Source organism: Crotalus tigris, unplaced genomic scaffold (genome assembly GCF_016545835.1).
Source record: "Crotalus tigris isolate CLP2741 ecotype Arizona unplaced genomic scaffold, ASM1654583v1 scf7180000017568.12009008, whole genome shotgun sequence".
Classification (NCBI taxonomy): domain Eukaryota; kingdom Metazoa; phylum Chordata; class Lepidosauria; order Squamata; family Viperidae; genus Crotalus; species Crotalus tigris.
Genome location: NW_024096478.1, coordinates 4,520,734 through 4,592,822, shown reverse-complemented (window position 1 = coordinate 4,592,822; position 72,089 = coordinate 4,520,734). Strand labels below are relative to the sequence as shown.

The following is a 72,089-nucleotide window of genomic DNA, read 5'->3' as shown; positions in this document are numbered from 1 at the left end:
GAAGTCCCCTTATACATATTTAAAGCAAAATAATCCTTTAAACACTCCTTTAACTTTTGAACATTCTTTTCTTGTCTAAATAAATTTTCATTCACTCTCCAGGATCTTCTCTCCTCTTTTTCTTGAGTCAGCTCCATCCAAACTGGGCTATGATCCGTCAGCGACCTAGGAAAAATCTTTACATTCTTTACTCTATTATATAAGTCCGTTGTAATTAAAAAAAAGTCAATTCTTGAGAAGGATTGGTGTCTATCTGAGAAAAAAGTGAAATCTCTCTCCTCTTGATTACATTCCCGCCAATAGTCCCTTAGTTCCCAGTCCTCTTTCATGTCAAAAAAGGCTTTAGGTAATTTTGCATGTTTAAAAAAGGGAGAAGAACCATTCTTGTCCCTTTGTGTATCTAAGACACCATTCCAATCACCCATTAATACCACGGATCTATAGTCCAGCAAAGTTATTTTTTGATGTAACAACCTATAAAATTGTTCCTGTTGCTGATTTGGTGCATAAAGTCCCACTATAAGTACTTTCTTACCATATAAGCCAAGTTCAATCATCACATATCTTCCTTGGGGATCCGATTCTACCAGACAAGCTGGTAAATTTTACTTCACGTAGATAACAACTCCCCCCTTTTTCCCCGGAGCAGAAGATACAAAATGAGATCCCAAACGAGCATTAACTAAATATTTCTGATCCTTAAGTAAAATATGAGTTTCCTGTAAACAAATAATATCATTGTTATGTTGCTTCAAATAATAGAAGATTTTTTTCCTTTTCTGAGGAGAATTCAATCCGTTAACATTCCAGGTCAGAAACTTTGCCATCTCCCTTAGCCAGGAGCCCGGAGAAGACACCTTCGAGATCTGCCATTGCTGCATGTGTTGCATAACTCTTGGGTCTTGCTCCTCCCACCGGCAATGATGCACTTTCAGAAGAAGCTTCTTTAGCCTCTTTCTTACGTTGCTCCTTCTCTTTGCGTCTATAAGCTGCGCGGGTCATTCTCTGCTCTTTAACCTCCGTTTGATGTTGCCATTCAGCTTGCAGCATCCCAGCAGAGACCAAACCTAATACCTCAGATTGCTGCTCCGACTCTTTGCCACTCAAAGATTTCTGAACAGGTGGAGCTGAGCCTGCACCCAGGACCGTATTGTAAAACTCTCTAGCTTTGTCAACCGTATTCAATCTGTAACATGTCCCCGCATGGCTCAGAACAATATCCATCGGGATTTCCCATCTGAATGGCATCAATCTGGTTTTAAGCTCATTAGCCAGAAAAGAAAAATCTTTCCTGTTTCTTAAAATCTTTGATGGGATTTCCTTTAAAATAATAATATCTTGAGTAGCAATCTGGAATCTCTTATTATAAAAAGTTTGTACAATTTCATTACGCAGAGACTTCTTTGTAAAATAAATCACCACATCTCTGGGCAAATTCTTCTGCTTCGCAATCCAAGAATTGACTCTATAAATTTTTTCCACTTCTCTGCGTAACTCTCCTTTATCCATATTCAGAGCAACAGCTAAGTCAGTAAGCACCATCTCCATCAAATCTTGATTCATATCTTCCTTGAGGCCTCTAATCCTCAAGGCATACTCCATCTGTCTATACTGAAACATAAGCATATCTTCTTGTGAAGTCTCCACCTTCCTTTCCACATCTTGAATTTTGTCATCAAAAGAGTCAACTTTATCTTCCACTTCCTCCAATCTTGCATCCAGTTTCACTACCACCGTAGCCAAGCCTGATACTGCTGCAACTATATCTTGTCGCAAGATGGTATTATTAGCTTCTAATAAGCCCTTTATCCCACTTATCTCTTCTTTAATGTCAGATTTAATATCAGATTTAATCTGCATAACAAATTGCTTCATTTCATCTCTCATTTGAGACATAGCATCCCCCATTATCCCTTTAACCTCTTGTGCTGACAGGCCTGGCAGAGGTGGAGAAGGTGGTGGCTGAGCCGGTGGTACATGTTTAAGTTGTTGTTGTGGTTGTGCAGTAAGAGCTGTAGGGGAAGAAACCACCTTAGGTGTTGTCGAAGGCAGCTGTCTCTTTGAAGCCATTTTATATGACATTGTTCTCACTTCCCTTCTCCCCAAGGAGGGGGGAGGAGGAAAAGATTTTTTTTTTCAAAAAAACAGCACCAACATAGTCCTTAAAAAAAATCCAAAGAAGAAAAAAAGAAAAAAGTCAAAAGAAAAATCCAGTACCAAGAGCAAAAATATCAAGAGCAAAATCATTAAAATCCAGTCCTTTAAAAATAAAGAAAAACTAAAGAAGGAAAAAAAACTCCGACACTTTCAAAATGCCATCTTAATTCCTCTCTCCGTACCAAAAAAAAGAACAAAGGAGAAATAACCAAAACTAACCAAAACTAACTAAAAGAAAAAGAAATAAAACCCTAAACTATAAAAAGAGAATCCTTTAATCCGCTCTGTCCGTTTCAAAAGTTACTCACCAAGACGCTATACTCACGGAGATAGAGGCGGCGGTTTCTTTTGCTTCAAAGGAAGCAAAAACAGCTGGGAGGCGGAGATCAGCAGGAGCTCCGAGGGAACACTCCTTTCACCCCCTCTAGGAATAAATCCAGAGGGGGTTCAGGGGTTCTACCTCTACTCCTGCGTTCTCTATCCCTTCCCTTTGCCCGGGAAGGGAATTGCGAACCGCGGGCCAGCTGATACGCGCTGGGCTCCGCGATTCCGACACCTTCCCAGCTGGACGGCTAAGAATTAGCCGCCATCGCCGTCGCCCCGTACCGGAAGTCCCCTGAACTGAAGTTTTTTGAGTTCATGATGAATAAGTCTGATTAATAAGGTAAGAGTGAATTGGGAGAGAATTATTTTTATTTTACAAAGATATCCTTGAACGAGAAGGAGAGAAAACATTCATCTAAAATGATAGGTCCAAGTAAAAAGTGTACCCAGTCAACACTTGAGGGGCTTTATTTTATTAAAACCATACAGCCTCAGGAAATATATCTTTCTGTGGTATCTACGGCTATGGGAAGATTTTTTTCTACCAGAATGAGCTGCAATGGAATAGAGGCTTTGGGTTGCAGACACAGGCAAAGTAAAATAGAACCTAGCCCATACCCACTGCTACTCTGATTGTTAATAACTTTATCTACCTCTAATGTCATTCACTGAATGAGGTTTCCATATATCCACTCACTTCAAGGAAGCACATGGATTTTGCTACCTTGTTTTGAGAAGCCTCAAAGAGAGACATCAAGGTCATAAAGATTGAAACCAGCATGCTGCTACTATCTTCTTAACCCAAAGAATTCATTAGAGAGAAATATAGGATTAGCTGGGTGGGAGGTCCTGCCCAATGCATGTGGTTGCCCTGGCCAGATGTTTGGAAGCAACCTGAACCCAAAATTAATTATTTCCAAGATTCCCCCTGAATTTTTAGTAAGTTTATTGAGATGAAAGAGATAAGATTATAACAACTTCAGCTACTGAATTATATCCCATTTAGAACCTAATAGGCAGAGGGTTTTTTGGTTTCTAACAGCCTTTCTATGATCTGATTATGTTACCTAGTTTGGGTAATGAAACATCTGCAAGAAAACAAGCAAGTTCAGAGAGCACCAAGGACCCCTCATGTCAACCCTGAGCTCCAAGTATTCTTCTTTGTTAATATACAAACTGTTCATTAGCCTAGGACCTCATTATTACACATGTAAACTGTACCAATAAAGTTGCCTTTTGTCAATGCCAATGACCTTCAAGTGGTGATCTAGATGTTTTGGATTGCACCCAGGCATTATAACTACTGTCTTTGCTTTCTTTTGCCACAGCCATTCTACTTCTACTTGCAGGTCTTTGTAATTTGTGATTTTTCTCCAGTTATTTCTCTTTCTTGTAAAACAGTTTGGTCTCTTTGGTATTTAGTAAGCCTCTGGTGTACTAGCTTCATTGCATCTTCTTCATTGTCCTTCAGATATTCTTCCAGTGTCCTCTTTCTTCTTCCATTTTCTATTTGCAATATTCCAAACCCATCTATGCTCCTTAGCAAGTAGTCAATGTTGCTGCATGGATATTTTTTCTGATCCCCCTATTCAGCGCTTTTAGTTCAGCTTGAGTCCAGTCCACTATTCCAGCTGAGTATCTAATGATTGGAATTGCCTAGGTGTTAATTGCTATTAGTATTATTTTAAATTTATTATAGATTCAACTCCAGTGGATACTGGGTGGCATATAAAACCAAAAAATCCATAAAAGCAGATAACACATAAAACCACACAGATAATGTGGACTAAAATAATCTGAAAGGCAACACAAATCAAACAGAACAGCCCCATCCCAAAATATAATAATAACATCAGCCCCAGGCTTGGGGCCAAAGTCAGATTTTTGAAGGCTTTCCAGAACCCTAGGAAGAGGGCACAGTCCCTAACTATGATGGGATGCTGTTCCTGAAGGCAGGGGCCACAGCAGACATGCTTCCTCAGTCTTGCAAGTTGACAACATTTAGTAGACGGGATCTGTTACATGCTAACAATCAAGTCTGCATGTCAAGGATTCAATGTACTCTTTATTGTTCAAGTCTATACACAGGAATCTTCTCAACGGTTTGCACCTGGGTAAAACTAGATAAGGTTCAATGGCATTTGTGTGTGTGTGTGTGTGTGTGTGTGTGTGATGGACTTCTCTCTCTTATGACTACATAGAGACTCTAAACTAATTCCCCATTTTACTCCTCCCCCTGGCTCTGCCAGTCTTTCTCCAACACGACCTGAGCACTTCTACTTCTTCAGGTAAAGTTATCTTCAGGTGAATATGCCCCTTGAATTAGTTTGCCCTTGGCTTTAATTGGAAAACTTGGTGTTCTAGTAGTAAAATCCAACAACAAAGAAGATCCTATAAACCTAAAATCTGCCACTATTCTTGACTGAAACCATGTGGAAAGAGGCTATTGGAAATACTTGCTGTGTTGAGCTGCATAATGTCAGCAGGTTTATTTTTATATTTTCTACAACTGTTGTCAAATTACCCGTTTAATAAGCTATATACCAGCCTTTGTTCCATGCACACTACCCCTTTCTTTATGGTACGCTTTAATTAGACACGAAGTGCCTAATCACAGTTGTGAAAACTATGAAAAGGAAGGACCTCTCTATATATCTCAGTTTATTAAACTGAAATAGGGTTCTCTGAACTGAATATATTTTAGTGCCCTTTTATAAATTTTGCTCAGATTTTGCATGCTACAAGCCTAAGTTATTGCATACTATATTCATAATTCCAAGTATATTTTTAAATTGATTCAGAATACGAGCTTGAGTCATCATATAATTAATCTTCCAATCCATTTTTCATGTTATTTGCATTCACCATCACTCAATGATGGTGAGCAGGCTTTGTCTGTAGAATGAACAATATCCAACCTCTGAAATCTCCAGGGAAGACAGAAAATTCTTTGTCCAAAATTTTTAAAAAGCATATTATTTCTTTTGGATAAGTTTAGTTCATCTTCTCTGGAAGAGTGTTCGTGGTGGTGAGAAAAGCTTGTGGATGACACCTCCTATGGCAAAGATTGGTTGAAATAATGAACATTTTATTTATTCATTTAATCACATTTGTACAGTCAGCCTTTACACATAGTAACTGTAAGTGACATAACAATAACAACAATAATATAAAATAATGATTTTGAATTAAAAAAATAGAAATCAGTTTAAAAACAAAATGCTAGCAAAACATGCAGAAAGTGTATTCCATTTACTGTCATATAGTCATCTGGCAGGTTCTATTCTACTGCGGGATCTCTAAGCTCAGTGACAAAAACAAAAACAAAAACAAAAAAACAATGGATTTGGGGCCAGCTTTACCTCAAGGGGAATGATGTTCCACAGGCTATAGTAGAAAAGGCTTTCTTCCTAAGTTCTTCCCAATAACAGTCCCTGGCTGATGATGGAAACCTCATTTCTCTTGTTGGATCTGATTGGATGGATAGATATAACTGGTGGTGGGGGTTGTTTCTCAAATAACCTGGTCCCACGCCATATAGAACTTTAAAGGTTATAACCAGCTCATTGAATTAAACCAGAAATCCAACCGGCAACCAATGCAATACCCCACATATAGCGATGTAATATGTGCAGATCTTGAAGCACACATAAATCTAGCATTGTGCATAAGTGAAAGTGTACGTTAATGTTGGAATCTAACATGAGCAACAATTATATTTTATAACTATAATAAAAGAAGATTCACTTATAGGAAATACATTATAGGGATAGGCATAGCCTAATATCTGGCTAACTGGATGCTACCAGGATAATATCTACAGTAAAAGCATGTGCTTTGTGCATGTGTGCCTAGGAAGAATGGCAGAAGGAAGTAACCTCAGATTATCAATCTCTTGAACAAAAAACAGGTGGAATGGTAAACAACAATAGGTTCCAGAGATAATCCTTAACTATCTATACTTACTGTCATTTTGGGGCCATGAGGTATTGAAGAGTCAGTGTCACTGGATTTGACTCTCCAAGATCCCTATTCGTACCAATCTACAATTCCCACATGGTAATTTTTGAAGAGTTCTCTGTTGATCTCTGGGGAAAGACTTAGTAAGTGGATCCATCAGCAATGTATTGATTGGGTGATCTGATCTGATTTGTATTCCACTGCAATAAAAATGACTGCTGGTGAAACATTTATTTGGGTTTCAAGTCAATACAACCTTTGTCTTTAATTGTCCATCTCTTTAGAAGGCTGGTGTTTCAGTTCAGGGAGTCCTACCTGAGCATCCGTACATGGTAGAATTTGGTTTCCATGTGCTTCAGTCACCTTTTATGCAGCCTTTCTCCACTTGATCTTCCTCTTAATAGGCTGTAGTTAGCTAGATGCTAGACTTTGCCTATTAGTACAATTTGTTTCCTTTACAGTAAATAATCTCCTTTCTGTTAGGCTTATACAACCTGTTCACTAATCATTATTTAGATCAGTGGTTCTCAACCTGTGGGTCGGGACCCCATTTGGGGTCGAACGACCATTTCACGGGGGTCGCCAAACAATGCAGTCCGCCATTTTTTTCCCCTTTTCCTTAGCTGTGCTACTCCCTTTTATTCTATTGGCTTTTGAAAGCTAATAAAATAGACTCTCTTTCAAAAGCTAATAGGAATTGTCCAGGCTGTCTCTGCCCTGCTGAGCCCGCCAAAAGTCCCATTCTGCAAACGGTGCTGCACCAGTTGAGTAGTCCTCGACTTACGACCGGTTGAGTAGTTCTCGACTTACGACTGGTTGGGGGTCGCGGCATTAAAAAGGTTGAGAACCACTGATTTAGATCATAATCTGATTTTCAAAAATGCTTCAATGCACGCACAGAATGGTTCAACCTCCAACAAATAGAACTTCTAGATTAGATCTATGGCATTGGTTTCCATATTAATATTTACACTGTATCTACCCAGTTAGAACATTGTTGTGCAGGTAAATGCTACTGCAATGTAAAGATGCATTCCCAAATGTTTCTCAAGGAAGAGAAAGCTTTAATTACTTTCTTAAAATATTGCAAAATATGGCTGCTAGAAAATGCATATACAAGTAGTCCTTGACTTACATCCACAACTGAGCCCAAAATTTCTGTTGTTAAGTGAGACATTTGTTAAGTGAATTTTGTCCAATTTTATAACTTTTCCTGCCACAGTTGTTAAATGAATCACTGCAGTTGTTAAGTTAGTTACATGGTCGTTAAGTCAATCTGGCTTCTCTATTATTTTTTTTATCAGAAGGTCACAAACAGTGATCACATGACTCCGAACCTCATAAATATGAGTCAGTTGCCAAGTGTCTGAATTTTTATCATGTGACCGTGGGCATACAGCAACAGTCATAAATGTGAAAAATGGTCATAATTCACTTTTTCTGGTGCCATTGTAACTTTGAACAGTCACTAAATGAACTGTTGTAAGTCAAGGACTACCTATAGATCTTGCATAGATATTTCAACTTTTAACTGTATATTTTATTTATTTAATAAAAGTTTTATTTTAAGTAACATGCAAAATAAGTAGAAAAAAAGACCTTATTTAAAGTCTTAAATACGTTTACAAGAAGAGAGAAAATGTGATTGGTTATCGATGGAGATTCTCCATCATCCAGGTCATGGTTGTCCCAAAGGTGCTTTGTTTCAAAAGGCAACTGGACTTTGTTTTTTCCTTGAAGATGTTTCATTTCTTATCCAAGGAGCTTCTTCAGTTTTGACTAAATGGTGGAGAATGGAAGGATTTATATTCCTTGCAGTCATCTGGTGGTTAGCACTCTTTTAGAAAGTCATTGAGGCCAGTTGGAGGTTTATCTGTGCCCTGTGTACATGGTTGTGGAGCATTCTGCCAAAAGGACTGTGTTGTAGACTATGTTGCACTATTCAGGTTCAAGGAATAAGAAAGTCTAGTTGCCTTTAAAAAAACACCTTTGTGATTGGTTATCCATATTTCAGATATACTAATAAAACCAGAGAGCCAGTTTTAATAACACAATAATATAAATATGAACAGTGCTTATGTTGAACTACTCTGGCAGTTTGTTCATGGGCATTGTAATCACGCTTTCCAAAGTGCGTTTGAAATGGATAGTTTGGACTCTTAAACTTAAGAGATCATCAAAGATAATTGTAAGAAGTAACATCTTGATTTGCTTAGATCAGAATAGATATATCTCCCCCATGCTTGAGACCCAGTTTGGTCTAGTAATCAAGGCACCTGACTAGAAACCAGAAGACTATGAGTTCTAATCCTGTTTTAGGCATGAAAGCTGCTGGGTGATTCATTCTTTCCCAGCCCACAATGTTAGGCTTGAGTGATAAGCTAATTGGTCCATTTCTATCAACATTTGATTGACATTAGGAGGAAAAAAAATATAGTCCCATTCTATGGGACATCATCTTTTATTGCATATAGTATATTGCTGTGGTGGCAAACCTATGGCATACGTCCACAGGTGACACGCTGAGCCCTCTCTGTGGGCACGCGCACTGTCACCCCAGTCTTAGGCCTTCAGCTGGGGTTTTATAAAACCTTTTCGCTTTGGGCCTCTGCTACCGTGTGCAAAAAAAAAAAAGGTTCAATCAATCAATCAATTTCCACTTCTCGCAGAAAAAAAAGATCTCGCAAAGTTGGAATTGATTGATTGAACTTTTTAGTCTCACCCAATCTGCCGTTACCACTGCAGCCACACCCACCCAATGGGCCACACCCACCCAATTGGCCACACCTATCCAATGGGCCATGCCCACCTGGCACCCGATGATACAAAAGTGGGTTTTGGGCTGCAGTCTGGGCACTCGGTCTCTAAAAGGTTCGCCATCACTGGTATATTGGTTCTGTTTGGATGGCTGTCAGTTCATATATAATATGCAATATAATATCTAAATTTCTCTTTGATTTACTGCTTCCAGGTTAATTATTTGTTTACTTTCTTAATGGTGTTCATACTGAGATTTAACTTGTTCTTTCTCTGGGCAAAGCTGATAGCTTCAAACATAAAATGCCAAGTTTATATAAATTCATTACTGTTACTTCATATAAATGCATGAATAACTGTTTTGGCAAGTGTAATGCAATGGCATTTCAAGCTTAAAATCAGCCTTTTGAACTTTCTAAAACAGCCATGAGGGCTTCCACAGCTTTCAGGGATAGTACAAATTTTTCTTTTCAAATTGTCACATAATTTTTTATTTCTAGAAATAACAGAGAAACGGAACTTTATATATTTTCCAAATCTGGTTCTGACCAACAAAATAAAAACACAGGTCAGATAGTTCCTTTTTAATTGTCATGACAAACTTAACTATCATATTTGATTTAATGGCAATTTATCCTCATGATAATTAGTCACATGTAATTAGATTCAACTTAGTTTTCTTAGTTTTTCTTATCACTACATATTACTAATATTCGGATAACATTATAGTTAATGAGCTCCTTGCTCATTCCCTCAATCTTTTATTTCCTGCTATGTTTCTAACTGATTGCCAAATGTATACAAAAGACTGTAACTGGAGACATGAAAAATGGAAATCACTGTTTTTTTCAGTTGTGCTCCTGCATATGGTGTTCATATTGTACATTCTCTATACATGGATTATTCATCCTAACTTTGGCTATTGGTTGGAATAAAGAACTTCAGAATTTCAGTTCTTCTTTGGGATCAATTTGAGAGTTATTATGTGTCTGTGCATGGATTATTCACTATCTGCACTTAACTGACTCCTTCTCCTCTCCTCACCTCACCTCATCTCACCTCTCCTCTCTTCCAATGAAGAGTTGAGCAATATAGTATTATTATTTGTGAGTGTGTGGTACTGTTTATAACATTAATTCTTCCTCTCTCCCCCGTTATCATCATTGACATTATCATTATCATCATTAACATTATCATTATAACTATAATTATCATTATCAATATTAAATTTTGATGCCACCCAACTCCAGAGCAACAACTGCTATTAATTTCAAGTTTATATAATTATATACATCTATATTTTTATTCTGTTCATTAGTTTAGCATAATAACAATATACACCATGTGACTCTGTCAAATGTCAAATAGACTTGGATCACTTAAACCCACATGGCAGTGAGTTTTCAGTCTGACAACAAAGGTTATATGTTCTATACTGTACAATAACATCTGGGAGGGGGGAGCATTCCAAATCACTGTAAATATTGACAACAATATGCAAAGTATTTATTTCCCATATTCTATCCTCCTTTGAAAGAATTCTCAACAGTACAAATAAAGAGCATGATTGTGTCAGCCCTCTGGAATTCTGTGCTGCTAAATGGAAGAAAAGGAGGCTGTCTCCCACCAAAAGTTGGAAATGAAACTTGCTTCCTTTGCCAAATGTTTCCCTCAATTTAACAGTGACCACCGATCAATGATTAAGCTGGAATTAAGGAGAAATGCAACTCAGCAAGATACATGTATAGCTAGAACGAATATTACACCAGAGGAAATGTAATCCATGACATTCTTATGTCTATTCCACTTTACAGATAGGCCTTTAAGGAGGCTTTTTCTTGTTTTAAAGACAAGCTAATCTTAATGTGTTATGGTCTGGTTTTAAGCATGTATATTGCTTGAGACTAATTTGAATTCAATAGGTGCATTGCTCTGGCTTGGCTGTTTAGAAGGGTATTAGTATATGCATTATATTAATATAACATTTATCCATATTTGGATGCATATTCTTAGAACCATATTGTTTCAATGGACCTCATCTTCCAGAGGATGCCTTTTCTTAAGAACTGAAGAGTGAGCCTTTTGAAAATTCCTGCTTATGATTCCTTGACAACATGGCTCTGCCTGCTGTAGCTACATCTGCTCAAATTCCTGAAATCATCACCTATCTGTCAATGACATCACAGCAGATGGGAGATGGACTTGGTGCAGACTTAAAACCCTTAGCACGCTGCTGGAAACAGGCAGGCCAGGCTGAGCTGGAGTGTCGCCTGCCGTGCTCTGTGCAGACTGTAGGTGGCGTTGTAGATAAGCACCGTCTCCTTTTCTCTTTGCTAGCTCTTGTGGCCGCCCTGGGCGACAGCAGGTGGTGCCAGATCCCGCACAGAAGCCGCCGCCCCAGCTTGGGAGTGTTTGCCTGCCGCAGACTCGAGCGGCTGTCTCTGCGCTCACTCCTTGATCCTCTTTCAGTAGCGTTTGGAACCAGCCGGCTGAGGAGCGAGGCGCTGTCCATTCAGCACCACCGGGGGGGTTAAAAAACAGCTTTTTTGCGCAATCCGTCGTGAACCTCCTTCCAAGAGCGAGGTGTGCCCTGCAGTAAGTAAATAGTGGGAGGATGATGGGGGTGGGGGGCGGGAGGAGGATTCCTCCCCTCGATCGTCTGATTCTGAGGCATGTATTTGTGACCCGCCCCTGATTACTGGCGCAGATACATCGTGGCTAAGAAAAAATGAGGACGAAAAGGGGCTCTTGAATATCCTTGACACTGTGTTTCGTTTGTTAATTTGTTCATAGATTATAATTCATTCTGGAATATATCAGTTGCCAGAGAAGAGGGGGTTGTTAAAGAACGATTGTTATTAAGCATCATTTTTGAAAGGTTTTGTGTAATTGCTGTGATTTTTTTTTAAAAAAAATAATAGATGTAATATACAGATAAAAACCTGGGCCAAATGCACCCCTGGTTTAGATATTTTCTGTTAGCAACAAAGGAGCTAAGCTAGGTTCACTCCTACAACCTGATCTTGATATAAAACAATCCTTGTTTGGAGCTAAACCAACAGAAGCTTAGCTGAACTCTCTTGTGGGTGGTTTATGCCTGATGATAATATTCTTTAAAGCAAGAAATAGAGGTAAAATGCTTCTCCCTCTTCTCCCTCCCTCTTTTCCTCTCTTCCAATTTAACAGAGATATGCAAGTGGGAACCATATGACCTGCAGGGTGATTGAAATATGGCAAGCTGACATATTCTGTCCTTAATTTCCCCTCCTTTCTGTTCCACCTTCCTTCTTACCCCTTTAATACTGATCACCTCAATATGTTTTAGGTCTGGAAAGTGAGATCTAAGGATGGTGAAGCTGGGAAGCAATTTGAATGAAAAGAACAAGCAGCAGCCGTCCAATGAGGACGGTTTTCAGACGGTTCCTTTGATAACACCCTTGGAAGTCAATCACTTACAGTTCCCAGCTCCAGAAAAGGTAAATGGAAAACAAAACAAAATCTAAAGCAAAACAAAACAAACAAACACAAAGGAGACTAGGCAATATAGGCTTTCCAACTATTCTGTTCTATTGCCTTTCAGAAGCACAGAAAAGACCCATTGTTCCCTTTAAAGAGGTTGACTTTTGCTGTGTGCACCTGTCTGTTTTCAAAAGCGGAGCAGACCAGCATACAATAGAAATGGATCATGGCTAAAGCCTGAAAAATGGCAGAGAATATTCATCCTTTTATAAAATAGACGGGGAAAATAAGCTAATTAAACAATTACAATGAATTTGTGTATTTTAAAATCAGCTTTGCAACTGCAATCCTAGTTGCTTATCTGACGTGAATGTAACCAGCTGCAATGAATTCTTTTGATAAAGTATCGCAGGGAAATGTTTCATGCCTACATTCCTATACCTCCCTCCTTTATTACCTTATGGGAAGAGAACGCTTTTGTCAAGCAAGTGAAAGCTTAGATTTTGAATGGGATCCTCAAAAGTCAGTATCACCGTTTACTTCTTGCTGAGCCATTATTTGAATACAGTCTGTTGTCATCTAATCTGTACACATTATCTTATCCTTTATTATTATTATTGTCATTCATCGCACAGTCAGCCAGATGTTAAGCCTGGATTTGGCATTTTGTCTACCTATCGAGTCCTTACCCAGGACCTGGGATAGGCAGATGTGGATGTTTGATGGTATTACAGGTATCGTCGCAGGATGGAAGCAGTTCCTAATAAGGCATTATTATTATTATTATTATTATTATTATTATTATTATTATTATTATTATTATTATTATTATTATTATTATGAGAGATAATGTAAGGACATAAATGTTTCTCAAATTCATGTAATCTGTGTTTTATGTGGATAGAACATCACTGCAGTGCATCTGTCTATTCAGTTCTCAACCCCAAAATATGTAGAAAACATGCTACATGGACTGTAGGCATACACACAAAGGTGAAAAGAGCAAATTAAGCAAATTATGCTTAATTCATCCCAATAACGTCACTCTCCTGCCAAAAGATTAAAAGTTCTCTCTTTAATACATTATAATAAGTCATAATATCTTTTCTTATATAGAGCAACTCTACTAAGTCATTTGGTGATGCAGTGATTGAGAGAGAAAATGATAGAAAAGATTAACAATCCATAAAATTGCATTTATGATTGCAAGGAGTGGTAATGCGAATCAGTTCTTAGATTCTTTTTAAAAAAGATTACTTTGAATCTTGAAATGTTTATCTGTTTCTTTCCAAAATTTTAAAAACTTATTTATTTATCCAATTTATATGGGCACCCTTCTATCCAAGAGCCTCTAGACAGCAAACCAAAAAGAATTACATTAAAATAAACCAAAGAAACAAATAAAAACAGCTAAAGTGACATTGAGCTCCAATAAAAACCCAAAACTACAAAACACATATTCCCATGCCATAGATCCCATTCTAATGTCCCAGTCCCAAAGCCAGGAGGAAAAGCCAAGTCTTCCTGGCCTTGCCAAAGGACAATAAAGGAGAGACTGCCCATGTTTGGGGGGAGACTGTTCTAAACACTACAAGAATAATAATCTTAAAAATATAGAAAAGAAAAATAAGTCTGTCAATGATTATTACTCTTGATCATTCTATAAAATTTGCAGAATCAGAACAATGGGCTTTTCAGTACTTTGCTGTGGAACACCTCCAGAAGTGTGTTGGTGCCTTTATGTCCTGTTTGTGGGCTTCATGGTTGGCTACAATGGAGGTAGAATATTTTACTAGATAAGCCTCCTATCTGCTTCAACAAAGCCTACCTTGTTTTAAAATAAAAACATTTACATTGAACTTAAGAATAGTACATATTACTGACAAGAGTATTGTTTATTGGATACACAGAATTTCTAATAAAACAGATGTAAGCTGTTGATCCAGTGGATAACATATTTTTCTTGGGTCATGGAGATCTGGGCCTATACCCTTCTTCAACCACACAATTAATTTAGGCAAATATTTATCAGTTTCAGGTCGGAATAAAGGTGATATCAGTTTCATTTTATTTAGGCAAGGAACTCAGTTCACATGAATGAAAAGCTGGGGCAGATAAGTTATTAGCAATGCACTACAAATCCTGAAAAGTCTTGGGAAAAAAACCATGTGGCATATGCTATATCTGGTGATACAGATGTTTTGGATAACAATTTCTACAATCTCTTGATGATGTTGGTCATAACTGAGAATTTTTAGAGTCTCAAATATCTGGTGAACTACAGATTATTTGAGCCTGTCTAGAGTGACAGAACAATATAAGGCATTTCACAATCACTATCACTTCTGTTTCCTTTATCCAGACTTACATTACAGTACAGTATTTAAGCCAAGCACTGGGGCTTTGCTTACTTATGATGAATAAAGACATGAGCAAAACTGAATTATACTGTCATTTCCCAACTGTTGCCTGGTGAATGTGTCAGATTCTATTTGGCCTTTGGTCATGACTTGTAAGTCATATTATCCCTGGTTTGTAGAACAGGGGATATTAACTGAGAAATACATAGAAGTATATACCACAATGTATATAATTATCATAATTTTAAAATCAACTCTTTCTATAGGAGATGCACAATTATGGTAGATGTTTCAGGAAAAGAGCCTTGCAGGATATTAGGAAGTGATTACAAATCATCAACTTTATCTCACAATATTTTTATGAGAATCAAGCAAGCTCAATTTCCTATATGGAATCTTTGGAAATTAACAGTAATTTCCTACATGCAGTGTAGATGATTATTTTTTCCCCAAAGCAATAGTTAAAATTCTGTTACTCACACTTTTGCTATCTTCAAAGCATTAAAAAAAATCCATATATGCAAAGATAACTTACAATAAATATTGGCAGAGCATAAACTGTATATATACAATAATTTAATATTTGATAATAACTCATCTAACCTGATATAGAAGGAACTTATATTTCCCTACAAGCTTTCTGTGCACCTTGAGTTATATCTGCAACTTTAACATTTCATCTATATTCAAGATCAAATTAGGCCTTTTCTAAGAAGCTTTTAGTGAAGGAAAGCTTTAGTGATGGCGCTAAAAAGAAAAATAAAGTATTGTCATGTTATAATCTATTTTTAAAAAAAACAAATGGGAGAAAATATCCTTCTGAATACTTTATTTATTGTCTTGGAAAAAGGCAATAATTTTCTCAAAATCATCTCAATTTCAAATTTGCCATTCTTTTCTCAATTCTTCCATGCATATCTATAGTATTTCATACTATATGCTTGAATATATCTACACTATCTCTATACATGTTTATAGAGTACTCCAACTAAGGCCATAGAGAAGTTTATTTTCTAGCATACTGCCTAAAACAACAATAGTGTGGATGATGCCCTGTCTCTTAATGTAATATAACTAAAAATAATTAAACTCCTCAAACCCAACCAGCTCTTCTCCTTCTTTGTTCACAAGAGAATCTTAAAGATGGGGAATTTAGATTGTGGCACTAAAATAATAAGACTGGTGTTCATGAAAGCACATTGCCCTTTGCCAAATCAAGAATTACCTTGTAGACAATGAGGCATCCACTGCTATGGTCTAGAAACAAATATAGTGCTATATCTATATTTTAGTATCGTATAGAAGAGAACCAGCTTGTTGCAGTGGTTAAAGGCATTGGACTAGAAACCAGGAGACTGTGAGTTCTAGTCCTTCCTGGGCATGAAGTAAGCTAGGTGATTTAGGACCAGTCATTTTCTTTCTGGGCAATTTCAAACCAGCTCTGAGAAATGTTGCCATGTAATCACCAGAAGCCCAGACCGACTTGAAGGCAAAAAGTCACCAGCATCATATAGAATCAGAATCTAGCATAAGGAAAGGAATTAGGTCTTGTCTGCCTTTGGAAATGTTTGATAATATTGGTGAAGTTTCTGGTATGGTGTGAATAATGGAGGTACTTTAAATGACTCTATACTTTCTTCAGTGAAGCTCCTCTTTTGCCTACAAAGCATTCCAGATTCAGTCCTTGTGATCTATGAAAGAGGCTAGGTTTTGTCATGAAAAGGCCTTAGGCTATTTTGTGTTCAATGAACTAATAATGGGATATGACATAAGTCCTTATCTAATGTCTCATCCTCCTCCAGTGTATTACTATATCTGAGTGAAGTCAGAGTTCATTAGTACGAAAGGTATTTTGCAGCTCAAGTTCTGATCATTATCTATTTTTGTCTTTTAATTCTCTTAGTTGACTGAAATATACATTTTGCACTTCTGGGAACTTCAGTGGCTAAGAATGCAAAGTAGAAAAAATAGGTCACTCTGAATATCCACAGGGGTCAGAAAGTCAAGATGGCAGAACAACCATGCAATCAAAACTCTGACATGCATTGCATGTACAAACCAAAGTAAAAAATAAAATTGGAGTTTCAATTGACAAACACAGCCATCATCTTGACTTTTTAAAACCTTCCCTGTAGATGCCCCAACATATCACAATTTTTTCCCTGTGATGTGGAGTTAGTTTATTTTCTTTGTTTTTCAAATAATAAGCCAAATTAAATAAGTATTTAGAGGTGGGTTTGGGTTTTTTTTGGCATCTTAGGTCTTGAGAACAGAATAAATTAGTTACCGATAAGCAGAAGCATAGGTATTTCTTTTCTTTTCCTTTTTATCAAATTCCTGCTATGATTCTTTTTTTTAAAGAAGTGAGGTATAAGCATGTGGCCTACTCCTAGGGCTGCTTTTAAACAATGTGATTCCGACAACTCTATACTATTTTTAACCAAGCAATTTTAGGTAGACATTTTGTTCTTTGTGAGAGAATAAATAATAATGCAGTCAATGAAGGAGAAATAAAAAGAAATGCACAACACTTTTGCTTTTTCTACGCAAGCTCTTAAAAGGAAGGGGTAAAGTTTTATTGAATTTGGGGAGGGATAGAGTAGATTTGTATAAACTTGCCTTCTAAAAAATGACTGCTATGTCTTTGCAATTGCCTACCTTGCTCTTCCTTGACTACCTATATCTTAAGTCTGTTTGTTGTCTTCAGGAAACCTTAGAATTTATTTAAGCTACGAGGGGCAACATTTATAAGAGATAGGTTGCCTATTATCTTCAGGAGATTTTAAAATTAAATATGAAATTCATTTTTCAATTTTAGTGGAAAATCTCTCTATATTCTTACTATTTCTTCAGAATATTCAATTCAAATAAAGACTTCACAAACCTTTGTGATCAGTTCAAATAATACCTTATTCCTTTTAATGTAGGGACATTGCCTTTATTATTCCCTTTAATGTCCTTTTAACCTAAAAAGTTGGGAAATTAATCTTCCTGAAGTTAAGCAGACAAAAGGAGAACTAGAGGCACTACCAGTTCAAAATGTTTGTTCCCGTTGAGTTTCACATTTCTATATTAGGAAATGTGAAGCTTGCTTAGTTTCAGTATTTGTTTGCACATGTTATTTGTTTGCAGGCTTACTCTAATCGGAATACCCCAAGAGTAGAAATATAAAACTATACAAAGTAATACATGAACTCTAAATACTGAGTGAAATAGAGCGTTTGACTGTTTTTCAGAATGTCATGGGGGAGAGAGATGCACAAATGATGGGAACAGAAAAGGTCTACCATTCGGTCCCCAACCTGTTAAGCTCCAGCGGACTGGAGAAGTGGAGACCTTAATAAGCCTTATCAAGATATTCATATGAGAGGGGCAAATTCAGTCCTGGTGAGGTGGTGTTTGAGGTGCTTTGTGTGTGCTATATAGGACTGTAGAGGTGGTGTTCAATATTTTGCACTGACCTTGGAAGCCCACTGGTATAATTCAGCAATTTTAGAGATATTACCTTGCAATGGTGAGGTTGGTCTACAAGTACATCTACATTCTGGGCCAACTGCAGGTTTTAGGACATCTCCAAATGATACCCCATATAGAGTAGAACACATTAATCAAGCTGATCATGAGTTAGAATTACTAAAGAATTCTGGTCTGGGTATGGTTGCAAGTGGAGCACTAGCCACGGCCTTTGGCCCTGATGTTGAAGCTGTATCTGTAAGCCCAAGGGGACTCTTAGATCATGAACCAATTCCTTCAGAAGGAACAGCAGGCCATCCAAGGACCAAAGTTCTTGGATGTACAGAAAGTTTGGAATTTAACCTAAATTTATTTTGCTCCATCCGAAGATCAGTTCAGACTTTTTGTGGCATTCCCAACTTAGCTTAAGATGACAAAGTACCATCATCAGTTGGAGGTCTGATGGCACCTCCAACTGTTGAGTGTCTTTCCTTAGACACTTCATGTACATATTAAATAACACAGGGGGAGATCCCTGACTCACCTCACATTGGAGCAACTATGGCTTCAAATACAATGATAACAAACTAGAACTGCCCATTATGGAAGTTGCAGAACCATTGAAGAACTGTGCCTACAACCTCCAATCCCCATAACTCATTGGTATTGAAAGTCCTTGAAAAGAAGAAAAGAAACCTTTCCCCCAATGAGGTCCTGACAAGAGTCGTGCAACAATGTAGTTTAGGTCCCCTGATCAGATCTTACTACTCTTTGGTAGCAATTCACATCTGAAGGGAAGCTGCCGCCATCTTCTTCTCAAAGGGCCTCTGTGTGTTTGTGTATCTATATGTGTTAGAGAGAGAAAACAACCTCCAGTTATAAAAAATGGCTGGCTCCTAGGAGGACTTCATTCAACCTCATACTTTCAAGCAAGTGCCATCTGTCTTCATAGTTGACAATCTTCCTAATCCAACAACTCACATCCTATTTGGCTGCCTATGGGAGCTAGCAAATTCAAACTTGTAGGTGGCACAGTTCATCTCAAAGAAAACCGTATTTATTTGCTTGAGTGTAATAAGCTCAAAATAAACTTATCAAAAGAAACTCATATATAGGAGATCCTACTGCTATCCCACAGTGTTCTGGTTTTGTCTATTTAATTTATTTACTTAATAGTTAATGTTTGTACTTCTATTTTTATGATGCCTGTAAGCCACCTAGAGTTGCTTGACAGTGAGATGGGTGGTATATAAATTTAATCAATAAATCAATAAAATAAATAAACCCAGAAGCAGCCTAAGGCTCTGGCTTGTTCACCTTGCTGGATTCCATACAACTGGCACCCAAACCATGCAAGCAATTTTATCGATAAAAAAATCACACACATAATCCAGCATCCTTACAGGCATTTTATCATGCCCAATTTTTCACAAAAAGAGTCGAGGTAAATCTACCAGTTTGGAGTAGTGCATAATGCAAAGAAGAATTGACATTTTGCTGCTCTTATCACAAAAGTTGAAGCTCAGAGATGAACTCTTATCAAACTTTATCACATCTACTTGTCCTCCACTTATTACATGACACTTTCACATAACATATTTCAGTAAAATAGAATAAACTGCAGCAGCTTACTAGCACTAGTCATAACAATGACGGCAGCATATCTGTCAGTTTTAGGGCATTTTGCACAATATGGCACAAACACAACCATAGCACAGTTTTATTCCAAATTTATTTATGCTATTCTATACATAATAGTATCTCCAGGCTACTCTTGCTCACATCTGCCCAACTTGGAGGTACATGCATGATCTGGCCATACTCAGGATATGGCTATACTCAGAGAATAAGGAAAAGACCAAGACAGTTAGGATGAGATGGAGTTAAGGAGATCCTTTGTCTTTGCTTCTCTAACAACAGCAAGCCATGATCAGGAGCAGCCATGATCAGGAGATGACAGGGATTAGCTGTAAGACTTCTATTGAGACATGGACCCATTAATTGCTGGTGGTAATTGCTAATTACCTACACTTGCTTAATCAGAAGATATATTTTACAGTTGAACCAAGCAAATGTATAACCAATTATCAAATTCAGCATGAAAAGCAATGAAAACAAAACAAAATGAATCACAAGTATACAAGAATTCAAAAGCATATTAAAGAAATACACTAGTAAAACCAGCCAACCATGGCCACTGTGGACAGGGGTTACAGCAATTATCCTGCAACATCTGAAGGCTGCTGGTTCCTTGTATCTAACTGGTCCTTGGTTCCCTTATTTAAGAAGAGTAAAATAATGCAGCCTGAGGTAGAGCAGGAAAGATCCTCTCTCCGTTCCCCAGCCCTCCAACCCCAGTTATCATATGTAATGTATAGCAATTGGCTGCCTATATGATAGTAAGACCACACCTGGCATTCTGTATCCAGTTTTGGCCACCACATTACAAAAAAGAGGTTGAGACTCTAGGAAAAAGTGCAAAGAAGAGCAACAAAGATGATTAAAGGCCTGGAGACTAAAACATATGAAGAATGGTTACAAAAACTGGGTATGGCCATTCTAGAGAAAAGAAGGACTAGAGGTGACATGATAGCAGAATTCCAGTATTTGAGGGGCTTCCAGAAAATTGAGGGGGTCAACTTATTTTCCAAAGCACCAGAAGGCAAGACAAGTAACAATGGATGGAACTAATCGTGGAGAGAAGCAACCTAGAACTAAGGAGAAACTTCCTAACAGTGAGAACAATTAATCAGTGGAACAGCTTGCCTTCAGAAGTCGTGGTTGCTTCATCGCTTGAGGATTTTAAGAAGAGAGTAGACAGCTACCTATCTGAAATGGTATAGGGTCTCCTGCTTGAACAGGGGATCGGACTAGAAGACCTTCCAAGGTCCCTTCCAGCTCTATTCTTATTGATTGATAGGTATTAAATTGGGTGAAAAAAATAGGCTTTTCCTGTTTGTAGATAGTTAGCAACTTCAGTACAAAGCTTTGTGCAGAAATAATATTTTGCTGTTCATTTGGAATTCCCCTGAAGGAGATGGGATTTCTTTGGTTTTATACTCATTATGACAATATAAATTAAGGGAAAGGGTACATCTTCAGATATTTGTCTTTGATGCAGCTTTATGTCAGACCAAAAGGCATCTTCAGAGGAGTTTTGCTTTTAGTTTTTTTGTCTTTAAAGAACAGTGTTTCTATTATGGGAGAATATACCCACAGGGATTCAACTGTAAAGGCCAGCACTTCAAAATGTCAAACATATTAGTTGGCAACCTTCTTCATAATAGAATAAAGAAAAGGAGTGGAAGAACATGAGTAAAGACAACTCCCTCTCCTCCCACAGGTCCTTTATCACCAACCGCTTAGTGGGAAGAATGGCAGAGTTTTCATTTGTGTTTTGAAAGATATAATTTGTCGGGCTTTTAATTAGGATTGTTGATTATGCTTAATAGCATTTGTACTCTGGAAAGTGTGATATAAAATAATAGCAGTGAGAACCAGTGAGAACTGTATGCATTTTCAGTGCGAGGACAAGGAGATATTTACTTATTTGTCAAATTTAGGTACTGCCCATCTCACTCACAGAGTGGCTCTGAGTGATGTACAGTTAATAACACCAAAGGTTAAATCAAAGGTTAAAAGCCATATAAAAATACCATGCATCAGTAAGAAGAACCAGAAAAAAACAAAAATAGAATAAGTTAAAAAAACCACCCAATAGTGAGATAGATAGGTATACATTTAATAAATAAATCAAATTTATTTATTTAAGAAAATTTATAGGGCCATCCAACTCACTCTCAGTGACACTGGTGGTCTTACAAAGATAAAAACCTAACATAAAAACAATAGGAAAGCAATAACCCTCTTGGTGATGAAATAAAAGTTAAATGGTGGGGCAAGGGCCATCAAGGCACTAACCATTCCCAGGGTTGTGGGTTGCCGGGAGAGCCCCATGTGAGTTGCCAGAGCCAGGTCTTCAAATATCTTTGAAAGGCCAGAGAGTGGAGGTGTGCCTCACCTCTGGAGAGAGAATATTCCGGAGAGCAAGGGCAATGGCAGAGAAGACACTTTTCCTGACTAACTGACAGGATCCATAATGTATCTTTCTTACTTGATCGGGTGAGGCAGACTGAGGTGATGGGGATGAGTCAGTTCCTCAGGTAACCTCAGGCCCATGCCATGCATTTGTGTCTCTCTTGGAAGCAAGACATTTTCCAACACAGGAGCAAGCCAGATGCTAACTACTCTCAGAATTTTTACCTTCCAGAAGTCCCTGGTTAGGGATGGTTATGATTCCACATTCTCTGAATGGCTAGAAGGAGATTTCAGTAAGCTGAATCCCTCTCTCCTGGACATTTAAGAAGGTGCACAGGAACCAATCTTGCTGAAGACCAATCAGCATGGATTCTGCAAAGATAAAACCCTATGTTACTAAACTAGATTTTTTGTTTTTTAGAATGTTAGGCACATGGATAGAAGTGACAGGTTGACACTCTATTCTTGGATTTTCAAAATTTCTTAAGTAGAGTTCCTCATCAAAGGATTCTGAGTAAACTTACTAATTATGAGATGGACCTATCTGTTATTTTATGGGTTACTAATGAGTTAAATAATATAAAGCGAAGGATAAGAATTTGTGGGCAATTTTGTCAATGAGTGAAGATAAGAAGAAATTCTTCAAAGATCCTTATTCTGATCAGTGCCCTTCAACTTCTTTGTACATAACCTTATGGTAGAGTTAAGCAGCGAGCTATCCTAGTTTGCAGATAATAGAAAACTATTCAAGGTAGTAAGTAATTTGTAAAAAGCTCTAGAAATGTCTTTTGAACTGACTAGAAAGTATGGCTCAATTCAAGTAAGTATAAAGTGAAAGCACTGGGTTAAAAATTCCCTATGTTCTTATATATACTGATTGAGTCTGTTGTCTTTAACCAGTAAAAAAAAAAAAGATCTTGGGGTCATAATAGATTCTTCAGAGAAGATATTGATTCAGTGTTTGACAGCTGTGAAAAAGGCAAGGGATTATTTAGGAAGATGATAGAAATCACACTGTGATAGTGTCATACAATTCCATGGTAAGTACACATCTAGAATATTGTACAACTCTAGTCAACATATTTTTAAAAAGGATTTAACAAAGGGGATAAAAGCTATGAATTTCCTTTCCAGTTGGTGTGCAAACTCATTTGATATAGGATGAACCTCAGAGTCCAGTTTCTCAGGGAGAACAATATCTCCATCCTATTTGGATTTAATTTTAACTGATTCATACTAAGTCCAAACATATGGCAGCATCTTATCAATTTAGGTTGATCTAAAAGAAAAATTATTCAGGATCAAACTTTATTACTTACTTACTTTGATGGGTGACCACCAAGGTGGAACTACAATGGACATGACAGGCCCATTGAACATTGAACAATAAGTCTCCCACATGACTTTTTGTGCACAACCCAACAGAAAAGTTTCTCTAAAAATGCTTGATTCTACTGGAGATTCAGAATATTTAAAGATTAAGGCCACTGAAAGATGTTAAGAGTTTAAGAGGAGCCATTATTTCCCTCATGCAATTTCCAACATTCTATACTCTGGGGATAAAAAAAATAGATCTGAGAGGCAACTTTGTAATAAAACCCAAAGAAGCTGTAAGAAAGATCCTGTTCCTAGTAAACTGTGAAGTGGAATTAGATTAGTCAAGATGATAAGCCTTTTGAGATGAATCTTGGGTGGGTTCTCTTGAGGAAGAAGAAAGCAAAATTATTTAGTTTCTCTAGTCTTGCTCTGTAATTTCAAATTTCATCTCTATTCATCATTGTCACCAGCATGGATAATCAACTAGCATGTTGAGAGTTTTGAGCCAAAACATCTGGAAAGAGCAGGGAGCAGATGAGTAGGAGAATGGAAGAATGGTAAAACTTAAGAGGAGAACACCAGTCATGAATAAAAAGGGGAAATAACCTGAAAAGGCTAATTAATAGGAAGGGCAGTCTGTTTTGAAAGGATGAGCAAGATTGAAGTTTGCTTTAAACCAGGGGAAAAGCCTAAAAATGAGGAGATGAATAAAGACAAGAAGAAAGAAATGGAAAAGATACAAGGCTAAATAAATGATGTGCTAAGTTCAAGAGAAGTATGTGATCCTACTCATGCTTATTCAGTTTCAGATCTGGTTATGTATATTTGTGGACTTATGCACTGGACCATAGCTTTAGAGATTGTAAAGAAACTCCTTATGCAGAATTCTTCTGAGGAAATTTTATTGTGACATTCAGATAAACATCTTAAAATTTACAGCCCAGGCTTATCACCATTACTATCCTTATCATAGTATACAGTATGTGATAAAACATAGTTAAGTGGCAATCATTGAAATAGATTTGAAATTGACCCTCCTATGGTTTGTTGCTTTCTTTTTCTCCCTAACAAAGGGAATGCTCTAGCTATGATGACAAGATGTTCCAAACCAGGAACCTTAATTTCTTTTGGCATTATTAGTAATCTGGAGAAGAACAATTTAAAAATTCATGATCTGTGCTCCTTATATCACCTAACCTGCAATACATTATATACTCCTTTGCTGCAAAGTGGGAATTATATGTCCTTTCCTTAAATTAATAATTTAAGAGCATTCATAGCACCCAGTCATGCTAAATATTTCACTCTGTCCTTGGTGGGGAAAAAAAAGAGTTTAAATGCAAGTATGAACTGCAAATAAATGATCCTAAATTTTCCTAAAATGAAAAATGGTCTTCAAACAATAGACGCCAACATATTGAATTAATCTTTAGCTTAAAAATCTGAATTTTTAAAGGTGGAAATAACATATTTTTGCACTATATTATATATTTGATTCCTTATTGTATCTTTCCAATTCCCTTTTTAATTTGGGCATCCATTCACGTTTCAAATAAAGTTCATACTGGAATATGAAGTCTAAACTTAGAAAAGAGGTAAGCATTGTAACTTTAAGTTCTTCAGCTTATATAAAACTCTGAGCTAGAAGGAAAGTTTACAGTTTACCATCTTCCTGTTCATCCTCCTGAATGGAAAGTTTGTGAAGCAAGGAGATATTTCAGCAGGACCTTTTCTGACTAAAAAACCTGTTAATACTAGCTAATACTAGTTAATACAGAGAGACTGTATTTTCTGCTGTTTTTGCTTGTGACTGTATCTCCCCAGTCATGATTGAACAATACCTCTCTTGAGAATTGTTAAAGGGAGGAAACATGATGTAGCTTCGGAATCAGATTGGTGCACATTTTGGGGTGTCAAGGTCATCACATTGTCCTTAATGACTTGGAAAAAATACAGTAATTTTGGATAGTGAGATGGGCAACAGATACATTTTCATGAATAAATAAATAAATAGCTAAATCTGCAAGTGGAATTGCCCGAGAAAAGATAAATTACAGTGTACTCTCTGTTAATTGATTTTAGGAGGCATGACAAGTACTAAAAACAAACCATGTGACTTAACATGTTAACCTTTGTTTCAGTCGGAAAGGGTCACTAGTCACGAGGCAGCTGACATTGGCAAGTTCTAGCTGCACATCAAGTACAAAACAAACGACAGATAGAGGGATAAATTTTTCATGTCAAAATGTGACAGATATCAAATTCAATGAGTTTTAAAAGAGTCAAGTACCAAGGTATGACTGTATAGTAGTTGTCTGGGGGGAGCCTGCAATATGGCTGGAAATATATAGCATGGCACTAGACAGAATCTAGCAATGAGAATGTTTCAATTAATTCATGTTAAAAGGTATTTATTAATAGGAGGTCCTAAAGGAGTTTGTGTGAGATTCTATTCCCCTATGTAACAAAAAAGAATAACGACTAATTAAGTATTAGTATATCATGTTAGGGTTTTTTTTGTTTTTGTACAATAATAATTAACAAAAATTAACAAGTAACTGAATAACATAAATCTATGGTAGATAAATAAAAGAAAAATGAAATCACTAAAAAATATAGAAAAAGATAAAAAGAAATAGACAATAAAATTCTTAATAGTTATACTCAGTGGTGGGATTCAAATACTTGAACAACCAGTTCTCTGCATGGATGCCACTTCTGGAACTCTGTTCTGGGCCTGGGCCTCCAAGGCCCAGAATAGACTTCCGGAAGTGGCATCCACACACTTCCGGTGGGTTGTTCTGGGCCTTGTGAAAAAGGGCTAAGACTTCAGCCGGTTCGCCAAAGTCAACAAAAAATTAGTTACCGGTTCTACTGAACTGATGCGAACTGGCTGAATCCCACCACTGGTTATAATGCATCATAATTATTTCCAATACTGGGTCTGTTATAATTAAGATAATGCATAAACTCCATCCTGATTTGTTAGAATTGTGATTCCTACCTCTGATTTTTCATTATTCAAAACAAATTTGTAATATTTTCTAGCATGTGAGAAATTATACTGATTGTGGAATCTTTATTGATCCATAACTTAACTGTTAGTTTGTGTAAGGTTTTCCTTTATTGAGTGATTATTATTTTAGCTGCTAAAATTAAGTAGGTGATAAATTGTTTATTTTTAAGCTTAACAATTTGACTGCATAAATAAATGCAATGGCCATAGCTGGGGGTAGCATTCAATTCAATTCTCTATCTGATAATAATACAATTAACACTTTTTGAAGATGTTATGCTTTATCACACAATCATCACTTCTTTTCAAAAAGAACCCCATGTCATGCTGGTGGTAATACTGCCTAGGGAAGAAAACTAATGGTTGAAGGGTGGGTTCTTCCTTCCTTCCTTCCTTCCTTCCTTCCTTCCTTCCTTCCTTCCTTCCTTCCTTCCTTCCTTCCTTCCTTCCTTCTTTCCTTCTTTCCTTCCTTCCTTCCTCCTCCCTCCCTCCCTCCCTCCCTCTAAACATTTATTCTTGATTGCTCTATGATTCTACCAAGATCATTCTGCAAAGTATTTTAAAGAGGTTAAATTATAATGTAAATGCCAAGTATGTATATCTCAGCAGGCCCTGTGAAATAGTATTAAAGCTGGAGCTTTCCTTCTCTTTAGCATGTAGCAGGAACAAAGGGGCTAAGAGAGTAATAGACCTATGGCATTATGAACCATTTTAAAAAGTGAGAAAATCAGAGGACACAATCTTTTTTAGCTGTTTTGTTGCACCCGGTTTGTTATACATGTCTTCTACTATGAGCCGGGACACATATTTTTTTTTTTGTAAAAAATTTTTATTTTCAATTTTACAATACATTACATTCATAAAAATACTTCAGATAAAAAATAAAACAAATTGATACACACAACTTTCGGTATTGCTCACCCATTTCCCCCCAAACCGCATCCATCCTCTAACCAACTTGCCTCTTTCCCTCTTCTTCCTCTTCCTCATTCTCCCCCTCTCCTCCTTCTCCTCAACCTTCCTACTTGCTTCTCCCCTTCTTCTATCTTCTCACTTCGGATGCGGTCCAGGGGAAATGCCCGAGCAATTTCTCTTTCCAAATTAAAACATCAATATTATATTATTTCTACTTATCTGAACTACTTAAACTTCAACCCATCCTCCCCCCACCCCCCTCCCCCCTCCCCCCCCCCGACTTCCCAGAGCCAAATACAGGGTTATACAAACATATTAAACATAATCTATTTAAATTTACTAATTATACAATAACCAAAATTATACTAACCCTTAACTCTCTTCAAACTTTAACATCATAAGTTTATAAACAAATTCATTACTCATAAAATAAGTGAAACTTTGTAGTTCCATACTTCTTATGAACATATTCTATCCATCTTCTCCATACATTAAAATATCTCTCTTGTGAATGGTCCTTTAAATAAGCAGAAATTTTGGCCATTTCTGCTAAATTAGAAACCTTAAATACCCATTCTTCTAAAGAAGGCAGAGTATCCTTCTTCCAATATTGACCCACCAATAATCTTGCTTCTGTTATTAAATTCAACATTAAGATAGTTTCTTTAGCATCAAAATCCACAAAAATACCCAAAAGAAACAACTGGGGAGTAAACTTAATCTTCCTTTTAAAAATCTTTTGAGTGTTCCACCAAATCATAATCCAGAAGACTTTAATATTTTTACAAGTCCACCAAACATGAAAATAGGTTGCATCCAAGCAACCGCATCTCCAACATTTAGGTTGCAGGTTCGGGTACATACAAGACAACTTTTTAGGATCCAGATGCCATCTATAAAACATTTTATAAAAATTTTCCCTCAAATTTTGAGCCTACGTAAATTTAACATTTCTAATCCAAATTACCTCCCATAGGTCCAATGAAATGAGTTCCTGAATATTCTGGGCCCATTTAATCATACAATCTTTTACTAACTCTGTTTCCGAATCCAATTTTATTAACTCACTGTAAATTCTTTTAATATGGGCAGGTTTCTGATCCTTAATCTGAATTACCAAATTTTCATCTACTAAAGTAATTCCCACTTTCTTATCTAAAGTCCACCTCTGCACTATTTGCAAATATTGAAACCACGATTGTAAAATATTTTCTTGTCTTAACACATCTGAAGACTTTAGTTGCCAATACGTACCCGACCAAATAAGTAACTCTTTGTACGAAATATTATCAAAATTCACCCCCTTAGAGACCCTCTGAATTGCTTGTCCAGGAATCCCCCAAATAGGTATTTTATAATTTAGCTTATAATAATATTTCTTCCAAACTCGAAGTAGAGCGTTTCTTAAAATGTGTGACTTAAAGACCCAATCTACTTTCTTATCAAAAATTAAGTATGCATGCCAACCATATAATAAATCCCACCCTTCAAGAACAAGAATATTTTTATTTGTTAAATTAAGCCAATCACTTACTAAAGTTAAAGCGGTCGCATCATAATATAGTTTCAAATTAGATGCTTTAAGTCCACCTCTTTCTTGAGCATCTTGTAAAATCTTAAACTTTACCCTTGATTTCTTCCCACCCCAAATAAATTTATTGATACCCGGGACACATATTTACATTAATTCATAACTCTTTCATTATACATGAAAAATTCATGCTGGATGCTTGACTCTAATTGGGGGCTGCGTATATTGATCTTAGTGTCAGTTCTCATCTCCTCCCCCAAGTTTCCTTTGGTCTTATTTTTATCAGATTTTTTTTCACATACCTTTTAAACAATAATTTCACCTTCATTCATATTTCTGTTTTAAGAGTTCTGGGTAGTTAAGTGTATCATCCCCTTTGCTTATTCTAGGAAATATTTTAAAGAAATAACCAGTGTATTGTGAGTATCCATCCATCCATCCATCCATCCTTCCATTTATCCACTCACTTCTTTGAATCCCATTACAGGACTGTGAAACTGACAAACATCTGCAGTATCAAGTGCAGGAACCAATGGCACTTTGGGATGATAAGCATTTTATGTACAAAAACCTATTTTTAGGGTCATGAGGGAGATCCTTTTGTTATGTTTTAATGGCTAATCTTTTAGTCAGGGTCTATAGAGTCTATCCAATGCAGTTTAGGGACTAGATCCTATAGAATCTGGAGAAAGAGGTTTTTAACAGGGTAGTTATGATATTGGACTAAGAGTGGGAAGACTTAGAATCCCATCACCCCAATGAATTTCATTGGGTAATGGGGCCAGTCTCTCTCAGCCCAACCCTCCTCACAGTTGTAGAGAAAATAGGCAAAACAAATGGCATAGCTTACCTGGAATACAGTGGTGTCAGTATCCTGAGTATTGAGAGCTGAATAGTTGCTATTTGGCCTTTGGTGACATTCAAAGTGTTGGCTGTCACCTTTAAAGCCCTTTGCGACTGAATATCTGGTGATCAGAGGGACCAGCAACTCTTCATAGTATTCATCTGTTCAATATCCTTTGTTAAGGTGGGGCTGCTTCCTCATCCTTTTGCTCAGAGAATGCCATCTTCAAGGACCATGGAAATGAGCCTTCAAGATTGTTACCACCTTCTGTAGAGAAGCATTCTCCCAGATATCAGAAGGGTCCCATTTTCTGCCAAGAAGGCCATTAACATGCCAGCCTTGTAAGTCAGAAGATGAGATATACTGTAGTTGCAACTATTTCTTCCTGCAAAATTAATACCCAGACACTAGAGTTTTATTTGTGTGTGTGTTGCTATAAAACAGGGGTGGGCTATTAATTTCCCAATGGGCCACCTGAGAAACTGGGACTGTTATGGAGGGCCACTGCCATGCCTCCCACCAACATTGTTTTGTGCCCGCTGAAGATGCCCTGCTCTCTGCCAACGTCAAGCCACTGCAGGCCAGAGAGGGATAGTCTCGATGCAGACTGTAAAACGAGTAAGTCTCCCATAAGATATTTTTTGGAAGGTTTTTAATATAAGTAAATTCTTGTCCTGTTTTCTGGAAGTCAACAATGCAGTAATATGAATTCCACAGAGAAAACATATTAAAAGAGAGAGACAAAGGAAATAAATTTGAAAATGAATCAGAGGTTGCAGAGAGGTCGTTCTGATATAATGCTTTCATTGCATTTTATGATTAGAGAAGGAGGAAGGTACATCCAAGGAGTTGAAAGGGAATGAATGTTGTGCTTGACTTGTTTATAAAAAGAGCACAGATGCATTTGCAGAGCATTACTGAGCTTAGTGCTAATGATCAATTTTCTTTAATTAATGATCCAGGCTTTACAAAGCATGGAGAAAATAAGTATCAAGGTCCAACCAGGGATATAAATGCAGAACAGGAAAGGAAAGAGAGATGTCACCGCACTTAATGGAAGCAGAGCTTTTTCAATTTAGTGAGACAGTACTTGTTGATACAAAATAGCAGGGGGCCACCTCAAGAGGATCACATTTCATTTTTGCCAAGAACTTTCAATATAAACAGGAAGACCAATCAGGCCAAATTCTTAATTAGAAGTGCTTAGTTCCATGTTGTCTAGCCAATGATTGGAATTAATGACATCTTGTCATCTTATTAGCGTAATATGGCACTTTCTTTTACAAGCTTTCCAAACCTCTCCTCTACTGAGAAGTCCAACGGTTTTATTTTAAAAATACTTGTCATTACTTTATCCTGTTGCATCTGTGTTACTTCTGTATTATATAATATTTATTACTTCATTGGTGACGTCTCAGTCTCTTTAGTCACATGTGCTGTTAAAATTGAAGGGTTATTTATACATACCAATGACTTGTAATTGTTAGTGTGATGTGGATTAGCAAAGTGGAGCAGCCCAGATAGCTTGCAAATGCACCTCATGGCATTTGAAGAAGACACACCTTTATTTCTGAGATGATTTATGGGAGAAAACCAATCTGAAATCTCAAAGAGGAAGATTGGATAAGCCAATGATTTATTGATGTGTGGCATCTCCCAAAACTGTCCCATTTTTACATCTGAAAACCTGTTCTATACTATAAATAAGGCAGGAAGAGGTGTCTGCAGGATCTGATACTTTCATCAAAATGATAAAAACACCATTGTGCTGTTGACATGCAAACTCCACCCTCTGTGAACATGCTTGTTATGGCAATGCAAAAAGCAAAGCACAAGTTGGACTCCATTTCCCAGAACTCATCAGCTCTTTTTGGGCTTTATTTCCCAGATCTCCCCAGAAACCAAGATGTATCTGGGAACTATGCAGGGAGAAAGGCTGCATAGCGGCATTCCAGTCTAAGGCCCCCAGCCAGCTGCCTATTCAGAATAACAGAATAACAGAGTTGGAAGGGATCTTGGAGGTCTTCTAGTCCAATCCCCTGCTCAAGCAGGAGACCTTATACTATTTCAGACAAAGCGATGAAGGCTTTTCCAAACTTTGAGTAGGGCCCCAGCCAAACTACTCAGCAGATCCTGAGCTTTCTTGAAACCCAAGTGGGTCCATCAATTACCTTGTGTTGGCTGAGCTAATATGTTCTCCCAACATTTCTCAATAAAAATGGTTTGCTACTCTGCAGGATCTGATGGAATATAGAAACTAGAAGGGTTCTTCTTTCTTTCCGTTTCAATCTTAGCAGAGATCCATAAGAAAAAAATAAAACAAATCAACAGTGATAATAACAATAAATCTGAAGGTTGTGTTCTTGGTGCCACATCTCTTTCAGAAAATAAATCTATTTCCAAAGACCTTCTGCAATAACCAACTCTTCATAAACCTCCAGAAGACCATAAGGGTCAATCTTACAAACGGTTCTTTAGAAAGGGAGGCCCCCACAGAGAATATTTATTTCCATGTCTCCTTACACCAAGTAAGTTGGGAGCTTTAGCAGGCATTATCTGCTTGCCTGTTTTGCGTAGGCAGATTCTACCCAGGCCCAATGCCATATAAGGACTTAGAGGTAATAATTAACATTTTGTGTTATATACAGAAACAATGTATTGCTAGTAAAGATGGGCAATCAAACTTCATGCTCCCAGGTACCAGAAAGTAGGAAAATAAATTCACATGGCATTTCTTTTACCATTTACAGGACACTGTTTCCATTTTATGAACTAAAACTGGAATTTTGAAGCAAATACTTTTTTTTTTTTTTTACAAATAGAGCATCTTATAACAAAGCACACAACTTTCTCCTCTTTACATTGGTCAACGTCTCTTCCATATATTTATGAAACTAGTGTGCATCTGAGTATTCAAGGAGTGTGTTTCATTTTCTACTCAGACTTCATCTCCCTAAGAAGCAGAATTTACATTGATGGTATACTACACAGATACTGTAATGCCTGTCAGTTTTGAAATTAAACATTGAGGCATCTTCTTGTAAATATACTACAAATAGAAAATTATTGATTTTTCAAATAGTACACATTTTGTCCTTGTTACAAAACTAGATAATTTGGCCCATGGCTCTCTCTTCATCCTTGTTATAGGCATCACACCCTTCTTAGACTCAAGTTGAACCAAGATTTCCTAGGATTCAAACCATTGTTACTTTGGGGAAGAATTTAAACTTGCTCCTGTTGAAACCTATCTAGGAGTAAGTCACATTGATCTCAATGGATTTTCTTTCTGAGTAAATGGCCTAGGATGGTACTGCCAATAAAACAATGACTTTTGAGAGCAAATGGATTAAAGGGGAGTAATAAAAAGCAGAGTCATTTACAAGAAATTATTAGCAATCTATTCTGCTTAAAATTTCCAGCAGAAAAGTTCTTTGTCCTGAGATATGTATAATTAAGGGCAATGACTATAATCTTTCTTTCTTTCTTTCTTTCTTTCTTTCTTTCTTTCTTTCTTTCTTTCTTTCTTCCTTCCTTCCTTCCTTCCTTCCTTCCTTCCTTCCTCCCTCCCTCCCTCCCTCCCTCCCTCCCTCCCTCCCTCCCCCCCCCTCTCTTTCTTTCTTTCTTTCTTTCTCAAAGCAAAACAGTTGTGACCTGCCTTCTTTCATGTATAACTCTTGGAAGTAAATATCAAGCATATCATTTCCAGTTCTATTTTGAAGGAACACACACACATTAAGATGTAAAGTATGGATTCTCAATTATCAGTGATTTTACCAGTTGTTAAAAGTAAGACAATGCAGAAAAGATAGTCTATAATTATTCAGATATGTGGGTTGATGTGAAAAATGGCAGCTCTCCAAATTTTGTAGCCTCTGGAACAAAACCATCTGACTTGGCACTTAAATTCTAGATGAAATTCCAACTTTTGTTTCGTTATCCACATATAATTCTGTTTTTCTTCTATATCTCATTTTCTCAGCCAAAAATAGCTTCCAAAGTAGCTAACTGTCTAAAGCCAATGCAAAATATAATACTATATATATATATATATATATATATATATATATATATATATATATATATATATATATATATATATATATATAGTATTATATTAAAACTGTTTTATATTAGTTTTAACTTTTCCTGGTGATCATATTTTATTCTCACCATATATATATATGTGTGTGTGTGTGTGTGTGTGTGTGTGTGTGTGTGTGTGTTTGTAAAATGTAAGTGAATTAAAGTGGAAATTGCTCATATATGTTCGGATGCCACCTACCATGTTTATTAATCCTATAAACAGGATTAATAAACATGGTAGGTGGCATCCGAACATATTTTTAAACAGCTTTAGCAATGGTTCTTAAAAATCTGTAGGACTATCAGAATTCCCAGGTTAGACACTATGTTCTAAATATAGAAATGGGAGAAGGATATTTATGGAATGTGGTGAAAATTTAAAGCAGATCATAGTGGTATCCTAAAATGAAATGTTCTTGCTTCAATGATATAGTTGAGTCATTTTAGACACAGGAGTACATAGCTTTGTCTTCTGTCCATCCTCCTTTTAGGTAATTTCACTGTCCAACATGTACCAACTGTTGCATGTTTTAGAACTACTTCAACATTGGTTGTAGATTAAATGGAGAAAATTTTGTACTCTATACAAATTTTGAATGTGCAAATTCTGAGCATGTGTCAACCTGTGCTTTAGATTTATAAAAAAAGAGTGTTGGAGTGCACACAGGCATGTACATTGCTTATCAAATCAAATGCATGTCTTCCTGAGAATATTTATTAATTGAATTAGTTTCTATAGCTGCCTATCTCTATCCAATTGACTGTTATACTAGGCTAGTCAGATTTCAGCAGCACCTAGTATGGCCTCAACCCTGTTCCATGTCATTAGATGTCCCTGAAGAAGGTGGACAAAGAAATAGAAATAGAAATTCTATACAAAATTCAGTATCATTTGGAGTGCATCATTCCCATTCGATTGATTTGTGGATGATTAATTGGCAACACTGCCAATTTGAGAATCTGTTGAACAAAATATTTATTATGAGGAATACGTGTTGCTTTAGATAAGCCAAATAAGATACGATGTGGCTAAATAAGATGTATTCTATCAAATAAGGGACTCTTATTACATGTTGTCTTTGCAAAATGGGCTCCCCAAATTCCATACCCTCCAGATTAGTCAAGGATAAGGCTCAGGCCTTTAATCTGCCATTCCCAGAGCATCCCTGCTGAAATTCAGGGCCAGAATGGCTGATGTTCAGCTACCTAGTATTTAATAGTCCTAAAGCTTGTCCCATGTGATTTGTGTCACTCTGAAGCATTTGGAGACTAAAATAATAACTTTGAAAATACAGAGGCCAGGAGGAAGATGTTACCTGTATTTTTTTTAATTATAAAAGAAATTATTTTTTTTCACCTTTCCTTATCCCCAGATGTGAAGTGCAGGAAGTAGGGAGGTTGACTTAGTTTAGTCTCTCACTATCATGGAAAATTTTGTCAGTTCATTTATTTAACCTTCATTGTTTCTCTCTCTCTCTCTCTGTGTATTTTTTATCTTACAGCAATGACTTCTGCATACATGAAGATATTCACAGAGATGACTTATTGGAAACCAATTCTTTAATGAAACTATATATATATTTATTTATTTGACTGGAGAAAACTGAAAATGTCAATTTTTGTTTCTAGGTGATTGTGAAAACAAGAACAGAATATCAACCAGACCAGAAGAACAAAGGAAAACTTAGAGTGCCCAAAATTGCTGAATTCACAGTCAGTTTCACTGATGGTGTAACAGAAAGGTTAAAGGTAAGAAATGCAGAGGTTTGGTAATTTTCATAAGAATAATTAATAGACAGCAGCTCTCCTATTCTGATTTAAAAATGGCATACTACTCAAGATCAAAGTACACATGGATTTAAGCAGGGCCTTTTTTTGTCATAGAATGCACCGGAACGGAATTCCAGCATCTTTTTTCGACGGATTTTCTGGAGTTGCATTCTTTTCTTAGTGTTGCCTTTCCTATATTTGCTTGCTTTTAAAAATGTCCCACTGGCAGTACAGTGTGAGCGGGGTCCCCTCCAGCACTGTCTGCCTCCTCTAGGAGGAGCCATGAGGCTCCAGAGCACCACAACCAGAGGTGGCTTGATTGGCTGGGTCGGACCATGTGGTGTGGAAGCTGATGGTGGCTGTGGGAGACACATAAAGATGGAGGCCCTCTTTCACGAGAGGGTGAGCAAGCCTTTTGCCTTCCCTTACAGAAGGTGGGGTGTGAGGTTAAGAAGAGACAAAGCAATAGGAAAGAAAGGTGGCTGGTGTGGAAGCTTGCCCGGCAAGGATAAGAATAAAGCCACTGTCTTGTGATTTGGAGATATTATTATTATTAATAATATATATTAATTATGTATTGGTCAGATGTAAAGGTAGACCTACAGTATGAGGTTTAATCAGATCTATTTATTAAATTGGGTTTAACTTAAAGGTAAATTAAAAGTAATCTGTTCACTGACAAAGTTTCAACTTTAATTTGTTTCAAGTCAATAGCCATATTAAACTCCAAATGTCAATTTTTCCACCTTGGTTGACAACTTCTTAAAAATAATTCAATCTTTTGCAAGCAACCAAATTTTGTTTTATTGGGCCAGTTTCATTCCACATAGAAAGCTGACATTTCCACTCATTAAACTAAATGGGTATGCCAGTGGTAAAAATCCCAGAAGATTAATAAAATGCCTTCTTGTAATTTAAAGCCACACAGTGCATGGTAACATTAATAGTATTAACTTACCTTGAACAAAATCCTAGTTTTTTAAATACACTAAAAATTGAAGGTTTTTTTTTTCAACAAAGATAAAGACGGGTTGTATGACGTGTGTGAGTTCTGGCACCTTTTTTTTTTTTTTTAACAAAAAAAGCACTGGACTTAAGAATTCCTAGGTTGGAACATACAGCTTAAGTTTATCTTCCCAATGCATGGTAATGCATCTGCATTAGGAATGATCTGAAGAGGAAGAGGGATTCAGCCAGGCCAAGCTTAGCTCTTCCAAGCTGCTATTACTCCTGAGAAACCTATGGTTATAGTCAGAATTCAATGGGGGAATCAAACTTCTTGCCTTCATTATAACCATGATTTAAATGTTTCCTCCTGGCCTTCCAAAGTTGCTTTTTTTTTTGGGTGGGGGGGAATGGCATTGAAACAGAAGTTGAAGATAATTCAACTTATTAGATTTCACAATTATTTCTAACCATATGAACAAAATTACTTTTCACAAGAAAGGCACTACATTATATTATTTTATGCTATAATTTACCATTACCTTAATTATCTGAATTCTGGGTAAAGTTCAGTCTCAAATCACAAGATCCTTCCAGATTTTAAAGGTAAACGATTCTTCATCTTTTTGTAAAAAGCATGTATTATATTTCTTATTGGCATAGAGGTTTTGGAGTTGTTAGCTTGATTTCACAATGGAGAAGCAAACCTGATTATGCAACAGATTGAGCTTGTGCTCAGTTGCAAAATTTTACACTATTGCAAAAAATCCCAGATTAAAAGGATGTCCATCTCCATGACTAAAGATGATTACTGGTAATATTGCCACTGCTGAGTGGGCATAATAAAAAAAAAACCCAGAAATTGAACATGAAACTCATGCCTGCAGACTATTTCTATCAAGCCCTGTTTATTGGCAAGTATTATCTATTGTCTTTGATCTGTGTTTGCTCCAAAGGATGAGATGACAACTATAAGCTTTATTTATCAATAATGAGGAATCATTAATTTTGGTATGAGAATGAGCTGCACCAAATTTTAGGGTAATATACTCCTGCTCCTGTCATTTTTTTTCCTGGTTGTCATGAGATGTTTGTCCAATTTACATCTTAATGTGAATTTATTTAATGCACAGCTTTCAAAAAAATGGGCGGAGTGTGAAAAATATATACAATTATATATTTTAAAGAAAAGTGTGCGCAAAATGTGTATATTTTTTTCTGATGAACTGCATATGAATATAAATAAAAGAATTGTAGTCTGATTCTGTAAAGAATTTAATCCTAAAAAAATTAGAACCTGAAATGGAAATATCTTATTTTCTAAAGAAAACATGTAGCTTCCACTTTTGATATTAAATTAATATCAAATGCAGAAGACTTTCCTGTAATCTCCAATCTTCAATAGCCATGAGTTATTTAAACATGGAGTAAAACAATCTTAGAAAACATTGTTTGATCCCAATGCAGTGCTCAATCCATAAAAATCATAAATAAAATCCCCATTTATTAATAATATGTCAGAATTGCATGCATACTGAGAAGCCTTCTATAGTTATAGAGTCTTTGGGAAATCCAGCTTGTATAACCATGTTACCATATGGATGGTACCCACATTGCAAAGTAATCTTACAGTATACTATACACTGATCATATGGCATATGAAGTTGCAGAGTAATTCTGTTGACTGGAGTATTGTTCTGTATACTGCTGAATTCTAACCCAACATAAGATCTATAAGAGTTAGTTTGAAATGAACTATGGTCATGGGAAGCAAAAATCTGCCAACAATGAATACCAAATTTAAAAAGTAATAGCAGTTGGGCTTAAATCAATGCAAGGGCAAAACATTTTATGCTTTGAAAAGTTCTGAGAATCCTTTGAAATCAGTATCTTATGCTTTCTTAAAGCAGGAAAACTGTTTTCTTCATATGGAGTCTATAGCCTGAAATTTGGAGGCATATTTATTTATAAAACATTACTGACAACATAGTTCCCTATCACTTTTATTTCTCTTTACTTTTCTTTAATTGATCTCTCTTCCATTGCTCTCTTTCCCTTCCCAAGTATTCTTCTCACACTGGTTGTTATCTGGGTCAGCAAATAAACCCAGTGATCTGTCATTCAATGGAAAATGTCAATGCTATTTTCTGACTCTTCATCTGATTTTTATTTTGTCTATCTCACCTGTTAATCACCTATCATCATAAGAGATCAGGCAATAAACTTCTGCCTGCTTTTCATAGATACTTCATGTTCCATATTAACTTGATTGACTATGCTGAATTATTTCCTAATCAAAATGAGCTGAGGTAATATATCATTCTTATGATTTTCTATATGGCTTTAAAATTGTTCTTCATTTTTATTCTAGTGCATATTGTAAGGAGGTTATTAAATATACTACCTTCTGATTATATACATATATTTTACCTTGTGCTAGAATCATATCTTTCATTTGTGCTTATGGAGAAGGAAAGTGGCATAAATGTTTTAAGGTTTATCAATTTTGATTTTAGTACGTTTTAAAAATAAAGGAAAGGAAGAAAAGAAAAGGGCTGAAGGAAATAAAGTCTAACAGATCTTGTAAATGAGATCATAATGTTTTCTGTTTTTAGATAACTCTCCAGTGAACAATGTGCTAGAAATTTCATTTTCACCTTTCTGGAACAGTAAAAAAAAAAAAAAAGGACTTTACCATACATATAAGCCATATTTTCATCTTTTCTAAATTTTTGTATGATTGCTTATTAAGAAGAAATTATTACTATGCTCAGTGGGATTTGCTCTTAAATTGGATGTGAGGAACTGCAGCCTTCTTTGTCCTCCCATCCAGCGTTTATTCATACGGCTTTTCTGTAACAGATTCTTGATGTCCAAATATAAGGAAGGAGCACGTGATTTGACTAATATCAATGGGATTGATATAGCTGTTTGAGAAGCCTTCATTTTGCAAAATGACCATTTTTCTCAACTTTGCTTCTCCTGTTTTACTAATTCTGATGAACATTTACTTTTGAGTAAACTCATTTGAACTTAATGGGGCCCCCTGCTGATATCGTTGATCTACAGGATTTCTTTCCTAAAATGCCATGTGATGCTTCTTGAAACATTTGAGTCTGTTTTTCAAATATAGATTGATTAAGGATTTTTTTTATTGTTTGTTTTTGGTAAGATAGTCTTATGAGGAAAAATGTAAGTTTGCAGATATTTTCTTAATGGCTATATGGGTGGCCCATTGTGAATTTATATTTTTAACAAACTTGCTTTAATTGCTGCTATTAGGAAAGTTATGTAATGTTTTGTGTTTTTAGATAAGACCAGAACAATCCATTTACTTTGAAAACAGATATATTTTCTTGTTTAGATATTTAATTGCTATTATTTCCTTTCCTCCCATGTGAGTGAAAATTACTTTTTGGCAGCAGCCATATTTAATTTCCTCGAGCATAAAAATGACTTCAAAACAACATTTTTAGGGCCAAAATTAATAATTCTGCTATGACTCCTTCCCTTCCAAGGAATGTTGCCCTACCTTCAAAATATTAAAAAAAAATCAAAAAAATCTAATATTTAAAAAGTGATCCTTCTCAATTAGGCAATGTCCTACATTACTTCTAGCTTTTCCTTCCATCTCCTTGTAAAAACAACTTTGCGTTTCTGCTGAAAATAGGTTGCGATCACATGCCTAATGCAGAACTGTTTAAATTATGCAAATTAACCCAGTGTGCTGTTTTTGCACAGTATATTCTGACTTTTCCTATTAGAGTACAGAAATAGAAATTCCCAAGGATATTGATGTTCCTTTGACTTCCAGAAATCTTTTTAGCTATGTCCTTGACATAGAAATTTCCGCATTATCAAACATCAATTTCCACTTTTGCTAAAGGGTGAAAACTTGCTTAAAAATAATGAAAATTGAGAGTGAGGTTTTCCTTCCAGCATTATATTCTGCTTACTTTGTGTATTCTCTGTCACATTAAGTTTGTCGTAGTCTTTGCCTCCAAACATACTGATTTTAAAAACAGTAACATCTTCTATTTATAAAACTAAATTCTTTTATTTTATAATAATAATAATAATAAAGTTGGAAGGGACCTTGGAGGTCATATTTAAAAAATAAAGATAGCCACCCCCCCCCCAAAAAAAACCCTCTAAAAAAATTAAAATGACATGCTTCGTATAGGGACCCAGAATGCAAGAAGATCTCTCCTTTATATCTTGTTCAGGACATTTTATTTGGTGGGCTGATAGGACTTTGCAGAAACTGAGATCCATGGAACTACCATACTATACATTGAGAATACCTGCCTGAAAAGGTAGGGAAGCCTGCAGAACTTGTAGAATCCTTTTGAGGGCCTTCATAATAGCTTTGTTCCGCATCACATGAATTGAAGGGAGGAAGTTTGGAACAGAGGATCAGCAACATCGCAACTTTGATTTCTAACTATCTTTTACAGGTAAAGATTTTTAGTGACCCCTCCTCTCTCACACACCCCCCCCCCATAGCTCTGGCTGAATTGAACTTCTTTTTGAATGCAGTCTTTATTTTTTTGTTCATTCTCTTAGGGCCAAATGTGGTCCAGTCCTCATCAGTTTTCAAAGAATTATCCCTATACATAGAGAGAGATAGTCAGACTCCTGATCCCATCGTATAATTTCTTTCCAACTCTTTGTCAGGTTGGATAAAAAGATAATTATATACAGAAGATCGAAGGCCTGCTATATCCTTCATTATCCATTAAGAATGGGCCACAGATTAGCCATCACCATGTTAATTCCATAGATTAATCCATATGAACAAAAGATACTCAGTGGGTGGCTTCAGTTTTCAGTCACTACTGAAAAAGAAAATCAATAAATCTTCTGCCCATCTTCTGTAGCTTTAGAAATCTAGTCTTTTTCACTGATGGTAATGTGTGATGTGATCGTCTGTTTCATCTGTTTAACTCATTTGGTAGATCTGGACTAAAAATCAATTGGGGAGGGATAATTCTATAATGGAAGGGGAGGGATTTAGATGCATGCTAGACATCAAGAATGCACTTCTTTCTATTTTGCTTTAGTTTTGTCAGTGTGTGAATGGTAACCTATGTAATTGGTGCAAGATTGATGATGTATGTTTTAATGACTGTCCCAGTAGGTGCATTGAGTGTACTTCAGTGACGGTTTCTGAATTATCTTTAAAGCAGCCCCTGCTCTTGCATTGAGTCAAGCAAACTACATCTAAATATGGCCCCAATAAACATTACAGTAAACACTGGATTCAGATAGGCAACTGTTATAATACCATCCCACCTTCCTTCTATTTACTATTCAGTAATGTCTTTTGCTACATGTTCGTGTCTTCTCAATTACTTGTTTACTGTATAGTTGATGAAAATATTTTTTTTCACAGTTCAAATGTTCTGTGTTGGAGTGTACAAAAACACCACAGGAGTTACAAATGTTATCACTGATACTTTGCATGCAAAACCAACCATATTGATGTTGCAACATAATACGCAGTATTTGATATTCCAGTTGGTTTTGCAACTTCTTGCAATTCTTTAGCAATATTATTCCAGGACAGTCTTTGTTCAGATGATGAAGTTATAGGTATCAGAATTCATCAGTGAGTTTCCATCTCTTTATTTGGTAAAGGTTTTCCAAAAATTCACTTGATATTCTGGCTTGGGTGAATTTGCAGGGGACATGGAAAGTGACTTGATGCATTTCTTTGCAGTTATAGCAAAAGAACATGCAGCTTCCTTAATGTTTTCTTATTCTAAAGCATTGCAAAACAGTTGCAAGGTACTGCTGGAACTGCTGCTTGGATTGGTCAAAAACACTCCATATCATGGGAATGTTTGGCCTTAGGGGTGAATCTCTTCAATCAGAGCTACACGATTGCATGTAGAAGATGGAAACTACCTGTACAAGACAGGAAATATGTATTAGGGTAATAGATGTTATGAGGAGGGAGAAAAAAATTAATAATACATAACTATTTTCAATGTTTCTTGTCTCTTATAGACTCCAATTCTACCCTCACCCTTGTGAGTAACATCAAATAGAAGATTTTGTTTTCAGGAAAGTCACTCCACCTTTGTAGGAAATATCAGAACTCCTTGTCCTTGTTAAGTAATTCTAAATGAATCCTTCATTTTGAGCCAATTGAATGAACTAACCTGTTAATAGTATTGAACTTTGATCATGGACAAAATACAGTTTCTTTAGAAGATAAATTTTTATAGCAGAGCCATCATCCACCTTGGCAAGAATATTGGTGGGCAGGTGGGGCAGGAAGATTCAAGATGTAGACTGTGATTAAAGCCTTTCTCTCTCGTGTGCACTTTTTTTTTTTTTTGGTATGGATCACAGTCACTAGCTTGTTTGCTCCCACACCTGTGTTATAAGAATAGGGTTCAAGTGGGCAGGAGAGACAGATTGCTCTACTATAAAAAATGGAAGCCATGCTCACAATGCCTCTGTTTGTCTGTAGAAATTTTAGATATAATATGCTTATAGCCATACCCATATATGTACAGTATCATGTCAGAATGTACCCCATTGTGCTTTTGTTTGTTTTAGACACAGATACCTCTACAGGGCTCTGGGATAATTCCCCAAAGGAGTTGTTGCCCCTGCACAACTGCTCTTATTTCTTTTCTTTTTCTTATTGAAAACATATGCTATTTCAGGAGTTTGTCATTTCTGAAACATGATATTACATTTCTATGTTGCTCAGCTCAGTTATGGAGCATTCTGGCAGCTTGACCAATTATTCTTCAACTTCATGACTCATCCTGCACATACATTCTGACAAATGTCTTCGCCCACTCTGTGTAGGTGGAATACAGGAAAATAATGTTAAAACTACATTAAGACCCAGCCACCAAAGTCTCAAAGTAATTTCAGTTCTATTCCACTCCCAGAGAAGACCTGTCAGAATTTCTTTATATGGAAGTTTAATTCTTTTGCTGTGGAAATGTACTGAAACAGAAGCCCATAGAAGATTTTATTTCTCAGCAATGTTCTATATTCTCTGTCAGGACTCTAAAAATCATGATGAACAAAGTGGCTAAATATGTAAAGTAAGCATCCTATGGATTTCCCTTTACTGAATGAAGATGGGAAGAGAGGTAGGCTTTGGTGATCCCTATGAAACCTGATTTTTTTTCCCCTGAGCTTCTGACAAGGAGCCTGTGGTGAAAGAGCAGCTGAATTTGCCCCAAGTGACAAATCTTTCTTGTCCCACAGATGACATTCTTGATTGGATCAAAGAGTCTTTGGTCATCAAAACCACCCTCAGTGGTCTTGTTTGTGGATGTTGCCAATCATTTTTAAATATTAAGTTATCTGCTGAGTTTTTCTTTAAGTTATTAATATTCAAAAAAGTACAAAAGATAGAGAATTATTATAATATACGTGGATTGATTTACCTCATTACAGCCTCTCTGCCTAAAATGAAGTAAAATTATCCACTAATCAAGCTAGACTACAATTCACGATCAGTATTTTGAAAATTAAAATTTCATACCAAATATTATTTGTATTTACTCCTCTGTTGAGATGAATTTGGTCACAGGTATTTTCTAAAGAATCCAAATTTTAACAAATATCGGAGACATGATTTTTACCTTAATGAATATTCCAAAGAGTTGAATGTCTTTTCTTTAACTTCTCATAGGTTGCTATTTTTACTTTTCAGTTTATATTCTGTATTCAGACTCTGATAAAATACTAACTTCTCACTGATAAAGATGAAATCTTGTCTCTTGAGCTTCTATTTACCATATATATCCCACAAGCATTAGAGAAAGTAAAAGTTGTACTTGACATCAATAAATTAAATAAAGGTCTATCATCTATCTATATTTTATTAATTTTGAGAATTTTATAATGTATTAACTTATTTTTTATTACAAATAAAGGATAAAAGCATAGCAATTAGCTACGGTGACACATGATTGATTCTCTCCATCCTGCTCTTTAATACTATATGATGTCACTGGGAGAGAATATCTATTTGGTTTGGGGTGCCATATCTTCAGTATGAGATTGAGACTCAATTGTTTATTGTCATCCTGAGCCACTCCAGAGTCACTATTGAAGGTTTAGTGTCTGAAGGTAGTTAGGGTCTGGATCAGTCAATGTAGGCTAAAGTTAAATCCAAGCAAAATAGATTTTGTGGCAGCATCAGTCTTGACTCTCAAGGAGAAAGCAGTTCCCTGATAGAGTAGGTCCACAATTTGAGGACCTATTGGACTTATAATGGCTATTTCTGGGTGGACAGGTGGAGGCTGTGGTCATGAGAGCCTTTGCTCAGATTTAGTACCAGTTGCAACCTTACTTGGGCCCGACTACAATGGCTCATTCTGTCGGCACCACTTGGCTAGACTACTGCAACATCACCTACATGGGGACTGTCTTTAAAGACTACTCAGAAACTTCAGATGGTGCAAAATGCAGTAGACTAGGTGTTTGCGGGAGTTGACCATTGCAGTAGTTGATCATACTTGATTTATGGACCCTGTATCAGCTTTCTATTAGCTTCCAAGTATGATTTACAGTGATGGCATCTAACTATAAAGCCTTTTATGCATTGGCATCTGCTTATTTGCAAGACTGCCTCTCTTCATTAGAATCAGGCTGACCACATTGGTCATTTCCTAAGAAAATGCTTGTCTCCTATTTTGGGGAGCTTGAGAGAGCCAAAAAGTGCTATTTGGGATGATGACATGACCACTCATTGGAGATCTGTTCATTTGTGATATAGTCTGCTTTCTGAAGTTGGTGTTTTCTGGAGGGCTTTTAATAGAATAAAGCTGGAAGGGACCTTGGAGGCTTTCAGCCTCCTGCTCAAGCAAGAGAACCTATACCTATAACTTTTTGGGCCTGATATGTTATGTGGATTCTGTTCATCTTATTTGTTTTATTTATTGTATCCCAATTCTGATATTCTATTCTATTCTATTCTATTCTATTCTATTCTGTTCTGTTCTGTTCTGTTCTGTTCTGTTCTGTTCTGTTCCGTTCCGTTCCGTTCCATTCCATTCCATTCCATTCTATTCTATTCTATTCTATTCTGTTCTATCTTTTTGGTCACTGAGAGTCTTGGGAATTCAGCAGTGTACACATCTGATAAATAGTTTTTAATTTTCTCAGAAAGCTTTGGAATCTATCAAACTTCAATGTCAACAATTCAATTTCACGTCTTAGCTTTGTTATGTTTCCTATTCTTTTTATTCCTTCTACTGCCCTGAAGACTGTTGAAATGATATTGTATCCAGTGGTTTCTTTCAATTATCTGTGATAGACATCTACTCATAAGATGAGACATTCCTTGCTTTTCCCCCTTTCAGTAATATGTATGCATGTGTGGGTGAGTATGTCTCTAAATTAGTTCAAGAGAGTCTTCCTGTCTGGTAGAGCAACCTTGGATTACAAAAAGAGCTCCATTCCACCAACAGTTTCTGTTCTACTGATAAACAATACTAACCTTTAAGTCCTCTATTCAGAAATAATGCCATGAAGATATATAGTAAATAGTAAAGCTGTGCAGCATTTTTTCAGTAAAAATGAAGATGCTTCAGGGAGGTCAGAGATGCTCAATCTATCTTCAGTTGCTTCAGACAGATAATCTTTTCCTGGCTGTTCTTTGCATATCTAGAAAATGACATCTTTGGTTTAAGAAGTTGCAAATAGGGGCTTTGTGTACAATCCGATGTGTTCTAAACTGCCTATCTTCCTCAGATCTAAAGTATTGCATAGCCACGCTGTTGCGTCACTGAATTTCTTCTAAATTTGTCATAGGAAACATAGTTTCTGTGGGATCAATAAGTAATAAGCACATTACTTTAAAGTTACTCAGAATTATTGGTAGGTAGGCAGCGTGCAAGTTTAATAATAATTTTTTTAAAAAATGTTCCCTGGATAAGATGTTATTGCATTCTTTCCACTTTCACAATACTCTGCAAAATCTATTTTCATGGTTCTTCTGGTCAAACTGAAGTTAACGTGAAATCACCAGAAGTCATTCAATCCCTTCTCTGAAGACAAACATTAATGTCAACCATCTCTAAATGCCAGCAGGGATGTTTCTTCAGCCTTGGTCTGCTCAGCTAAGCATTTCTTATGCCGCTTAAAATGACAGTTGTACAGTTTTTCTTATTTTGCCACATGATCAGCCCTGATATATTCATTTCCTGTTTTGGATTTTTTATGTGATAAAAATAAATAATTAATTGTTCCTCTGACCTTGACATAAATGGGTCATATAAATGGTGAGAAAGAAATTGAGATAATTTCAGTAATGAAAATTAATCACATCACTCCAAGTATATATTTTATATTTTTTTCTCTTTTATAAAATTTATATTTAAAGTTGTTCCTTATATTAGCTTTTCTGTTTTCATCAAGATCATCATTTTCAAACAAACTTATCTTTAAATGCGGTTTTTTTCCAAGTATGTAGTAGGAGAGGAACATTTATAAGCCTAAATGACTATAAGTATGATAAAAACAGAATCTAAGAGTTAGATTTTTTTTTCTTTTAACCCCCCTGTAATCCCTTTTATCAGGGTGGAGTTGGGGGGAGTGAATGGAGCTGAGCATTTACTGACTGGATGCTCTTCCTGATGCCTAGGTGGAGTTCACAATAGATATTTTCTCTTTGTGCCATGATAGAGAAATGTCTGTCACTGCCTAGGATTGAATTCTCAACCTCCTGAGTGTGAGGCTAGTGTCTGCACCTCTAGGCCACCATACTAATCAGAATCTAAGAGGTAGACAAATATCTAGTTGGCCTTATTCAAGATGATAATGAGGGAGCTTACCGCAAGGAGGTTGAGGGTTTGGTGAACTGGTGTAAGAAAAACAGCCTAGTTTTAAACATTGGAAAAATCAAAATGCTGTTGATGTCAGAAAAGGCAAGCACAGCCACACTCCTCTGTGTATTAATGATTCACCTGTGGGGATGGTTACCAGCATCAAATTCCTGGGTATGCAGTTAACAAGTAGGCTGGCTTGGTCACTCAATAGCAAGACACTGATGAAGCAGGCACAGCAGTGCCTGCATTTTCTGCATTGCACGAGAAAAGCACAACTTCCTTCCCCTGTCCTTGCCACTTTCTACAGAGGGACGATCAAGAACATCCTGTCATACAGCATCATAGTCTGGTTTGGAAGCGTCACTGCTTCAGACAGGAAGGTGCGGCAGAGAGTAGTGAGGATGGCTGAAAAGATTATTGGTAGTTCCCTCCCATCCAGGACATAGCATATAAGCATTGCTTAAGCAGGGTCTGCAAGCTTGTCTGGGACACTACCCATCCTCTTCACAACTGTTTTCCTTGTTACCTTCTGGGAGGAGGCTTTGTGATATCCAAAGCAGAACATCCAGATTCAGCCACAGTTTTGTTCCATACAGTTTTAACATTGTGCACTCTAAAGTTTCCTAAACTCCTTCCATTTTGTATTCAAGATGGACAGTGATTAATATTTATATGTTGCTTATATGTAAGTGTGTAGGTCTATACATATGTTGTATATAGTATGTTTAAATGTGTGTTATGTATGTGTACACTTCGAGAGCAAGCAACTAAATTTCATTTTTAATGTGTGCCATTGTGCCCACAGTAAAAAATGACAATAAAGGTTATATATCTAACATATTAGTGACAACTCACTATTGATTTTAAAAGATATTATAAAACGCTATATAATCACTGTGTGATACTAGGTATCACAGAGGGAAGTATTTGAAGAACCAGCGTTTGACTCAGAAAGAGGATACCAAATATTATGATGAATATAGAATTTTTTTTTCTTTCTAGGTCTGGAAAACCTTGGTCAAGGCAGCTGAGTTTCTTAAGGACAGGATTTAGTGTGGTGTTAAAATGTTTATGTATTCCAAGAAAGCTGGAAACAAACTGAAGTCAATATGAGTATGGTTAGAATGGTATTGAAAGGGTACTAAATGAACAAGGATACACATGTAATGGGTGAAAAGACATCCTGATAGCACTGACTGGAACAATGGAGCAAAAGTCCTTTGGCTCATCAGGACCCACTTGACCTAGATTTTATTTGTAGCTGTTAGGAATGGATTTGGTAGAGGTGTATGTGAAAAAAGAGAGTTGCATATATTTTCCACTGATGGATTCCATGTCTTCAAGTTGAATGCCTTCACTGGATATAGACTTATATTTAAAGATATCCTCTATAGAACCAGTATAAGAAAATGCTGTAAATTAGGTCACATTTTAACTTTTCATGGCATATCTGTAATTGAGACATTTAATGGTCTAAATGTGAAAATCAGTCTTGCTGAATGTGTGATGAATACAACAGCAGTTGCTATTGAGGTAGATGGAAAATTGCCATTAAGAGAAATGATAAAGTACTTTTGAATTATATTTTAATTAACAGAGGTGATGTTTTGAAAGCATTAACTAATACTATAAACTGGCTGAGTGTGATGACCTGTGTGCAATTCTATGAAGAAACATTTTTACAAGAAGTGCCAACCGAAAGTCACAAATGGTGTAAGATATTACACGTGTAGGGGAGTGTGGTTCTCTGCACATTGTATAAACTTCCCTTTTTCCTATGCGTGTGGTCTCAAGATATGAACTTCTCTCTTTTAGTGTATTAAAGGTAGATAAGAAGTCATCCATTAGGTTAAGTGTGGGCGGCAAGCCGTATAAAAATGACACCCTGGGAGTAACTCAGGGTTCAGAATCTGTCATGCTAATGCTCTGAACCATTGTGCACAAATAAACCTGTTTTCTCCAACCCTTTGTGGTCTTGTCTTGTGATGTAAGTATCGTGGTTTTTCCACAACACTTATGACAATACAAAGGGGTTGCACTGGATAGTCATTGGGGTCTTCCATATCAATAACAATAATAGTTTCTGAACAAAGCAAAGTAATGGAGTATGCATGGATGCTAATAATAGTTTTGTTTCTTGATCTACAGGGGTCCATCAGCATTCTCAAACAGAACTAAAATGCTAGAATCTAGCAGTAAATATACTATAACTGCTTTTCATTTCATCTCACAGGAAAAGGTCACTGCATTTGAGGTAGAGAAATTATCTCTCTGCATTTATATATAAACTCATTTCTTTGTAGGACCCTTGCAAGTGAAACTCAATGTTGAGGAATATTACATTAAATGCCACTAGAACACCGAAATGTGAAAAAAAATGATCTGAGAATACAGAACAGAATACAAAACCCAAACTCCAGAAAATTAACCTTTGTTTCCCCTCAGCTGTTCAATCTACGTTTATGACAGTGAAGCAGCAATGCCTATTTAAATACTTCAATAAATTTGCCTTTTTTAAAAAAAATACCTGTCATAGCTAAATGAAGATAGGCTATCAATAACAGATGAAGTAAGTTGGGCAATGATGACTTAGAATAACATTTACTCCTTTGTTGTACTTAAATTGTTCATGGAAATGCAATTTCTTTTCTAAGCTTTTCTGGATTTTAGGTGAAATCTATTGTCTGTGCTGCTTTTAGTTGCCTTGAACTTGTATTTCATTTGTATTTTGTATTTTTGAACTTGTATTTGATTTTATGTTAAATTTGTTAAATTGTCCAGATAATTTTTGTTTACAAGGTAGTCTGTTACTACAAAATGAGATACTGGGAAAGTTCTCTGTCCATACTTGTTCTGGATCATATAACTCTATGTAACCTATATTTTTCAATAGACATTAACTGCTACTCCACCCTAATTGTGGTACCACTACAATTCCTTATTGCTAGGAATAGTAAAGAGGATGCCATTTTGAAAGTTCAAACACATCTCAGAAGGATTTCTGGGAATAAAAATATTGGAAAAATTGACCGTGCAAAATAGATCATTTGAAATGGAAGAGTTTGGTGGAATTCTATAATTTCACTTGTAACCCATCTGCTTCATTTGTATCCATAAATGTTCCTTCCCCCCCCCAAATCTTTATTAAATTTCAAAAAAGTATAAAATACAAAAAGAAAAAAAAGAAAAGAGTTAAAAAGAAGGGAAAAGGGTAATGGAAAAAGCAAACAAAAACTATAGAAGAACGATAACGTCCAACTCTCTTTGATACAGATAAAACCCTCAAAAACAATTATCCTTTGAACTAAAATAAACCATAAACCATAACAGACAGTTTTTCTATCATCATAAACAATCTAATCATCAAAATCCAAGGTTAAAATTTTATTTCTTTCAGCTTCAGACAAAAATAATAATAATAATAATAATCCAAAAGTGGTTTCCAAGTAGAAAGAAAGCTAGAGAAAGATTGCTTTAATCAAAACAATCAATTTCACCATCTCTGTCAAGTTCATTAATTTCACCATCCATTCTTCCATTGTGGGAATATGTGAATCCTTCCATCTCTGTGCATATAGAAGCCTTGCACCTATTGTCATATATAAAAAGTTCCATGGGTTTTTTTTTCAATCTGTTTGTCCTTCAAACCTAAGATAAAAGGCTCTGGCTTTACTTGAACATTTTGTCCACCAGAAATGATAAAAAGTGCCTTCAAATTGTTTACATTTCCAATATACTTTTGAGACACCCTTTTACTGTACATCTTCAACAATTTATCAGTTGTTAAATGCCAATGGTGCATCATCTTCTAAGAATTCCCCTTGAAGTTATAATTTAATGTAAATTTCACTTCTTTACTCCACATATTCTCACATCTTAAAACCTTTAACATATCATCCTCCATATGCATTTTCAACAGTGAGTTTGTACATCTTAGCAATCACGTTTGCTATTAACGTCATTAGTCATAAATCCAACTCAAAATCAATTTTCTCGTTAGTAAGAACAAAATTCTTCTTATCCAGATTAAATCTTTCTGTTAACTGAGTACTGACAAATTCCAGTATCCATAAATGTTGTAGCTTCTTCGATAACTTCAGTGCTGAATTGTATTTGGTGTTGCGCTTGAAAATGTCCTTCAAGCTCTAGGACTTCCTTTAATGCAAAATGCCATGTTAATAGTTTGGTGAAGTGCCCTAGTTGAAACATAATGCAATGTGATATCATGTATAAAAGCTGGCAGCTAGGGGACAAGCTGTTATACAGGATATTACTTGAATCAGTTGCTCAATTTACTGATTTGAAAGACAAGTCAGTCCCAATTTTTCTCATCACAAACTTTTCTTTTTATAAGGGTCATTTTAGAAAGGCAGCTCTGAAAAGTAGTCATTGACTGAGAACACGAACTGGAAAGTATAATCTGGAAAAGCAACAATCATGTTTCTGAATCTCAGTATCAGAAAATTTAAGCATCCTATCTAATCCATGTATTAATAGCTTATCATTCGTTTTTATTTTCCCTTATATTACAAATGTTTGGCATTCAGCTGCTCATGTCTTTCACGTCTTATATTGTAAAGATCTTCTACAGTTATTCCATTGTAGGCCTGCAGGACAGAACCAGTCATGACAGGAGTGAAAATAATTGGAATACTGGGGGTGGAAACACTGATTATGGATTCTCATAATCTTACAAAACTTGAGTTTCTAAAATCATTTTCACCAGATGAAATGGACTAGCTGTCTGAGAATTACAAGAACTGAAATCTAACACACTGACTCATGTTTAACACAAACATGAGTCAGCAGTGTGCAACAGCAGCCAAAAAAGCTAATATAACCCATGGTTGTATAAACAGAGGAATAGAATCAAAATCATGTGAAGTATTAGTATTGCTTTATAAAACCCTAGTAAGGCCATATCTGGAATATTGCATCCAGTTTTAGTCACCACGTTACAAAAAAGATGTTGAGACTTTGGGAAAAGAGCAAAGAAGAGCAACTAAGATGATTAAAGGCCTGGAGACTAAAACATGAAGAACGGTTGCAGGATTTGGGAATGGCCAGTCTATAGAAAAGAAGGATTGGAGGGACATGATATCAGTATTCCAGTATTTGAGGGGCTGCCACAAAGAGGAGGGGATCAATTTATTTTCCAAAGCACCAGAAGACAAGACAAGAAACAATGGATGGAAACTGATCAAGAAGAGAAGCAACCTGGAATTAAGGAGAAACTTTCTGACAGCGAGAACAATTAATCAGTGGAACAGCTTGCCTTCAGACTTTGGGTGCTTCATCACTTGAGATTTTTAAGAAGAGACTGGACAGCCACTTGTCTGAAATGATATAGAGACTCCTGCATGAGCAGGGGCTGGACTAGAAGACCTCCAAGATTCCTTCCAACTCTATTCTAATTGAAACCAAATTAGAAAAGAAAAAGGCGCGCAACTACTTCCTAGTTATATTTATTATTGAAACTTTCAATCAGTTCAGTACATTAGACAATGTCATGCACTTCATATTAACAAAGTTCTATTTGTAGAAAAAGAGATTTTCAAGCTATCTTGAACATTATTTTGACATTGGAAGAATGGGCTATAAATACTCATAACAACACATTTAGAAACAAACAAGGAAACTGTCAAACCATATCTCCCAGTACCAAAATTTGATATTTAATATTCAGTGCATGACAAAATTAATTGTTTTACAGATATTGGATTTTATACTATTTAAAAATAGTAAATTTAGTGCAATGTTTCCTGTACTACAGTTATTCTTTGGACTAACAGAGAAAAATAATGTACCAATAAAGGAGAATATTTGTAGCCCAGGATTGAAATGAGAGGTCCTTAATGCCTTCTGAGCTTGGTTGTTTTCTTGCCAATGTTTCATTACCCAAACTAGGTAATATCACCAGTGCTGGATAATGTATTAGCATTACCTGGTTTAGGAAACAAAATGTCAGCACGAAAACAATCAAGCTCAGAGAGCACCAAGGACCTCTCAGAAAAATGATGTATTTGTAACACATTTCACTGGGATTTTAGGACAGAATAACAGTTGGAAGGGACCTTGGAGTCTTCTAGTCCACTCAAGCAGGAAACCCTATACTATACCATTTCAGATAAATGATTGTCCAATCTCTTCTTAAAATCCTCCCATGATGGAGCACCCACAACTTCGGGAGGCAAGTCCTTCCACTGATCATTCTGACTTATTGTTTTCCTTTTAGTTGTGTGACTTCTCCATTCCAGAGTATTATGATGTTGGTGATTTATTCATTCATAGAAGAAAACTGAATGAATGATATCATTATGTGTGGGATAACCTATTACGAAAAATTAAGATTAGAAAAACAGATTAATCTGGAGTAGAAATTCCTTCAGGGAATAATAAGATAGTTGCTACTGTATTTGTTTTCCCCAAGCTTAATACATACACACACACACACACACAGCACTATGCAATATTGTGGGTTTGTATTCTGGCTTAACTCTGGGGATTCGTTGTGAAGCATGCAGTCAAAATGTGTCTTCCTTCACAAATGACTTAGAAGACTGGATGGAGTTAGCTCAATTTTGTAGATTTCAATAAATCACATCCGACCCTCTCAATTCCTGGCAAATAGATGGGGAAGAAATGGAGGTAGTGATAGATTTTTTCTTCCTGGGCTCCAAGATCAGCACAGATGGGGGTTGCAGCCAAGAAATTAAAAGACGCTTGCTCCTGGGGAGGAAAGCTATGGCAAATATAGGACAGCATACTAAAAAGCAGAGGCATCACCTTGCCAACAAAAGTACGTATAGTCAAGGCCATGGTTTTCCCAGTTGCAATGTATAGCTGTGAAAGTTGGACCATAAGAAAGGCTGAGCGCCAAAGAATTGAGGCCTTTGAACTATGGTGCTGGAGAAGACTCCTGCGAGTCCCTTGGACTGCAAGACGTTCAAACCGGTCAGTCCTAAAGAGATCAACCCCGACTGCTCTTTAGAAGGCCAGATCCTGAAGTTGAAACTCAAATACTTTGGCCACCTAATGAGAAGGACTGACTCACTGGAGAAGGGCCTAATGCTGGGAAAGATTGAGGGCAATAGAAGAAGGGGACGACAGAGAATGAGATGGCTGGATGGAGTCACTGAAGCAGTAGGCGTGAGCTTAAATGGACTCCAGAAGATGGTAGAGGACAGGAAGGCCTGGAAGAATGGGTCACGATGGGTCAGACACGACTTCGCAATTAACAACAACAAAAAGCTAAGCTCTAATACAGACATTCAGTAATCAACCATTTATCTTTGATTGATAATGTGACTGTATAACTGTATGATTATATATTGCTATACAATCTGAAGTTACTATAATCTGACTGATTATACTGTGAATAAAATTGCTCATATCTGCTCTGAATTGGAAGCTGGATGGACAGGATATGATGAAATGGTGGATGTAGTTTCTTTCATAGTTACTGGGATGTTTCTGAGCACATGGGCAAAAGGGTTCTTTGTAGTTTTATCTCTAGTACTTGTGGACTTAACCCCTGACCTTCCTGGCTAGTTAATTGTCTGGAGACAAATGTGTATTTAGGTAACTATCAATGCTTCTCTGTTCCCCCCCCTCCCCTCTTTTTCTGTGTTGATGCTGGTAACTTTGAAAGAAGCAATGATCTGCCTCTTACTAGATTAACTTATTTTGGGAAACCTACATCCAATTTCTATTATATGAGGACAGCGGTGGGTTAAGAGTTGCAGAGCCCTGGATGAAACAGATTGTCCAGATCCATTGAAACTGGGATGCAGACATGAGCATGGGACTAAACCTAATTGGACACTCTCATATGTGATTTGTGGCTGAACTTGGATGAAGAAAGTATGGCCATTCCTCCTTGTTTTGTTATAACTTTTGCCATTTGTCTATGGAAATTTTTAGTCATCCAGGTCATGGTTGTCCCAAAGGTGCTTTTTCAAGAGGCAACTGGACTTTTTTGTTTTTCTTTGAAGAAGTTTCACTTCTCATCCTAGAAGCTTCTTCAGCTCTGAATGGATGGTGGGGAACAGAAGGAGCTATATTCCTTGCAGACAGCTGGTCATTTACATTCTTTTAGCGAGTCATTGGGGTCACTTGGAGGTTTATCTGTATCCTAAAGGTCACCTGAGTAGTGCAAATGGTATGGAGCCTTCTTGGAACTCTTGAAAGGACTGTGTTGTAGACTGAAGATAGATGATGCTGTATCCCTCCCCCTCTGTTGAGAGAGGGCTGTTCAGTTTTGACATAGATGGCCTCTTTGACGCCTCTTTCAAACCAGTGTTCCTCTCTGTCCAAAATGTGGACTTTGCTGTCTTCAAAAGGGTGGTCTTTGTCTTTTAAATGTAGATGGATTGCTGAATCTTGCCCTGATGGGTTTGTTCTCCTATGTTGTGCCATGTATTTTGCCATTTGTATAGTCCTGCTTAATTGTTTATGTCAGGGGTGTCAAACTGCTGGCCTGTGGACCGGTTGCATGATGTGGAGGCTGCACCCACCCCAATTCTGGCAATGTAAAAAAAGTCACGATATGTCATGACACGCCACGTGACATGGCGAGCTTGACACCCCTGGGTTGGGATTTGGAGGCCTCAAATTAAAATGATTCCATTCCTTCTTGAGTGATAAGAGTTCAGTTGGCTATCAAAGGGTACGGTGGGAATGATCAGGTTGTTGGTCATTCCCTCAAGGGATGCCAGTCCTTGATCCTCTCCCCTCTCTGATTTAACATCAAATTGAAGCTGCTGGGAGAGGCAGTTCACTAGTTTAGGTGAGATATCATCGATATACAGATTATATCCAGTTATACTGAGAATCACTAACCCTATCTCAAGGAGAACAGGTCTACAATTTGGAAATCCTCCTCAACTTACAGATCCTGCAAATGAAAGCCAGGGCAGGAATAGTCTTATGTAGAACAGGAAGCAATAAATATTGAGCCTTTGTCATCTCCAGTATTGATTACTTTACATGGAGCTGCCTTTGAAACCTTAGTTGATGCAAAGCATTGCAGTCAATAGCCTAAGTGGACAGTCTTGGTACCACCATATAATACCATTGCAATGGGACTTTCACTGGATATGTTTCCAAGTACAATTCAAAGGGCTAGTTATCACCAATAAAAGGGGTCCACAGCATGGGTATCTTTGAGATTGCCTACCATGGGGTCAGAGAATGCCTACTATAAACTATAAAGACATAAGAAGGGATGAGGCATGAAAAGGGGTATTCTCTGTGGGCACTGCCCTATTTTGAAACAGCTTGTCTCTGATCCAAAGGCAGCTTCTGCTCCCATGGTCTTATGGAAGCTTGCAAAAGTATGGCTGTTCTGCAAGCCTTTGGGATTTGAGTAACTATTGTAACTATTTATAAGGCTGTAATTATTAACTGTAATTATTATGTTTGTTTCCACTATGTAGTATCATATATATAAGAGCTGCATTGGCTTTGGATGTTCTTGCACAGTATTTAGAGCAGGGGTGTCAAACTGCCGGCCTGCAGGCCAGATGCGTCATGCCAAAACCGCTGCCCATTGCTGGCAATGGAAAAAAAGTCACGATATGTCACAACACGTCAAGTGACGTTGCGAGTTTAACACCCCTGATTTAGAGTCAATTGACTGAACAGGCTATAGATTAATTAAAACATTTCCCCATGGATCCTATTATGCTCACTCCATGTCCTCCATGCGTGAGAAGAAACTGAATAACAGAATATTTTAACATGAATCCTGTCACATCTAAGTTGTGCATGAGCCAGGCAAGTTTTTTTAAAAAGCTGCTACCATTTTGGTCCCATTAACCTTCTTCTATGTAAATCTCCCACCCAAGTGTAAAACATTTATCACTTTAGTGCATTTGCTTAGAAAAAACATTTTATAACTCACCCAGTGCTTGTTTAGCACACTGTAATTGTTATTCTCTCACTGGAAGTTTAGGATTTGGCAATGAAATAACTGCAACCTAGCTCCACAAATACTTAAGACATCAAATCCATTAGGATCCAAGCAAGCTCCAGAAATGATATTATGTGATGGAGTTTAGCCAGTCTAATTGAGCCAGCTGCTTAATTTAATTATTTGACAAATTACTTGGAAATATGATGTACTTGTTTGTTCTGTCATCTCATTGCCCTCTCAAAATAGCAGGGCAGGGAGAATTAATGGCAGAGATATCATCTCAGTAGGCAGGCTTTTGGTGACAAGATGTGTAAAGCAAACTGAGCAATGGTGACATTAGAGATTCCCAAAGGAAAAAAAAATGGGGATAGACAACAGGGGTTTTTTTTGAATGAAAAACCTCTTTTTAATAATGTTTAATTTAATTTAATTCTATCTATATTGTGCTTTTATTGAAGAAACATCAAACATCAACCATTTGTTCCCACCTTTAAGCTCTCCTAAATATTATGCCCAACATATTTTGAAATAATATTTCCTAGTCTAAGGATAAAAACTTTCCAAACAGTGGCGGGATCTCTCCATGGAATGTGTAGAGCTGTTCTCTCCAGTTGCACTGAACTCTAATTCCATGCTGCATATATTATGGCTGTAAGAGCAGGGATCTCCAAACTCGGCAACTTTAAGACTTGTGGACTTCAACTCCCAGAATTCCTCAGCCAGCCATGCTTGTTTTAAGCATAGGAAGACCAGCTTATCTTGAAAGGAAAAATATCCCTATAAGGGAAAATATCATTTATAGTAAAATGGGGCCACCGTTGTTCCACAGTAAGATTATGATAGGATGGAATGGGTGATAGTGAAAAGGGAAGAAGAACTGTAATACCATGGAATGGATGAACATTTTTGTTTATTTATTTATTAGGTTTACACGCAGCCCATTTCATCTAGAGGTGACATAAAGATTCTTCCTTTATATTATAGGGACCTACAGGATGTATCTTGCTTGTCTCTTCTGCCAAACCTGCCCGACAGCTATATATGAAGTTTCAACCAAATACTGAATCCTTCATTTTGTCCAAAAGAAAAATTCATTAAGTGTATGCATTCATTACTCAGCTTCAAATAGAGCCAAAGTGTTTGTCTGGTATTGTCAAGCTTTTCTTACATGCCTCCATCTTCTATTTTTAAACTTTATCTTTGTGAGAAGTACTCTTAATAGATGACTCACTTCTCTAAGGCATGGACATTCAATTATTCTTACAAGCATGAAAAATGTTTCCTGAGTTTTTCTAAAACCAGCGGAGATGTTAAGAAGCACTTTGAAATATATTTCTATTGCTTCTTATTTTAATGAAAATTGCTGTGGACAAATCTCTGTAAGGTCATCAAAGGAAAAGAGGAAGATTGGCAGATGTAGTGCCTCTTGCAGAATCACATCTCCAAAGGATCTTGTTGCCATTCCCCTTTTCTATTTCCTTCCCTCTCTCCAGATTGCACCTGCATGTACATAACAAATAATTCTGATTATATAGGTTGATTCTGAATCAGCTCCGAACTAAAATAAGGTTATTTGAACTGCCCAGGTAAGCTGCATTTGTTTGTTCCTTAGTTAAGATCATCCAATGAGTAGATCAGATCATGGAGTTATGATGATATAAGTTAAAGGAATTAACTATGTGGCTTCCATTTCCAATTACGCATTTATTTTATCATGCAGTTGTGTGTAAGAGGAAAAAATTAGAACATGAAGTTCTGTGTGAACACGAGATATCTGGTTTTGAGAAGAAGGGGAACTGATGTTTTCACATGAAGGCGCTAGAATTCAAGTACCATGAGATATGATAAAAATAAGAGGGGGCATTAGGGAAAATGAGTGCTGAAACATAAATTATTATTTAAAAAAACAACTTCTCCTCACACCGTAGATTAAGGATCTTTTATGGAAGGTTCCTTCTGGTCAACTATAGCTCCCTAAGATTGGAGAAAGACAAGTCTTTGTTTAAATGGAAAACAATGGAAATAAGGTATATAAGGAAGGATGGTGAATATCATGTTATCATCAATGTCTGATAAAACCTTACTTGATTGATGGATTTAGTACATTTGAATGAAGTCATAGTGCTATAAAAGAATACAAGTTTTAAAAAAAGTCCAATAAAGTTCAGAAAGTAATGTTAAACAGAATATAAGCTAAAATTTAGGAAATACATGTTTTAAGTGTGGTCATAAATTAATTGCATTTCAGCCAAAAGATATATAAACTTAGAAAAGGTTTAATGCTGGAAGTGCCATCCATCAACTTCAGAAAATTAATTGCCATAACAGTAGAATATTGCATTAGTTTTTTTACATCTATTCTATTCTATTCTATTCTATTCTATTCTATTCTATTCTGTTCTGTTCTGTTCTATTCTATTCTATTCATTACAAAATGACATGCTCACCTACTGAACTTTATATTCTTTAAAAGAATCCATGAAATTATAATAATAGTTGCAAACTTGAAGCATAGCTTTAAAATTGGGGGCTTTGATGACGATAATCTGTTTCTCCTAATGAGAGGTTTCAAGCTAATTCAAATGTTAATTGTGGGTAACTGGGTATAGACATGCACATTCCAATTGACGCAGAGTACATATTTATTGTGCTGGCTTTGAATTTGTATTGGCTGAGAGCATCAAATAGATTGCGACTTGATGATGGAAGATCCAGGCAAGGTGAACCTGAAAAACAGGCTGGAAGTTAATACATAGTACATTAAGAAAGGAAGAGCTTAAATGGAGAATGTCACTAAATAGACAAATTCTTAGGATAGTTTTAACTTCTGTACTGCTGGTTCTTTTTTCCATCTGATTGATTTATTCTTTATATTTTATAGCATATTTTAGTTGCTTGAATTGTACTGTGATCCATTTTGAGTTTTTTAAACAAGAAGAGGCATATAAATGTGTATACAAAAAAACAACAACAACCCCAAAACAAACAAACAAAAACCCCACCACGTGGAATTGGTTTCAATTTTGTAGGTTGTGGTGGAAATATCTAAGAGGAGATAGGAGTAGGGTCGGGTGGATAGAGTGATTACTATGACAAACATCCTGAATATTGATTCCTGACGATAGAGTCAAGCTATTCTCCAAAACACTTGAAGGCAGGACAAGAAGCAATGGATGGAAACTAATTAAGGAGAGAAGTAACCTAGAACTAAAGAGAACTTTCCTGACAGTTAGAACAATTAACCAGTGGAACAACCTGCCCCCAGAAACGGTAAATGCTCCAACACTGGACACTTTTTAGAAGAGACTGGACAGCCATTTGTCTGAAATGGTATAGGGTTTCCTGCCTGAGCAGTGGGTTGGACTAGATGACCTCCAAGGTCCCTTCCAACATCATCATCATCATCACCATCATCATCACCACCACCACCACCACCACCACCACACCATCACCATCATCATCATCATCATCATCATTATTATTATTATTATTATTATTATTATTATTATTATTATTAATCACAAGATATAGAGCCAATCTAGCTACTTGTGCTCTGAGGACACTTTGCTTCTACAGAATTTTAATGAGATACTCCTCTAAAGCCCTGCTAAAAGCAAAGCAGTGGTCTACCATATATTTTTCCATTGTGTGACACAGCAGCATTGCTTAACAAAATTTACAGGCAAGAAACATCTGATTGAGGCAGATCAGCACTGTTTCAGCACTTTGTTAGACAGAACTCCTTGTCAAAGCACGAATAACTTTCTCAACATTCTCTTCATGATTTTTGCATTATTGAGACAGGGGAGCTCAACTGGGGATTATTTGAGGCAGATTGCAGTCAATATGCCTTCATTTACACAGCAAAAATATTGGAGGTTCTTTAAGAAAGAAGAACAGTGATGCTTTGACCATAAGATAGATTGGCTGCCCTTGGACAGAGGTGTACCTAAGCAGCTTTCAGGTTTTTAAAGATTTTATGGAAGAAGGAGGTCATAATATCATATCTTCAGTTGTGAAACTCAAGTAATGTTTTGTTTCTGGTCATACTGTCTTTCCAGATTTTACTGAATTCTTGATATATTATAGCAAACAGACTTTTTGTTGTTCCTAATAAAAATGATTATCAGTTTTATCAAACAGATATCTGCAAATAGACTTTCTTACCACTCTGAAGAAATGACATAATTTTATTTACATGCAATCAATAAATAGTATATTCCGGACCCAGCAAAGCATTGACACTTCACTGAAGAGCCATGAACCAAAGCAAAATAAGAGTTTAGCTAACCTTTGGTCAACTACATTACAAGGGCAAGACAAAGAAAAAGGCAGACACAGTGGAAATTACAACATGATGTTGGAATATTTTAGATAAACATATCTGGGTGACCTTCTTACTATTTATCCCTCCCTACTTGGTCAGCCTACTAGCTGTACTCTCTTAGAAATATACTGGTAGTCAATGAATAAAAACCATTTGGTTTACTGGACCACAGATTCCTGACTGATTTACCTTGACAAGGACACCGCAAGCACATGGTATGCATTGGGGAAGGGCATTTCATTGGTATGAATGCAGCCTTCTTCTATATTGAAGTGCATACCATTACATTTAACTTACCTTTTGCTGCTACGTTTTCTTGAAGATAAACAGTACATTTTGGAAGTGAAAATAATAACATACTCAATGTTGAAAATATGCATGCCCCATCAGTTGCCCCAGTTATAATGCATTTTTAAAAACGAAAAAGAGGGAGCCAGATTCAACGAGCATCACTGTTTATGGCTTCTTCAAACCAGGTACAGAGGCTGGACCTATTTCCTGCTTTCTCCCTCCTTCCTTCGTCTCCTATTCCCTGGGTATTCGTTGAGCAAGTGGGTTAGGGCAGCACCAATATATTCAAAATCAGCATTTATACTTGGAGTACATTGCCGCCAGTAACATCTCTGTCATTTTCCTCCAGAAAATGGTTTCACCTTGAGCTGTTCCCAGATCAATCTCAGTGGGAAACTATGTTATTTTGACCCTTGGCTTCATAGGTATTATTGTGCTTTTACTGCCAGATGGAAACACACTTGGTGATATTTAGCATTGTTTTATTTTATGTTTTTCTGCCTAGATATTAGATTCCAGTCCAAATGAGCTTGTTTATGTTGTATATGTTAGAAATTCATAGTTTCAGATGTTAATATTTATTGTAATTATTGTGTTTGATCACATAGTCAGCCAGATGTTCAGATGAATCTTTGTTTTTTTTTTTTGCCATAGTCATTCTACTTTTACTTGCAGATCTTTGTATTATGTGATTTTCTCCAGTTCTTTTTCTTCTATTCTTCTGACTTCAAGTACTGCACTATCCAGACATATTTTTTTCTTTCTTATCAACAATTGTTAAGTCTGGGGTATTGTGGCAGGTGCTTGTCTGTTTGAATTCTAAAGTCCCAGAATGCTTTAGCTTCTTCATTTTCTATTACTTTGTCTATTTTGTGGTTTTACCAGCTCTTGCTTGCAGGCAAGTGATGTTTCTTGTAGATATTCCAATACACCCTTGTTGTTACTTTGCTATGCTGTTGCTATTAATGAGTCTGTGTGATTTTTTGCAGCAGCTAACTAGGTGCTCCACTGTTTTGTTGTCTGTGCTGTCTTCTCAATTTTGGCTTTATATGCATTTGTTTTTAAGAATTGATTTTGTTCAGAATTAGCCCTTCTGTTTCTTTTTTCAACTTTCCGTGGCCAGGTTTTCTTGTTTTCTGCTTTACCTGCTAGTTTTTCATAATGTACTGGCCATGTAATACTTTGTCTCGCCATATCTCTTTTCTATTTTTTATTTGATCTTTCTTGTAGGCCAGGTTTGTTTTGTTATTCAATTATTATCTCTTCATAACAATGTAAAGTCACAGTTGCAAGTTTTTTAGCTAGTGTTGGCCTTTATGTGCATCATTTTTTCCCCAAGAGCCCAGGATGTCATAATATATCAGTATAGTATATGTGCACGCCAAGTTGTGTGGCCTTTTCCAATTGATGGACGGAAATGTCAATGCACAGATTTTCTAAGTGCTATACAAAATTTTTTTGGTCTAGCACCCATGTGCCGATAATTCCTGGGACTGCTGCAGCTGGCTTGTGCCCTAATCTTTCAATTTCAGTTTTTCAGATCTTGATACTTTATGATCCTCTCCAGTTCTTTGTCTTCTATTCTATAATCTCCAGTTCTTTGTCTTATATTTTACTATCTACTGTACTATATACTATACCATATCAATTATCCACACTTTCTTCTTTTCAACCACAGTTATATTGTGTTATGAGTCAAAATTTTATGACTCTATATTCAGAATTCCACAAAATTGAACCTACTTATTTTCAACTACTTTTTCCCACTAATTCATTACTGGTACATGATAATTTTTACAGATGTTCCAGTGAATTATTTTGATGACTGGGTGATGTTGTCATTGTTTATAATCAGTTTGCATGACCATCTATCACAACCTGAATATATGATATATATTTCATCTGCTTCTTTGCCCAAGCTGCACTTTGAATTATTTGATGATTTTTCAATTCTGACCTTGATTGTATTAGTTCAAATACTGTGCTCTTATGCAACAGAAATCAAATCTTCAGTTTGTTTTTTTTAATGTTCCTGTTGTAAACCATTGCAAGGTTTTACCTTTATCCACTTTCTTCATGATCATTTGTAAAAATTGACCATGTAATCGTTTTTCTTTGTCAACATTCTATTCATGTTTTTATTATATTTTTTTCAATATTCACTTTTTGTTTCCTATACATTTAATACTTTCTCATTTTTAAACATCAATGTTTGTCCTTGACAGTCTTTTACATAATAAATCAATGCACACTTTTCTTCTTCAACAGTTTGTCTGACCTGAAGTAAACCTTTGCTTCCATTTCTGTGGGGCAAGTATAGTCCATCAATATCACTACAGGGATGTAATGCATAGTGAATAGTGGGCAATTTTCTTGTTTTTTTTTCTATCTAAACTGTTTAGTTCAGCTTGTGTCCTCTTAATAATTCTAGTAGTGTATCACATCATAGGTATGACCCAGGTATTGATGGCATTTCCAACATTCAGTTTTGTCCTTGGTAATATTCTAACTCTTTGGATGTCTTGTTTATTAATCACACTTTTAACTTATCTATGCTTAATGTTATTCAACTGTATAATGCCCAGATACTTGTAGGCTTCATCCTGATGGCTCTCGATAGTTTGGCCATTTAACATTTCAATAACATTACTGCTTGTGATTTTATCCTGATGTATTGCTACAGAGGCATATTTCCCTGGGCCAAATCCCATTGCTATAACTGTGCTAAAAATTCTTATAGAGCTTGTCAATGATTGGATTTCAATTTCTGACTTTCTATAAAGCTTTAGATGATGATGATGATTTAGTTTTATCACAATTATCTCTCTATCTCTATGAACTCTTATCTCCATCTCATCCATCTATTATCTATCTTACATGTATGTAAGTATGTAATGCAAGGCAGCAAAGATAACTAATATTCTTGCTTTCTATTTTCTTTACAACAGCATCCCTGTTAGGTGGGTTGGGTTGGGTTGGGTAGAGAGAATTTCTGGCTTAAAGTCACTCAGTGGGTTTTATGCCTAAGGCAGGCCTAGAAACAGTCTCCTGATTTCAAAGCCAGCACCTTAACCACGACATCAAACTAATATCTCCGACATCTCTTCATGAATATTTGTTGCAGTCTGTTCCAATTTCGCTTTTTGTCTTCAGTATAGTTCCTCCATAGTTATTAATTTGCTTTCCTAGAGTTAATATACCCTTTCAGAAAATATACTGGTATTCATTTTAATATCTGTGATGATGAGAGTTAAGTGCTGCATGTTGTGCTAAAAAAATGATCACAGCCACAATTCTGTTAAGCTCACTATAAAAACAAATGATTTCCTAGGGAGCTAACATTCATTACAAGAGATTAATTTAACTGTTAATTGTTTTGCAGGTCACTATTCTCATAAGCCTGGCTCTTGCATTCCTTGCCTGCATAGTCTTTCTTGTGGTATACAAAGCGTTTACCTACGACCACAGTTGCCCGGATGGATTTGTTTATAAGGTAAGAAGTCTGGGATGAATGAACTGTCTCAGCTAGTGATAGAATCTAGTTCGCTGCATGACTACAATTTAATACTGCCTTTTTCTGTCAGGACTGAAGATATAATATGTCAACAACATGCTGAAAAGTGGCTAGTGCTTTAGGAAATAAAGGTCTGCAATACCCTCCAACAGCCTCAATTATTCTGAATCTGACAGGTATAAATCTTCAAGCAGACTGCAGCCAGCCACCCCCATCTATTTTTGAACAGGCTGACAAAACTAGGTTTTTGACTCAGCTTAGTCTCAGCATCAGATTTAAAATGTAAGAGGCACAGAGTTACACACTATGCATTTTAAAAGTTTTGGGAACTCTTTATTGATTCTCAGTTTATTGTCACAGAATAAAAGGAGAAATAGGAGTAAGAGTAATAAAACTGAGGAAAAATTACCTATTGGCAAGCATGATTCACTGTCTTGTTGAATTTCATGTCTATGTTTTTACATCCAAGGACACGGTTCTGTTCACTAGCCTATACCAGGGGTAGGCAACCTTGGCTCTTTTATGAGTGGACTTCAACTCCCAGAATTCCTGAGTCAGCATGACTGATTCAGGAATTCTGGGTATTGAAGTCCACAAGTCATAAAAAAGCTAAGGTTACCTATCCCTGGCCTATATCATACAAAAAGTTGGATTGAGAACACATGTACTTGCAATTCTGCTGAGATTTGCAGGGCTATCCTAAGAAGAAATTGCATATAGGAAAGTAATTTTTCTTTTGAGTCAAAGTCAAGTACTCCATGGACAGATCCATGCAATCATTTTGGCAACAATGCAGAATGGTGTCCCATTGCTTTTTTTTTTCTTTTTCTACTTTCTTATTTCCTAATCTAAACTACAGCCCTGGGGTTTCTTGGCAGCCACCCCTGCAAATAATAGCCAGGCCCAACACTAGTTTTAACTTTTTGAGATCAGCCAAAAGTCAACTGCCATGGAGCTGGGATTGGTGGCTAGAATTGCACTCAAAATATTTAAACTTTTGCAAGGGGTTCAGAGTGAGCTAAGTTGAAGGCAAGTAGATAATTAAATAAAAACGTGCTTTTGCTTCATTAGTATTCATGGTTCCTGTTTTTTCCTTGCTCTCCAGCATAAGAGGTGCATTCCCGCCTCTCTCGATGCTTACTATTCAGCTCAGGATTCCAACTCCCGGGGCAGATTCTACACCGTCATCAGCCACTACAGCATGGCTAAGCAAACTAGCTCGCGGTCTGTATCTCCCTGGCTTTCTTCAGGATCGGTAAATCATGAAAATAAGGCCACTAAGACAGAAGGCCATTAAAGCCATGCAATGGCCTGGGGATGGAGGGAGTGGGAAAACCACATCATGTCTCTAACTCATTGCTCTAGTTCACAGAGGGCACCTTGCTAATCAGTGTGATGAGAATACACTAATTCCAAGTGCAGGTGTCATCTTAATGGATAGTTTTCTCTCTTTCATTCATTCTCACCCTCCCCTTTAGTGCATTGTTCTCGTTAATTTGTAACTAAGTCAGGATCTTGTACAAAGGCATGTTAGGTGTTTACTATATCTCACAATGTACAAATATTTTTAAAACCATTGCTAAGTATTTGTTAAGAAAATAAAAATGAAACAAAAAAAGCAAACCCAGAAAACATTGACAAGAAGGTAAAAGAAATAGTAAACATAATTTATTAGGCCTTTCTTGGTGGGGAATTTATTTATCACAATGTGACATGGAAAGAAAGTTCAGATGGAGGAACTTTATTGTGCACAACCATCATATAAAATACATAATTGTCTGGGCAAAAATCAATCTCAAAGAGTTTTCAAGGGATGGTGATGTTACATGGATGCTTTTAAAGCAATTTAGCACCATTGGTGCTCCAATGTGCATTATTCTGTCCCTAATATTAAAACAAATGGGAAAGCCCTTACATACAAGGAAATTCCTGTTCTCTTTACCAAAAACCCCACACATGCATTAAACTATTGGATTGTGACGACTAATCTTTGGTTGTTTGTTAAGAGGGAAATATTAGCCATGAGAGTGAATGCAAGCAGGTTCCTATGTGTCTCCTGACTGTCAACCCAATTTTGAATACAACAATTCTGCCCTCCCACAAACCAAAACTGAATGCCAAAGTTCAAAAACAACAAATCAAAATTGGATCTAGTAGAAAAGGGTGAACTTCTGTCTCAGAAGGGCCCAGGGAATTTTTGGGGGGTGAATTTGAGATAGAGAGAAAAATTTGTAGAAGTAAAACAGATTTTATTTTGATTCCTCAAGGAGTATGAAAGGCTTATATCCCCTTCATATAAGCCTCTCATACTCCTTGAGGAATCAAAATAAAATCTGTTTCACTTCTACAACTGGGAATCTTGCTGAATAGGCAGATGCCACCGCAAATGTCCCATCACACGGCTAGCCACCCTTTCAACAGAGAGATTCAAAGTAACAGACAGCCTGTTTTCTGTATGCTTGTCAAAATACATTAAAAATAAAAAAAATGGTTAGCCAAGCAGGCATGTTATTGCCCAAATAAAATGTTGCTAGAGATACATAATAAGAGGAACTAGCACTGGTATCCAGAATTAGCTATTAACCACCATGACTCAAAAATGATGAAATAATGCATTATGGCATCACGAGGCATATGGCTGCCTTTTCATATCCCAAGATTATATACAAGTACAAAAGTTATAGTTTTGCCTGGTGACATTATGACAACATTTAAACACTTGCACTACCTATGCCAATGGGTGCCAATTAGCTTCAGAAAATTCTTATCCTCATTGGCAAAGCCCATTTTCTTTCCTGAGAATCTGAAAGAGTTGAATAATAATGTACCCTCTTCAAAATGTAAAAGACAGAAAAAACAAAACAAAAACAACCTATCAACTAACCAAACCAACAAACAAACTTGCAAGCAGCAAATAATTTTTTAAAAGTGGAAATTAGATTAGAAGTAGCACAAGCTGAGACAGTGAAATTGGCTGTCTGCTTCAAATTTTTTGCAATAGGGATCATGAAGGAGGTACTGGTTCTCCTGTGTACTGGACAGTATTTGACATATCATATTAAATTAGCACATTGTGTAGATGATGAGTAGGTTACAAAAGGATTTTATGAGTATGACCTTGCTGTTTTATACCACATTTGCATGCTGGCATTTTTAAATTCTTCCCTCTTCGATTGTCCTTCACCCTATACAATGACAAAACATTTTTTAAAAAGAAATGCAAAATAATTTTAAAAGTCACCTGTGACATAATGTCAGAGCAGCTGTGGAATAAACCACTACCACCACCAAAAACCCATGTGTATTTCTATACACTCTCATGTAGTAATGCCATGCACTTATTGCAGATCATAGCTTCACTCTTTTGGAAGATTCTCCTACCTGACTCTGTGGGTTCATTTTTACTAATGAAACCAACCTCTAACATCACTGTCAATATGTAGATCAGGGGTTTCAAACTGCCGGCCCGCAGGCCGGTTTCATCATACTGGAGCCCCGCCCACCCCATTGCCGGCAATGGCAAAAAAGCTTTGATACGTCGCATGACGTCACGTGATGTCGTGAGTTTGACTTGCCTGATGTAGATGGTAAGGAGATATGGAGCTACTCATTGGAAGCCATTTTTTCCTCACAGGAAAAGAATCCACATGTGTTTCAAAAGCAAGCATATACATTACTCTTAATGGAAATATAATGCCTGTGTTTGTTTTCACCAAGTCCTTGGCATCATCTAAGAAACTGTTTTATACAAATTGTGTTATACAAATATACAGGCTACTAGTGCAGCTGGATTAGTACTAGTGACCTTGTCAGGCAATGGCACTTCGTAGTTTCCTAAACAGTACTGATTAAGGCCACATAAGGCAACCACTTCAAGATCTGATCAGTGCTTAGATGGAAGACTCCAATCACATGAGTCCAATCATAGACCTAAATGTGCTACATAGATTTATATTATAGTTACACTGAGTTCATCTTCAGTAAATAAAACATGCTGATTTTTTAACAGAAGTTCTCAGAACCCCACATGAAATCAGAAGAGCCATTTAGAATGATAAGAACTGATGAATAAATGCACAGGAGGAAACAGTTCAAGAGGGTGTTTGATCTAAGACATCATGTTAGGAAATGCTGTAATCTCATCTATGTTTATGCTTTATAACATATATACAAAGATTTGAATGAATTATGTATTTAAATATTGTTGGTTTTGCAGAGCTGGTTTGTGTCAAATTAACCTTCAGTTTCATGAAGAAAAAAGAAACCAAGGGTGTGATCCACCAAAATCTTAATTTGTATTAACAGTAATTGCTTGAGAGTGATCAGTGGGGGAATTCTTGGCTGTGTATGCCCAAATTATGCAAATTAAATTACACCTGAATGTAGAGAAAAACTAAGTAAACAACAGCGGTCTTAAAATTAATCAAATTGTCACTAAGAGTCCTAAAGATGGGCTCTCAAATCAGATTCCTGCTTTATATTTTACCTGCAAGAAAAAAGAAAGCCCATGCTACTGGAGATGGAAAACAAAAGAAATAATGATAAATGGTTGTATAATGTAGCCAAAATTGTAGTGCCAAATCTCATTGTCTTTTTATCCCTGTCTTTATCTCTTTCTTCATACTACATCTGTAAATCCATTTCTCATCTAAAAATGTAAAAAAAAATCATTGGAAAAAAAAGTAAACAATTTCCAGAACGGCTACTGGATAATTTATAATTTTGTGGTTGTTGTATGTTAGTAGGTAGAAGAGACTGAAGTATTTTTGGTGTAGTTCTTGACTTTTTCTGACAGGACAAATAAAATTAGATGTATCTGAGAGTCTCAATGATTGTGGTACCATTGTTTCCTTCCATTTTCTCTAAGAATTCTCTAATAATTTAGATGGATATGATGAACATATTAGGAATAACAAAATATGAATTTTGCACATTTATTTCATACCTCCCCCCCACAAAATATAATTGATTAGCTTTACATTTTTTAATACACATGTATCTTTTAGAAAAATATATAGGTGACTGGCTTATCTCAGAACCACTTTACTTCAGATCAACTCAGTTCATAGGTTGATCTGGTTCATACTGATCCCAAATATCAGTTTCAGGACTCAACTGGCATCTGCCAGTCCAGTATATTAAAGATTGCATGATTGCAGTGAGTTCAAAATGGGTGGGTCCTTCACAGTTCAAACCTGCAGTTCCCAAAAACCTTGCTTAGACATCAGCCACCTACATACATGTGCAATGACACTAGATGCTGGTGAACATTATGCAGCCCTCGCTTATTTTAAAATCCAAGGTGAACTTATTCTGCAGAAACTCATACTTTTCTGGGAGGAAGAAAGAACTGAAAAATTATTCCTGAGAACTGTTCAAACCCTGAGAAAATTCAACAAAACTATGATTTAATCAACATTATAGTAGAAACAGAGATTATAATCAGAATATCCTCAATATCAGCCAAGGTAAGTGAGATGTATAAATTGAAGCCTGGTCCATGCTGCTCAATAACATTTTTTGAGTATCTAAAAAATACTTGCTTTTAATAAAAAAATGAATCACATAAAAAGACACTTGTATATAAGATTGCATCACACAGCTCCAGAAATTAGGGAGGACAAAGTTAATGATTAAGTGAGCAAATATATGTGCAACAAATACACTTTACTGCCAATTAGGGGTGAATGCGTATGCATATGCAGCATTATGTATAAGAACATACATACATCTACAGATTCTCCTTATTCATTGCTTCTTATAGGATGAGCTTTATGTGAAGACCTGCCTTAATCCCTCTTCCCAAGAAAGCAGAACTCCTGGAACAGCTTCATTCCAAAAGGAACTTTTATTAGAACAAGTTGACAGCAGACATGAAAGGCAGGATCTGAGGGTTTCCCAAGTGAATCAATAGGTTAATGGAGCAACTGGCAAGCCCCACCCCAATAGTCCATCCAGTCAGTTCAAACAAGCCAGTCTCCAGGTGGGACCGGGACTGATAAGAGGCCATTCCCAAGGTTGGTAGGCTGTTAGGACTTCATGCTGTTCTTCAGCAGCTAGAGATAAGGCTGATGGCTGGAGACACATTCCATTCTCACCTCAGGCTGGCAGTAAGGGAAATAGATCAAAGAGCAGGCAGATAGAGGAAAGTGGAGAGGATATATTGTAGCAGCTATAGCAAACCAGAGAGGATACATTATAGCACCCAGTGCTTCCCTCCCTCCCTCCCCTCAGAACTTTGGCAGAACTTACAGGAAGATAGAATAAAGAAACTACACCCCACCCAACAAACTGGATT

The 72,089-nt window shown here is 36.5% G+C and overlaps 1 protein-coding gene across 1 annotated transcript; it reads left to right on the top strand.

Moving 5' to 3' along the window:
- Nucleotides 1-11,549: 11,549 nt before the first annotated feature.
- On the top strand, nt 11,550-70,620 carry NSG2 (neuronal vesicle trafficking associated 2). The gene is made up of 5 exons (XM_039351974.1): nt 11,550-11,793; nt 12,524-12,674; nt 35,847-35,966; nt 65,660-65,770; nt 66,897-70,620. Exons 2-5 carry the CDS (start codon nt 12,546-12,548, stop codon nt 67,086-67,088), a joined length of 552 nt encoding a protein of 183 aa, XP_039207908.1. The 5' UTR covers nt 11,550-11,793; nt 12,524-12,545; the 3' UTR covers nt 67,089-70,620.
- Nucleotides 70,621-72,089: the final 1,469 nt, after the last annotated feature.

Coding starts and splice junctions, on each gene's coding strand:
- NSG2 (XM_039351974.1), top strand. CDS start 12,546: ATGGTGAAGCTGGGAAGCAATTTGAATGAAAAGAACAAGCAGCAGCCG. Junction 12,675..35,846: donor AGTTCCCAGCTCCAGAAAAG/GTAAATGGAAAA, acceptor TTTTGTTTCTAG/GTGATTGTGAAAACAAGAAC. Junction 65,771..66,896: donor CGGATGGATTTGTTTATAAG/GTAAGAAGTCTG, acceptor CTTGCTCTCCAG/CATAAGAGGTGCATTCCCGC.